Raw genomic sequence first — 60,948 nt, forward strand, 5'->3', positions numbered from 1 at the left:
ACTCATTTTGTTGTTGCCCAAAGGCTTTTTGATAACCTAGGGTTTAATAACCCTGATTATCGGTTTGAGCTGTAATTTCAAGGGAAAGTTCTGAACCCTTTGAATTATTAAACCAACTCAACAATTGATCAAATCTGAAATCAGGCTGGCGTTAGAAGCAAGACCTAATTTAGTTTCAGTCAAGTAAGCTTCAGTAGGAAGTGGTGAAAGAGGTGATATTCTAGGGTTCAAGTCGCCTTTCACCAGCGATTCATACTCACAAGAATGAAGACTGCCAAAAAATAATATCTAACTGTCAAATCAGTGTATTGTTGGAATGGAGGACCTAATGCCAGAGAGAGTATACAGGAAGCAAGGGGACCAGAGAAATAAAATAACAGAGAATAACTGTAGGTAAAGTAGAGGGAAGAAGAAGAGAATCAGAGGATGGAAATAAGGGGAAGATCTAACCTGTTCTCAGATTGGGCAGCAATACAATACAAGGATACCTGCAACTCATCTTCTCCAATCGATTTGGGGAAGATGAGTTGCAAATTTTTTTTTTTTTCTCTTGCAAGGACATTTAGAAGAAGGAATAAAGAGGTTTATCGGCATTTTAATCATTAGATTTATTAAAACTAACGTCATAGTAAAATTTCAAGGGTGCATCCTTACAGATGGGCACTTTGAGGGAGGCATTTGGAAAAACCCTAATTGTTAACATAATCGGTACCATATAATGCATAGGTTTCCACCTGGTTATCTTACTTTCATCTCGCTTCTCTTTCCAAACTCGCCCCTCTTGGATTAGACTATAACCCTATTTAGCTTTCTACCTCTGGTTCTCGGCCTAGTTACAAAAAATTATTCTACTTTCAAGAAGCGTGGACACATCATCCTGCTGTCCTTTCTTTTTGCTCATCTTCCTAAAATTCCTTTCCTCAGGATTCTATTGTCTGTAAACTTTCCTCCCGTTCCAACTCTTTAAAATCCTGGAACAAGAATGTTTTTGGTCATGTTAATAACCTGAAGAACCAACTCTTCTCCAATTTTCTCCATTGTTCAGATGGTTCTATGCCTGATCATGAACTTCTCCAGTCAATCAACAAGAAAGTTTGTTGGATCTTTGATGCTGAGGAAGCCTTTTGGCTTCAAGAGTCTCGGCATCTTTACATCAGGAATGGGGATCGAAATATCAAATTTTACCACTCTATTGTTAAAACTAACCTGAGAAGGAGGAAAATTAATTTCATTTGGGATGAGGAAGGACATAAGGTTGAAGATCCCAAAGCAATTGCCCATATTTTTGCCCCATACCTCAAGGATCTTTTTACAACCTCTAAACCATTGGATGCCAACTTTGTTGAGTGCCTATTTTCAGCTATCCTCTCTCAAGAGGAGACATCCTCCCTTTGTTCTCCCCCAACTTTGGATGAAATTCATAAGGTCGTCTTCTCCTTTGGTTCTCTGAAGGCTCCTAGGATTGATGGCTTCCAAGCTAGCTTTTTTCAGAAATTCTAGAATCTGGTCCATCCAGACCTTATGAACTTAGCTTTGAATTTCTTTAATGATGGTTTTATCCCTTGTGGGCTTAACCATACCCTTTTATGTCTTATTCCTAAGTCTAATAATACCTCTAAAGTTGAGAATTTTAGACCTAGGGGTACCCTTCAGTCTGATAATAAGTCTTTGCAACGTCAAGTATAAAATTTTATCCAAATTAATTGCTATCAGACTTAGGGGTACCTTTCAGTCTTTTATTTCTCCTTTTCAAGCTGCTTTTATTCCTGGAAGGCAGATCACTGATAATATTATTATTGTCCAGGAAATATTTCACTTTTTGAAGCATACTAGAGGAAAAGTGGGTTATGTTGCTATAAAAATTGACATGTCAAAAGCGTATGATAGGATTGAATGAGATTTAACTATTTCAATTTTTTAATTTCTGGGGTTTGGGGAAAAATGGGCCCACTAATTTATTCTTTGATTTCCTCTACCTCCTTTTCTATTAAATTGGATGGTAGCCCTTTTGATTTCTTCCAGGCCTTTAGGGGAATACGGCAAGGGTGCCCTCTTAGCCCTTATCTTTTTATTGTGGCCATGGAAGTGTTGTCCAAACTCTTTTCGGCTTATCGTGATCTGAATTTGTTTCAGGAGGTGAAAATCTCCAAGTCGGCCCCGGAGATCTCTCACCTGCTTTTTGCTGACAATATTTTCATATTTTGTCGTGCTAACCAAGAAGATTTGGTAACGATTAAAGCAATTTTGGATCTATTCTGATCTTTTCGGGCAGGAGATTAATCTCTCCAAAAGTGGTATTCATTTCAGTAGAAATGTCCCAGCTTCAGATAAACGATTCGTCAGCTCTATGATTGGTATTAAGGAAATGTCAAAGGACTCAATCTACCTAGGTACTAATCTCTTTCACTGCAGGTCTAAAGTTAGGGAGTTGGATGGGGTGGTTTCTAGAATGCAAAGGAAGTTATCCTCATGGAAGACCAATTTCTTATCTTATGCTAGACGTAGTGTTCTTATTAAATCTGTCTGGGCATCTACTCCGGCATACTTAATGAATTGTTTTCTTTTCCCTCTTAAAGTTTGCCGAAATATTGATTTCATTTGCCTTAATTTCTGGTTGGGTAATGTTGGGGAGAGCTAGAGAAAAACTTCTCTCATCTCTTGGGACAGAATGTGTACTCCCAAGTCTCAAGGGGGTCTGGGTTTTCGGAAAGCCGAACAACATAACAAGGCCTTACTGTTGAAGTTAGGATGGAGATTGCTCACTGAACCTTCCACCTTATGGGTTCGTGTATTGAAAGTCATGTATTTACCAAAGCTACCTTTTTTTACCCCAACACTCGTGCTAGAAAAGGTTCTTAGACATGGAATAGTATATCTCATATTATTCCTCAATTGGAAAAGCTTGTGATCAAATGGATTGGCAAAAACCACCTTTTTTTGGTATGATAATTGGGTTCCCTCCATCTCAGGTAATCTCTCTCACTTAGCTGTCCACCCTCTCACTCTTGCTGACTGGGTGAGACCAGTAGATAGTCTTAAGGAGGGCCCAGGAAGGAATGTGGCATCCATCAATAATTGTGTACCTTTACACATCTCTTGCATCCAATCCTTGACATTTTCAAATTCGGATGACAGGTGGTGGTGTATTAAAGCCAAGAATGGCATCCTCACCACTAAATTAGCTACCAGTGAATTTATCTCTTTTTCTGATAATAATTCTAACTTTTTTATCATCTCTTGGTGGAAATTCTTTTGGAAACTTAAGATTCATCTAAAATTTAAGATTTTCTTTTAACGTTTGCTAAATGCAAGAATCCCTATCAAGGCTTCTCTATTGAAATGGCTCCAAATTGACTCTTCCTGTGCTCTATGTGGAACTGGTGTTGAATCTTCCTGGAACCTTTTCTTATCTTGTGATTGGGTTAAACATATCTGGGCGACAGGACCCCTAGGGCTAAGACCTGATTCCTTGGATTTTGAATGTTTAAAACATTTCTGTCTATCCTTTTATTTTAAGTTAAAAGTCTATCAAACAAGATGTTTTATGGTTTTTTAGCATTTTTATTATAACTTGTTATTACATTTGGGCAGTAAGGAATAGAGTTGTTATAGGCTCAGAGAAGCCTGATCCAAAGTGGATTATGGACCAAATCCAGAAATGGTTGATAGATTTGAAATATCCCCCCCCCCCTCCATTTCGTCCCATGATGTAATACATTGCAGTACGGAGGTTTCTTTTACTCCATCTTCTTTTATCTTACCTTTTTTCAATTTCCCTGTTTTAATCTGTGCATAGTACATATACCTGGACTAAGGGTGGCAGGGTGGTCCTATATCTTTTTGATAGCTGGCAAGTTTACGTTTTTTGCTGCAGGATACATTCGTCCTACTGACTCGCTGGAACCAGACCTTTTTGGAATTCACCAAGGCCTTGACCATGCTGCCAGTATAGGATTGAAGATTAAAGAAGTGTGGAGTTCAAACAAACTGATCACTGATGTTCTTCCATCTCCAACCAAAATCCCTTGGCCCTGGCATCTTATAAAGGATCTAGTTTATATTTCTGATATATCACAAGATATACATTTCCACACTCAAGGAGATACTTCATGTTTGGCTATAGCTATGAATTTGGCTATGTTTGCCCAGGCTATGAACACTGTATATTTCTCTAATGTTTAATATTATATTTTCTATTTTCCCATAAAAAAAATCTCCTAACCTATCTAATTTTATCAAATTACATTGCACAGTTAATAAACTTGTATTCATCAGTCACAATGCATGGCAAAACTCATTACTCATGGCAGTTTTGTCTGCTCCTGCTTGTTGCCATAAACAAATAAGGATCAAGTTCTCCTTCGCCCCTCCCTCCTTCTCGTCACCAATGGTGATGTGATGCTATGATCGGGCTCTGGGTTATCATTAACTCGTAACACTATTGTTTAAGGTATGGAATACCCTTCTCCAGTCCAATCATAGGGACAGATGGGAGTGGATGAAGAGATTCTCTCTTCACCATGGGTGGAGAGAAACTGGGTCCTAAACAAAATTGTCTCTAAGCTGACGCAGGCTTTGGATCTTCTGGAGGAATGCAAGGCCACCATGTTGTTACCGAGACCTCATCTTCAGGATAAATGCCCTTGGCATACAACTGATCCCTGTTGTGCACCACATCTTCCTCTTTCAATCCTGCTCTCTTGAAGAGCCTTCTCCTTCACCTGCTGCAAAACCTACAAGTTGAAAATTACAATTTCAACAAGGAATTTCATTTGAGAAAAAAGCTAACCAACCATTCCCAAGAAGGGGGATAGACTCCTAATGCCAGAGGCAAACCAAACAAGTAAAATATGTGAAAGTCATTGCCACTCCTTCCTAAGCTCGACACAGCCCACAAAGAATCAGCTGACTGAGGCTTCCACTGGAATCCGAAATTCGAGGAGATAAATTAGCTTTAGGGATCATATAGGGTAGACCTACATCGACTGGTCAACCTACTCTGGCACCAGGCAGTTTGACTATTGAATCATACTCGTATACATTCATCCTAAGGTAATTGCTTTGTGAGACTTTTTTTTGGTTCTATTTTTCTAATGCATTTCTATTCTATACCCAAGGATTTGTTAATTTGTTAACAGTTTGAAATTTAAAATTTATCTAGAGCCATGGCAACTTGTCCATGATTCACTCAAGATTAATTCTAAACAACAGAGAACAACATTATACCTTAGAACAGATTCTAGACCACAACAATCCTTGAACGCCTAAAATCTTCTTCACTTCTCTCTCCTCTTCAACAAGAGATTGAATGGGTGATGGTTGTTTTTGCTTCTTCTACCAAAGCAAATTAAGTAACTGCAAAGGCTGATCAAATTAGAATTTGGTGGTTCCTTAATAACACAAACACACCCACAGGTGGGGAACCTGGAATATACAAAGTGGTAAGAATGATACCTTCAGCAAACCCAAAGAACTGTTAAATGAAAGTTATGGATTCCTTGAGAGCTCTGTTCAATCTATCCACAACATGCAAGTCATCAGACATTTTGGCCTCAGAGTCACTACATAACTTGTTGATGCATTTTGTGTAGCAGGAATGACCCACGCTAATTAGGCATTTGTGCTGTACCATCTGTTAGATTCCCTTTTCGAAAGCCAGTTCACAGTTGTGCAAAGCCTAGTATCATTAAAATACCTTAGTTCGGACAATTGTTCACAAGAATGGATTTAGGGCATGTTATTGTATAACACTGAATGATACCCAAAAGAAAAAAATGCATAATAATGTGCAGTGGATCCAAATAATGAGTTCATAGAGCAAAAATCCCCATGCATCTTTGCATGTGGAGTGGAATGACAGTTGAGTCCTCTAGCAAAGAGATACCACATAAAAGATTAACTGGCAGCCCGAAAGCACTTCAATAAGTTCTCTTTTTCAAAATGAGATTAATCAGTTGGCAGTAATGGTAATTGTTCTCTTCCCAATCCCCCCCTTCTTCAGATAGGTAACCAAATTTTTATTGAGGAAGAAAGAAAAGAACTACAAGGCCAGAATACAACACCAACACGACCAGCCCCATAGGGCAGGGAACTCTCAAAGGGAACTGCATAGAGTAATTCTTTAAGAGTCAAAATTATGAGGGTACATGAGTACATCTAAGAGCTATTCACAACATTTGGGGAGTAGTAGAGAGCTATTCACAACATTTGGGGAGTAGTAGAGACAACAGGTAGGCATCACTCCCACTGGTAGGTGCATTGGTGATCCTGATTCTCAGGAGAAGGGGATGTTTTGGAGGCCTGATTTCAGCTTGAGTGTATTTTCTAACTCAGCCAGATGTAAGATGGTAACAGGTATTTAAGTGGGTTATTTCAAGGTCATAATGATATCCTCAATTTGTCATTTGTGGGAGGACTGAATTACTGAGGTCCCAATCAGGAGGCTACATTCATATGGTCTTAACTTTCAAGATAAACCCTTAATAAGTGAACTATACCTACTGTTGGCAGATAGAGCTCAATTCAAGTCTCTCTGTCTGGATGCTTACCCATGTAAATTTCAGATCATATCAACTTCCTACTTTCTTTTGAGGTACATCCCCTGCCCACAACTCTTTTAATTTGAAAACATGTGACTCCTCATTCCAGGTTCATGTGAGCTCATCGAGGTAAGAGAGGTCTTTTAACTTTGAACATAGTGTACCAACAACTTTAACAAGCTGAAAATATCAATTTCAAAGAATCGAATAAACAGGAATTGGGTAGGTTTAATATCATAGAAGCCGTAACTTCCCTAGATAATTTAGAGATGGGGCTCAAAGGAAGAGAGTCTCTTCATGGAAGAGCGGAATTTGCATTAGGCTAACCTAAATATAATGATTCCATAAGAAACAAAATACTCAGTTTTGCTTGCTGCAAGTAGACTAATAACTTGTCAAAAGCATCCAACAAGGAGAGAGAGAGAGAGAGAGAGAGAGAGAGAGAGAGAGAGGAGAAAATAATATGCGATTCTTTATCCATCACATTGCGGATATCAGACGGAAAGTCGGTTCTTATCTAGATAGCAATTAGGTGAACATACCATGGAGAATAAGGAGAAACTGCAAACTATATAGAGGTGTTGTATTCAAAGCCTTTACCTCAGAGACAAAAACTTGATGGCCTTATCCTTCCAATAAAAAGGATAACTGGATGGAAATACCATTTAACAAGGATGTGAAAGAGAAATATAGAAGGCTGGTGCGGGGTGTGAACTGGATGGCCCTACCTTGAATGGACCAATCATCCACGGATGTAACTTAGTATTGGTTCAGGGTGTGAACTCAACATAACCGCAATTTCTAGAGCAACTCGGACCATCGCCATATCGCCTAGTTTGAACTCAACATAACTACAATTTCGATTAGTGGCTGCCTTATATGCATCATTGTTGATTGTAATGTGTCAATGGACATCGGTGCGTACCTCAGTGATGTGAACCCATCTGCCTCAACGCTCAGCTCACTCCAACATGAGAAGGTAGTGGTACCAAGTCAATAGGCCTCTGAGGCTAAAGTCCAAGACTATCTCTAGGGAGTACGACCCGTGCGGTTGACAGAACTATCATAAGAAAATTCAGCAATGTAAAATATCGATGGCCAATTCTTCTCATAGTCTCATACAAGACAATGTAAGAGTTTGCCAAGGCTGAGATTCACAACTTTCATCCATCCATCCATCCATCCGTCTGTGGGTGAAAAGTTGTAGGAAATGTTTGCTTTGTAATTTGTTCTCATCCTAAAGTCTTCCAAAGTAATTCATGAATTTTACGTCATAATTAGATACTATCGAGTCCGACAGTCCATATGGTTGCACCTCTTTAAAGAATATAGCGACAATGTAGTTTGCATCAAAGGTTTTCTGACAAGGTATAAAACATGCCTCCTTTGAAAATCTGTCTACCACCACAAATGTATAGTTGTGCCTCTCTCGAGTAAGAGGTAAGCCAAAAGCATGAAGTCTATGGTAATGTGCAGCCATGGTGCATGAGGTACAGGCAACGGGGAGTATATACTTATGTTTTGCTTCGCTCCTTTTGCAAATTGGCACGTACAACACCATTGTATCATGAGTTGAACATCCTTTTGAAGACATGGCCAATAGTATAGATCAGCCAGCCACCTGTGATAAAGTTATATCCTTTCCAAATTGTCTTCCAACTCCTCCTCCATGTAGCTTCCAAATAAAATGTTGCATTAAAGATGTGTTGGTGATGCATAAACAAGTTCCTAAAAAGAGGAAACCATCATGTAAAGAACACTATGCATCGATACCTCACTTGCTGTAAAATCGAATAAATATTAGAAAAATCAATATCGGAAAGGTACTCATCTAATATGATCAAGGCTCGTGCTTTGGATTGAGAAGGTATTCAAGGTGATCCATACATACGGGAGATATTTCTTTCTTGAGAGAAACTTTCACGCAAATCATTCCAGACATCCTTAAGTATGAATTATCACATTGGATACAATAGCAGGTTCAAGACTGTTCCATAACCATATCTTGATAATAGAATTCTCACAAATCCACTCATCACAGGCTGTGACTGTGGAAGGGTCCTTAGGATCAACAATAGGCCGGAGGATCATCTGTAATGTATTGCAGTTTTTCCCTTGGGTTATTTTTGAAACTCCGGAGAGTTTAATAGTAGCAATCTGAGCTTGGACATTGGTCGTTGGTGGTTTAGATCAGCCATAAGGAGGATTGATCAATCAAAGTAGTTGCAGCAGTAATATATCAATTGGCTCTTGGATAGAATAAGATTAGGGTTTGAAAACAACTCAAAATCAGTAGTAGCAATATTTGGGTACAAGAACCCAAATCTCAACAAGTATCAATTTTAGGGTTTACCAACCGCAAAAGTCAGCAAAATAGGTAGCCGAGTGCTGTTCTGTAAGAGAGGAAAAGATCCCAAAAGCTCTCACCAGGATATTGGATCGATTGGAGAAATAATACCCTAACTAGGGTCCTGTAGAAATAATAATAGAAATGCCTTGTACCACCTAAGTAGATAAGATCTCCAGTCTTCAATAATGATACACTGACTGGATCAGAAATAAGGATATCAATAGTCATAAAGAAGAAATCGCAGCAATAGTCTTCAAGAAGAAACCGCAACTTTGAATTGATGATCTCGAATAAGGATATCTTGTGCTTTAGGTAACTAGTAGAACCCTAGTTTTCAATTTAAAACTTCATCTAGGGTTAAATTTGTAAAAAACTTCAAACCAGAATCGCAGAGTAACAACCAATTAATGGCTGTGCTCTGATACCATGTAACTGAATACAAAAATAGAAAACCAGAACCAAGAGTAAGAAGAAGAAGAGGAAGAAGAGGAAGAAGAGAAGAGAGCTGTCAAGAATGTTCTAACTAACAGCCTCTCCTCACTGCCTTTATTTATATATACATCAGATTACAAAAGAGGATTTCTAATCATATTAGGATCCATGCTATAAAACTCAGTTACAATAGGAGAATGAAAATAGAAACTAGACTAAACCTAATTATAAACCAACAATATAATAGTCATATAGGGAGGAATCTCGATTAGAATAATGGAATATTCTAATCAAGATTCTTCTCAAGCCCAATATGCTCGATATACTTCAACAAGAGGATATTCTAAGTGTTCTATTCCGTCTCTCTCTCATTTGCTCGCTCTCTCTCTCTCTGCTTTGTCTCTTGATTTACTGTTTTGATCTACCCAAAAAAAAAAAAGATTTACTATTTTGAGAGATTTTTGAGTTTCTTTCCTCTTATTGATTGAGCACAATCCAAGGATGTCCCAACATAGCTCCATAAGTGATTGCAACAACTACTGGAAGGCCTAAGGAACTGTTTCATCTTGGGGGTCGATTCACAACCCATATTGCACCATATGAGGTAACTATGATCTTAAGGAGAATGGCTGGTGGCACGACTCAGACCCACTAAGTGTTTGTGATTTTCGCTCGTGTATAATCTCTCATATAATACATGGTTGCTTTGTTTCAAATGCTAAGCCGCTGAGATAAGTTATATACTCTCAATTTATGTGGTATTATTTTCAACTAGGTCTGTAAACGGATCGGATTCAGCTCGGATAGTGCTATATCCGCATCCGCATCCGATTAGCTATCGGACGGATTCGGATAGTGCTAAAAGGATACGGACACGGATACGGATCGAATATTTTATCCGTTTACATGTAAATATAGTTTTTTGGATAGCTATAGCCTATCCGTATCCGCATCCGTTTAGCTTTCGGACGGATTCGGATAGTGCTAAACGGATACGGACACGAATACGGAAATGAATTTCGGCTATTTATTTACACCCCTATTTTCAACACACCCTAAACAACTACATACCCACTGGGCATCGAGCAAACAAATTCTGTAAATGAGATTACGTCCAAAAATCTTTTTAAGTTCTGGATTATGTTCAATAAAGTGGGAACTTGTTAAATTAAGTACCTATAAGCTCTTCAAAATTCAATCATTTCTTCTTCTATTCTAAGGCTTGCCTCCACAAGCAAACAGAAACATACCAAATCAATTTACCGAGGAAAGTTCAAGGGACGAAGAATAGAAGAGGGATTATAAAGAGAGAGAGTTCACCTGTAGAGGACATAGAAGGCGACATAAACCAGAGCGTGGCCTATGTGACTGTAATCATAGGCGGTGATACCACAGACGTACATGCCCACCTTACCGGGCTCTTTGGGCTTGAAGATTTCCTTCTGTTTAGTCATGGTGTAGCAAAGCTTCCACAGCACACAAGCGGGAGTTCCAGAGTTAAGCTTGAGATTCTCTGAACACCCAAATCCTAAACTTGGAAAAATTATCGCTTTTATTATAGGGGAAAAGACAACTTGCTTGCAGTTACCCGTTGGAGAAGACGTTTCCATCCTCCAATCTCTCCATGGGTTTAGATTTTGAAGACTGGAGAGAGGGAATGATTTGACTGCCGCCCCTCCCCATGAACGAATTCGTTTTGCAATGCCTCTTGAACTCTGATTCTCCACATGAAGATGAACATCGAATACAGAGAAGGTTCCGTCATAGAAAATCGTCAATGGAGCATTTTCTGGAGGAATTTGCAGAAGAATGCCAGAGACAAAGGTAGTAAAATCCCTACATAAATAAGAACAGAGCTACGGATGGAAATGTCAATAGATATTGCCAGAAAAGCTTACAAATGTAGAAGATTTATAGACGATGGAGGAATGATTCTTTGATGTCCTATTAATAAAATTAAAGCTCCCGTTTTCTGATAATGAAAACTGTGAACTTCCCACACTTATCCAGCGCAATTGCTACTGACCCAGAAGACCTTTGACACAACCAAAAGGGAATATTAAACAAAACAGAAGACCATCTCCACAGTCTCAGAAAAAAAATTCCTGTGGATAAATGATGAAACCAAAAAAAAACACACATTGTTCAAAACGAATAATCCATCTTTGAATCAACGAGTCCAAATGTAAAAAGAAATTCTTCAATTGCAACCCCTTTCCAACATTTCATTGTATTGAAGAACCGACTCCTGACTCTGCATTCTCATCTCTTCATAGAACCTCTGAATGAACAGCTCTGCCTTCTGATCAACAGAGTCATCTTCTTCATCTGAATCCAATGGCTCAGGCAACTCTTTTGCAGTACCATCAGCAATGACAGGTGGAGATTCTAATGCAAAATCTTTTTGTCCATTTTCTTCATATTCTCCGTCGACCCGCAAACCACCAGAACAACTGCAGAGGAAGAACAATGAATGGATATCTCGGCCACGGGTTCTCTTCTTGTATGGCTTTCTGTAATAATGGATCAAAGGAGTGTTTGAAGGAGAAAACTGGTACTCTTCAATGAAGGCGTAGCTATAGTACTTGAGAAGCTTTAGCTTCTTGAACTTCCTGGTTTTCTTTAGGAAAATGAGCTTTCGGCAGACGGGTTTACCCATTTTCGCCATAAACATGGGGATATTTAAGAGATTCAAAGCTCTTACGAAGATGGGCGCTCTTTGCTTGGGCATTTTTTATGGTCTCCTCTTTTCACTTGCAGAAAGGTTTTTTTTTTGGGGGGGTGGGGGGGAGAAGAGGGGAAAGGAGGCTAAGGCTTCTTGGGTGATGCAATGCGAAGAGACTCTTTTCTTGCAAGAGTTTTTATGGAGGAGAAAAGTGTTTCAAAGTGGTTTGGAGATGTGATTGCTGGTGGGGAGCTGTAAAAGGGAAGAAAGGTCGGTGTTGCTTTGGACTTATTTTGAATTTTTAATGGATTGTGAGCAGGTAGCCGTTGAACTGCACCTCTTAATTTTTTTGGAGCCAAAATTTCAAATCCAAGGGCTAATGGCTACTTCTATTCCTTTGGCAGACCAAATCTGAGGTCTATTACCGGTTCCCTGCTCGCCAGGAACAGTTGTCTGGTTCCTCTCGTAGGGGTTGAAAATGACGACCTAACCCCTGCCCGAACACACTGTCTGAGGGAGGGTTAAGTCGTCATTTCCGCCTCCCTATGAGAGAACTGGACAACTGTACCGGACAGGATACAATCCCAGTATTTTGTTCCTTCATCGCTTTGTGCTGTATGAATAATAATAAGTTTCTAACTCTGTACTAAATCAGAATCCATCGAATCAAAACTGACAGTTTAAAGTTGAATCGAACCGGATTGGTTTGGTTGTGGTTTTGAAGTTTTCTAATCAGTTCCAATTTAATTTTAATTAAAAAATCATTGGTTGTAAATCAATTAAAATGTTAATCCGATTATAAATTACTATAACAAAGGACGCACCCAGTGCACAAGGCTCCTGCCATTGCAGGGTTTGAGAAGAATCATAATGTACGCAACATAGACGATTAAATATATTGTACTATTTCTTATTAGAAAAAACTTAAGAACCGATGCTCTTGCAATGCCAAAATCTCCATATTCTTCAGCTCTGAGATTGGGGAGGGGAGTGGGCGAGTCATGAAGTTGTTATGCAACTCCAATGGAAGGAGGCTGTAAAGGAAAAACCGATTAAGCCAAATCGATTACTAATCAATCTTGATTTGGAAAATTGAAACTGATTAATAATAATTGATTCCCTGAAATATAGTATGATCGTAGCCACCCAAATTCCCACAACCATGTTGTAAGCTTGAATCAAATGAGACCCATTCCGTGTGGTTTAAGAGTCCCCACGCTCCCACTTTAAAGGGAATGTTCATTATTTGTGGGGCTTATGGTCGTTGGATCTAGACATACTGTACCAGAATTTAACCAGGTTTTCAAATAAATTTGAAATCCACGTCCAGTTTCCTATCCCCTTTTCCTATCCCCTGAGATTATGAGGGTCTATTTACCCCCAAAACCACAAAAAAAAAGATTATGAGGGTCTCTTTACCCCCCAAAAAAAAGAAAAAAATATGAAGCTCTCTACTTTGCCCCCACGGAAATAAGAGGCATTTTCTTGTTGGTCTGCCGGAAAATCAGGTCATTAATTTTTTGTACAGCGGTGTTGTGGTGTAGTGAAAGTAGAATTTTTATGTGCTGCTGTAACTGGAGCGCTGCTGTATGCATTGTGCGGCGCAGCAACGGTCATGTGTGCACACATGACTGCTGCTGTACGGTACGATGCATACAGCAACGCTCTAGTTATAACAGCGGATAAAGGTCCGTGAAAGTATGGCTTATGCCCAATCAATTTGGCTCTCCTCCAACCGTGGCGGGAGGGGCTCATCCCCCTGACATGCTCATATGTTTGGGCGTAGAAGCCATGCAATCAAGTAGTTTTCTTTTGGCATGGTCATGTCATATCCTTTCATGGCATGCTCATATGTCTGGGTGGCTTTCTTTTTTTATTTTTTTTTTAATTTTTTAAATGCAGTATTTTAGTTCTATTCAAACCTAGGCATTTACCATCCCAATAGGTGTGGAAGAGAAGGTTGGCTTCATGGCTTGGGGCTCAAGGCCTCTTCCATGGCATGCTCGTACGTCTGGGCATAGGAGCTACGTATTCAGGCAGCTTTCTTTTTTTGGTTTTTTTAATGCAATATTGTAGTTCTACTCAAACCTAGGCATTTACCATCCCAGCCGGGCCCTTTTATCATTTTTCCAAGCAATAGCCCCTCACTTTGCTCAATTTCAAGAATATTGGAGGATCACAGATTGTTTTTTTTTTAATAGAAAAAAGGCTATACATTATATTGGAATGAAACATGTACTGGATCAGCTCTTGGCCTGATCAGCCCATCCCCAAAATTAGCCTGAACAACCGGCTTGAAATAGACCCAAAAAATTCAATGCCAAGCCTGGCCCTAACTTATATTGGACTAGAGCCTGATAGGGCCGTGCCAAGCTCGAACTATATATCGAACCTAGCCATATATACATATAATAATTTGATTAATATTTCAAGCTTTCAAATTAGTTTGCATGATGAGTCAAACCTCGGCCTTTTCTCAATACCCAAACCCTTCAACTAGTTACACATGTTCTACACATAAATCATATATTTTAGATTAAACTACTTGCACCACCCCCCGAGATTTGTCTCGTTGACTTGTACATCTCCTACTTTTTAAAATCTTATTTTTAGACCGCCTAGGAAAAGGTTGGTAATAGTGTTTGGTTGTGGCCCGATAGACACCCGATCAATACTGTTAACCAACCTTTTATAGCAAGATTATACCGCTTAAACCCATTTAGTCTGATTATAATCCAATTAGCGAATTAGGCTGGTTATAGTCTGATTACCATGAGCCTAATTATGGATCAATAATTGATTGACCAAATAAAAGCTTATCCATGCCCTACCCTAAGAGGCCTGATTACCTATATGGTCGACATTGGTATGTTGCCTTAAATTGGTGAGAACCAATTAGGCCTGATCGAAACCGATCAAGTCCAACTTGTTAGACACCCCTACCATTGGTGCCCCCCCCCACCCCCCCCAAAAAAAAAAAAAAAAAAAAATTGAAAATAAAGAACAACATTTTAATGAATTTTGTTGTTGTTGTAATTAACAAACAAATTCAGACCAAGTGTAGAAAATGGGAGAGGGTTTCCCACGTTACCAACATGGAAAGGAATTCACACACTTCCACCACTTATTGATTTGACAGGTATCAATCCATGCAGATCCCACACTTCTCCACATTTTATGAGAGAGCATGAAAAAGAATCCACACACGAACAATATGTAGATCTTTATTCTCTTAGCAAATAATTAAAACCAAGAAATTTATCAACTCGATGCAAATGTACAGGGAATTTTTTGGAACTTGACCATACTAAGTTGAACAGATGGCAGATTAAAGAAGTATGGAGAGCAAAGCAGGAACTGCAGTAATGTCTCCCTACCCCTGCTCCTCATGCATGGCCTTGGCAGTTGGCACAGTGTATATACCCCTCTCAACTTGAACTCTTTATTTGACAACATCTATAAAAGGATCTTGGTTTTTTTGCTGCTAATATTAGGCGCCTTGCTTTAAGGGCAATGATAAGACGTCTTAATCTTGTAATATCAGGGAACAATGTAGATCTTGAGGGGGGGAGGGGGGGGGGGGGAAATATAAGAACACCCCCTCAATTATGGCCTATTTTCATGTATACCCCCTCATCTTTAAAATCTTTCAAACACACCCCCTCATCGTGATACCGTTATCTAACTAACAGAAAAAGTAAAATTACTAAAATACCCTCTATATTTTAATAGATTAAAAATCAAAAAGACCAAATTACCCTAAATGCTCCCACCTTTCCAGTTACCCTATTTCCCAATCTCACGAAACCTCCTCACCGTTGCTCTCTCCTTGACCCCCACCTTCATCTTTGATCGCTAGGGTCCTTGTATCTCTCTCTCTCTCTCTCTCTCTCTCCTGAAATCACAATTGCAGGGTGGTCTTCACATCCATCATTTTTTTTTTTTTGAATTAAAGATAAATCAATTCAATGGTCAGATGAGCAACACTTATATTGGTTGTAGGTTCTTGCAGTGAACACTACAATGTTTGTAACTGAGTTAGTTTTGTATTGAGATAAGCAGCATTTATCAAGGTATTCTTTGTCTACTCATTTATTTCCTATTCCATCTGCTCTCTAAAATTTACGTACCTTTGAGTTACCATACTTGTAATGACAGTTGACAGTAGCCACAAAGCATGAAATTAGTACCATTGTTTTCTAATCAAAGGCTAAATACTCCCATAACAGAGAGTTGTGGAGAAAACACCATTGTTCCTTGTCCATTCTGTTCTTTGAATCAAGACAATCCTTGGGTTGTTTTTGTTTTAATTTTTCCTCCATCTATCTATATAGGGTTCCTTAATATTGAATGAGGGAACTAGTAACGATTGTGTAACATTACTGTGGTAAGAGTTTAAAGTAGGTTACACAATCATAATTTCCAAAATTTTCCTTTTCCTTTTTAAAAACAAATCCACTTCCCTTCCCTTCCTTTTACTTGCGATCAGATGGAATTTAAACGTAAGATGTGTCTTCTACCTTATCACTCTTCCCATATTATTGATTGCTTTAATCTCTTTAATTTTCACCCTTCTCTTTTGTATTACAGTGTGGGGTTAGATCTTTTCAGGGGAACCATATGTGACACTTTGAAGCTGGGGTTATTGAACCTGCAATGAGCAAAGTGAAGATATTACATATTGTTAGAAAAACACTAATATCAAAGGAAAAGGACAAAGAGATATATAGCCTGAGTTGAACAAGACTACTATGTCCTTAAGACAGTATTTGCACTCTATTACTGCACTGGGTTGCAGTAAATCTGCCTCCCAAGATAAAACAGACTGGACCGATTACTGATTTGCAGAGACAGTAATCACTTGAAACTATCAAAGAATTTAGAATTTGTTAATGCCTGACTAACTGAAATCGTACCACAAAAATTGAATAATTTGGGCTGTCCATTTCACCTCTATTTATAGTGGTGGATGTATCCCTTCAAGACACCTCATGGAATGGGTGTGTCCATTGACATGAGTGGATAGGATTAAAAGATTCTAATCCAAGCACTTATATGTAAGTGTCTCTTGGAGATACGCCATAGTGTAGGTGTGTCTCTTGGTTTAATGGATTAGATTAGAACATTTCAATCCAAGTGCCATGAATGCACCTATACAAATGGATATGTTTCTTTGAAGATACATGTTCCTTAGCCAAAAAATCAAGCCAACATTGAACCAAAGAATGACTCAAAACCGTCCATACAATTATTGAAAAATTCCAACACATGTAGAAACAAAAGGGACTGAAGATTGAGATCTTGTGATATGTGGATAGGGTAATGGTCACCTCTGAAGGACCATTAAAAGTCCGTAGGACTTAGTATTGCGCCCCATTGTCTTTGACTTTGTTTACATGGAGTAATTTCAGAAATTGTACCTTATTATTTTATAAAATTTGTATCAATTTTTGGGAGGGAGGTCATTAGGGTTCGAGGTGTAAACAGAGAGACTAGAGGAAGAGAGCTTGTAATCCTATTCTCCATTGCTAGTAAAGTCACTCTTATCTCACCATGGATGTGGGCACCTTGTCGAACCACGTATATATTTGCGTTGTGGTTGCTTGATTGTTCTTTATTACGTTGTGATTTCAGCATCTTGTATAAGTTGTTACACTTCGTAGGATGTTAATTGGGGTGAAATTATAACTGGTTCTCTTAAGAATGTATTCATTTTGTGAGTTTTAGATTCCAATTAATTTGCAACCGAATCCACTATTACAATTTTGCATATAGACAACATGATCAAGGTTGTCAAGGACGAAAGTGAAAATACAGAGGAGTAAGACTTCCAAACCTCATACCCCAAAGACATAACACAGTTACAATTTTGCTCAGTTTGTGCGTGCTTTGGTGTTGTGAAACGGACTGGTGTATTGTTATTACCGATCCCGCTTACTGTAACCTTGATCTGGTAAGTTTTCTACCAAACAAAAAAATAAAAAAAACCTTGATCTGGTAAGTACAAAAAACTCTTAATATTTTGGTTTCTTGATGAATGGAGGAGTTCAGGGGGCTTTGGGTGGTATAGGGTTTTGGAGCTCGCTTGCGGTATTCTAACTTATTAAACCCAGTTTTGAATCCCTTGCTCAACCTTAAGGGTTGTGGCCAAAGTTTATCCCATAAGCATGCATGGACATACATGAGAATATATGCCGATACACAAGATGGTATTTTACTTGATGAAAATATCAGATTTCATTCTCCTTTGTTAAGAGTAGGGATATAAATGGATATTTGTAAATCCGTATTCGATCCGCGTTCGTATCTGTTTAGGAGAATCCGAATCTGTCCGAAACTAATCGGATACGAATATGATAATCCCCCTATCCGATCGATTATTATCCGATTCGTTTAGCAGTCCGACGGTAATAAAATATCTGAAATATAACTCTATGTTTGTCTATCCTTTTAAGTTATCTTATTGGATTTTGTTATCTTATTTTTATAAATTCATAAGTTAAGATAATGTGATTCTTTTTCTAGATTTGATATTGGTTTATATATTGTTTTATGCAATGTGATACATGGAATTACATATCTATTAAAAAAATCAAAAGTAAAAACGTAAGAGAATAAAAGACTAAGAAGAGTAAAAGAAAGGGTAGTTACTGAACTCTCATGTCTCAACCCTAACCCTCATCATAAAAACGGTAAATATGTTAACGGATAGTCGAAAAATCATATTCGATCCATATTCATATCCATTTAGGAGAACCTGTATTAAATAAAACCTCTATCCGAAAATTATCCAAATCCGTCCGAAAACCAATAGGATATTATCCGAATCCGTCCGAATATAATCGGATACGAATATGATAATGCCACTATCTGACCGAATTCGATCCATTTACATCCCTAGTTAAGAGGTGGGAGATGGGAGCGGTACAAGGGAGTGGGGGCGGTATAGGAGAGATGTGTCCAACCCTATGGCAGACTAGGGAAAAAAAAAAAAGGGTTAAATACTCGTACCCCCTAAAATGGACCCAATATTTCTCGTACCCCCCTAAGGTTCTGATAATTCATCGTACCACCCCTAAAAATTCCACTTACCACCCCTACTTTACGCCCCTTAAAACCATTTAAGTCCACACAAAGCATTAAATACTTGAAAATGACCAAATTACCCTTTTTTCTATCTTTTCTAAAATTTGAGAAGACCTAATTGCCCTAACCTATTTGCTAAAATTTGAAAAGACCAAAATACCCTCATCTTTCCCAAATCATCTATCTTCTTTTACAATGTAGGTATCCAATACAACCATCACCACCACCACTCTCCACCGCGCTTCTAGTCGCTACCACTTCTTTTGGTAGAATCGTCTTCAATTCCTCTTCGAAATCACTGATCTTCTCATTCTCGCTGTTGCTCAGTGCGTGCTCCACTAGTACCTATCTCAGCTTTTGCATTAAGGGGTAAGTGGCACTGCAAGGATCATCGATGTAAGCGAACACATATTCCCGATCTACCACCTTGAGTAGATCCTTCTCACAGAACCTTGAAGGGTGAAGGTCTCTGTTCACTCCCATGGTTAAAACCCTCTTCGCCACTTGACTCACCGTGTTCTTCACTGTATGCCTCAAGTTCTCCTCCAAGTGTCTCAGATCTATGGCTTGGCATAACGCAACCAAAAATGTGGAGGACATGAGCTTCACAGAACCTTTCTTTCTTCTTTTTTTCAATTTACCCTCTCCCATCTTACACACAGTCTCTCTCTCTCTCTCTCTCTCTCTGTGTGTGTCTCTGTCTCACCGTCTGGAGTGCTTCCCTCGCGATTGTGAGAGGAGGAGTTGGAGAAATGCATGGCTTGCTGCAATTGGTTAAGGGACTTGAGGAATCCCATGGCTTCTAATCGGCTCCGTGGAAGAGATAAGTGACTTTGGCGAAGGTGGAGGAGTTAGGATCCCACTTGGTGATGATGGATTTGGCCTGTTCCAGGCTCTCTTCCATCATGGATTCGGAGAAGGTGTGAAGGGGATTTGGAGTAGGATTCTTCGGCTAAAATTTCATGAGAATCAGGCTACAGGTACAGGAGAGAACTCATCTTTGTTGTGCTGCTCTGCGCTCTGGACATGGTTGGTTACTGGGTTGGACAGGAATTGAAGCTCTGAGCAGTAAGAAGTCATGGCGATCTCGGCACCCTTGAACCCGTAGTCCAAGCTAGGGTTCTGGCCACCGGAGAGATTGGAGGGAAGACCATTGTTGTAGAAATCGTTTACCAACTCGGAAGATGATGATTTGGGGAAGATGAGGGCATTTTGATCTTTTTAAAATTTAGCAAATAGGTCAGGGCAATTAGGTCTTTCCAAATTTAAGAAAAGATAAAAAAGGGTAGTTTGGTCATTTTGAGCATTTAATGCCTGGTGTGGACTTAAATGGCTTTAAGGGGGTAAAATAAAAATGGTGCGTGGAATTTTCAGGGGTGATACATGGAATTGTCAAAACTTTAGGGGGGTACGAGGAATATTGAGTGTATTTTAAAGGGGTTTGCGTATTTAACCCAAAAAAGAGAGGCATGATTTGTATTTAGTATTTACCCCTAAAGGGTATTTTCGTCTTGAAATTTTTAATTTGGGCAATTTGGTCCAAAAAAATGGTTGGGTGAGTATTAACGTTTAAAACTAAACGACAGTTAGTTTGATGGACTGATACATCATAAAACCGGCACCCAATAGAGGGAAGACACGTGTGTCCTTTCGGGGGAGAGGACGGAGAGAATGAGGTATGGGCACTCGACTAGGTCGTTCCATGAAGGACGAGGTGGGGAAAAGACCGATCTAGTATAAATGGCGACTTGATCCTAGCAGAGGCCCGACCATGCCATGATAATAAATCCGAATAAAAGTGGTGAAATCATATTCCGAAAACGAAGCAGGATGGCCCTAACAGCCCTAAATTAATACGCCAATCCAGCCTGGTGAGGCGTGACAGAGTGGGGACTCATCCCTAAAACTTAAAGGATTTCTAGTCTCCTAAACTCATGCCAAGGGAACTCCTTTTCTTATTAAGTCACGTCACCGTCTGCAGGACTCTCCCAATCGCTTATAAATAACTGGGTAACCTCCTTCCATGATCATCTGGATTCAATCACAATTATTTGTTGCTAGAGAGTTCTGACTTAGGCATATCGACTCAGTCCGATCTTCTATTACTATTTTTTTCTTTGCAGGAACGACACGCTCCACCCTAATTCTTGATGCAACATAGACTAATTGAATGACTTTCAATAGATGAGGGGGTGTGTTTGAAAGGTTTTAAAGATGATGGAGTGTATATGAAAACAGGCGAGGGGGTGTCCCTATATTTCCCCTTTTTTGTCATAGTTTCAAATTCAATTATTTATCGTCCTATCTGCTTCAATTGAAACTTTGACATGTGAGCAAACCACTTTAGGTCTAACTATCGATAAAATTTGAATCTCTCTAATTGCCATGTGGTAGGTCTACACATCCACCCATCAATTTTGCCCGTTGATGGTTGTCCACCAAAACTACTCCCGATAAATTTTCTTACCAAAAAAAAGTTTTCTTTCCATCAGAATTCAAAACCTATGAGAATTTTTTTTGAACGGTATCTGAAGAGTCCTGACGATCTAATGGTCGTTACCAATCCTGGATGTGGGCCTGTGGGGTCTGGTGGGAAAAAAGATCATCTCAATCCGGGCAGCATGCAGCAGTGTGCAGCGTCTGGGATTGATTTGGCACTTTGACCATCTTACCTCCTGCCCAACGCCTTGCCCGAGCAGGGGTAAGGCAGTCAAAGCGCCCTGTCAATCCTAGGCATTGCACAAGTGCTGCACGCTGCCCGGATTGACAGGATCCAAGTCCGGTCTCTTCCACAGGAACGGATGTGTAATGTGTTAAAAAACATTTTACACGTGTTCCATTATGAGCATCAGATTCCCTTCTACTTAATGCCTATCGGTCCAACTGATGGACACTTTCGGGAACTGGTGGGCCTCCAAACCCATATGACCATATGCAACTCTTGTAGGACCCACCTTAAGACGTTCCCGCCATTTTTTTTCTGTTTCTAAAAGACTTGCAAGTCTCATCTCCTCTGTATAGTTCGCATCGAAGGGTTCATCTTTCATCTGTAGAGTCATCTCCAGCCGTTCAATGACAAATATCATCAGTAGTGTTATAGGTTAAGCCGGTGTCCAGGCCCAGGCCCAGGCCCAGGCCCAGATAAGTGAAAGAACTTCCGGGGTGCGCACGGTACACCGACGTGTAATGTAGGACTAAGCCTTGTGCGAGAGAGGCATATTAAACTCAAAACACTCCAAAACAAAATTTATTCCCGAACGTTAAAACCGCTTTCATCTTCTCTACTACCAATCTCATATGTTTATTTTCCCGGCGAAATATTCTTTGTCCCTCCCGAAGTCGAATTCTTCAAACCTTCCCTGATTGGATTTTCAGTTTTAGGATCTCCAAAATTGATTAGAAGGAGGGGAAAAGCTTCGATCTTAGTTCTTCCGCTCAAGCATCCACTCCTGATTAATGGTGTTTTCGGGAGTCTCTGAAAGAGAGAGACCACAGGATTTCATGGCGATGGCTCCTGAAAGATCGAGGCCTCTCCACAATTTCGACATGCCTTTCTTGAAATGGGGGAATCAAAGGCTTCTTCGATGTATGAAAGTGAATTCCAATGGAGAAATTCCCACCGTAGACCACAGATCATCGGCTTCCGAAGCCGACTCCGAAGGTTTCATTGGCCGGCGAAGAGAATTCGACTCTACCAAGCGGAGATCTTCTAACCCCTCCGAAGGTTTCAAGAAACTGCTTTTGCCGCGGATAGGAGCTCATGGTGAGAAATCCGAGTTTGAGGGGTATGTAGATGATGGGATTGCAGAGGTTAGGGCAAAACTCATGTCTGAACTCCGTTCGGCTGCTTATAAGATTAACGTTGCGATTCCGAAGGACAGCGAAGAAGATGAGTCGGTGGCGGCGGCTGCAAGGCCGTGGAATCTTAGAACGAGGAGAGCAGCTTGTACGGCTCCCAGTGAGGGCGGAAGAGGAGGTGCTGGATGTTCAAACTCAAAGAATGAAGACCGCCAGCCAAATTCTTCTCCTCCGCGGACCGACATTGCGACCATCAAATCGCTTCGGCTGAGAGGTTTGTCTCCTGCGCAAGGCAGCGTGGAGAAGAAGGAGAGTCCTAAGTTCTCGATCCCTCTTTGTCGGCAAGATATTGAGGACGATTTTCTGTCGATGACAGGGGCGAGGCCATCTAGGAGGCCAAAGAAGAGGGCTAGAATCGTACAGAAGCAACTGGATGTAAGGAAGTGTTCCAGTTTCTTTTTCATTAATACAAACAAGGAGTGAATTTCAAATCTTTATTTCTTTCAAAACATCCTAATTCTGGTTTGATTGATTTTGCAGACGATATTTCCTGGCTTATGGTTGTCAGAAATAACTCCCGATTCATACAAAGTACCTGATATTCCTGAACCTGGAAAGGTTGGTTGCTTGATTTTCTGTCCTGCTTTTCCCCTTTTTGTTTTTAGCTGGTTTCTTCGATTCTTTACTTCCCCTTTCCTTTTCTATAGTCTGAATAGATTCTCAAAATACTTGACCTGCTAAGCTAATACTTTTGATCATGGTTTTCTGCAGAGATAGGCATTTTATAACAACAGTTCCACTTGCTGACAATGGGTGCTTGTTACCTCAATTGTAATACACCATCCAGCTGTAAATTGGGGTTTCCCGTTAACCTGCTTTGCAAGGTTTGCTAATTCCTTCATTGGTTCATCCTCCTTTTATAATCAAGAACAGGTGGGTGTTGTTTTATGTTGGGTAAAAAGAAAAAGAAAGAGCAAAATGCTATTGAGCTTATGTGCAGAATTCACTTGCTTACATATTTTTGTGGTATTGAATGGAATTATCAATTTCATAATTGTGAAATTAGTTGTTGGTTTCGGTTATCAGTTTCATTCTTTTTATTCAAAAATGGAGAGTAAATATAATTGTGGGTGTAGATCCAAGACTTGAGTAGGTGCAATGAGGGAATATATGTTTCCCTTTATATTAATAATTTATGAACAATGACTGTTTAGATTTGCAGAGTTGGAAATACAGATTATAGAATATAGATTGGGACTTCGCTAAAAAAAAAAGGAGAATTTCGTTGTAAACAACTTTACAATGTCAGTTCCTTTTAAGCTGTTAACTCATTTAGTATCAACATTGGTTCATTCCTTCCTGATTGTGATATTATTAGTGTAGCCAAGAATAGGTAGCTGTTGTCTGATGGAAGGGTGGGTGGGGAGGGGAAATATGAAACTTGATGTGCTGAGTTCTTTTGCTTACATATATTGAACATGATATCTGTTTCATGATCATGAGATTAGTTGTTTGCACTTAGGGCAAGGGATAATAAAAGGGTAAATTACACCTGGGTACCTCTTTTTTCATAAATGTTATGTTTGGAATACCTCCTTTTTTCATATTTCTAATTTTGCCCATAAATGTTATATTTGGAGACACTCTGTTTTTCTCTCCATCCTCTATATCTCTTCTCTGGTCGATTTATCAATGGTCCCACCCACAGCGGGGGAGAGGTGTAGAGAGCGAGCAGGGTAGGTAGAGATACAGAGCGGGAGGAGAGATGCAAAGAGTTGAACCAGGGGAGAGAGAGACATTGGGGGAAACAGAGCAGGGGAGATAGAAAGAAACAGAGCGGGGGAGATAGAAAGAAACAGAGTGGGGGAGGGATGCAGAGATAGTGGGCGAAGAGAGAGAGAGAGAGAATGGGGGGCTTGTAGGGTAGGCAATTATCGAGGGCGCTGTAGGTGGTGCATCACAGCAAGGGGGAGAGAGAAAGAGGGGGAGGCTGCGTGAGTTTGCGGTAGTATTTGATAATCATGATCATACATGTATGGAAAAGTTGGAAATATGAATAAGGATATCCCAAACATAAATATTTCAAACGTGAGGTACCTAGGCGTAGTTTCTCTAAATGTTAGGTATTTCAGGTGTCCTTAAAAATAAAATCAAGGAAGTCATATTAGAGGCTTACAATTAGCGGATGGTAGTCCCTCAGGGAGCAAATGTTATTTTGGATTTAGCTCTTGGGCTTGAGTATGCTCTGGGGTACTCATTTTCCCCACTATAGATTGGAGAAACAGGGGATTTCAAATCTGCAGATTTGGGATTCTTTGACTATGTAGTCTCTGTTTGCAATATTGGCATTTGGATGTATGTATAGAATCTGCAGTCTTGGAGTTCCCCTGTTTTGGTTCTATAGTTTCGATTGTTTGAAATTCCTGATAATTTGACTGAGGATCTGATGACCTTTTTTCGCTTCATGGTTATTCTTCATCAACACCAGCACTTGTTCTTTGGATTAGGAAGACATTTAAACTTCATTTATGAACTTTAGACGCCCGCTACGAAAGTGCAGCTCCTGCATCCTCTGCCACATGGCATGCCAACTAGACAAATCTGAATCATTGAAAGGAAGAGGATATCATGTATTGATGAGGTATCAAATTTAAGGATCTAGTTCAATCTAATGGCCCACCTTGCGTTGCTTATATTTTCTTTGTATTTTCAATGGTCTAGAATTGTCCAGCGATTTGTGTATTTTCACTATTTTTCTTTGCTTTATTTTGACACTCCTGGAGAGTCATATTGGGTTTGAAATTGGGACTTAAGTAGGAAAGAGTGGGACATACGTCTAACCATAATTTGGGCCCCACCTGATATGCCATATGGCAGATATGGGTTGGTGGAGCTGCACTTGCAGCTGCTCATCTCCCCTCCCCACTCCCCCAACCCCCTTTTTTGTTTTGAAAAACAAATTAAAGAGCTGAAACAGATCTACAGTCAAAAGCTGGAGACTCTCACAAGGGCTTTGGAGGAGACTCTTGCCAAACAAAAGAGGTTACATTTAAACCAAAATGAGCCAAAGAATGCGCAGCAAAATTACAATTCCTTGGATACAGAAAGCCGCCTGAATGTGTTTTCAGAAGAAGGAATAAAGCATGATTTTGCAGTCTCCTATATCCGCTCAGACACACCGTGGAGGATCAAGAGAACCATCTAATAGAAGCTTGAAAATAGAAAAGCAGTCGCCTTCAAATCAAAAGCATTTCTAAGAGCTGTCATCTCAGCCATTTCAGGAGATACTCGACTCAGACATTGAAACTCACCATGTAGAAATGAGTGATCCTCTTCATAATCGCAAACAATGAAGCTAGTGATAGAGTAATTTTTTGAATTTGCTCTATCAATATTCTTAACACCATCAGCAGGTGAAGAGTACCAAACGACAACATATAATCTTGAGCTTAAGAATCTTCTAAAAGCCATGACAAGCACTTGCCACTAAACTGAGCTTTGGCTGCATCCAGAACAAAGAAGGTTTTTGGTGAAATGCTTTCAAAGACCAGTTTATTTCAACTATAGTAAGTAACAGTAGCTGCAAAACAGAAGATTGAGTCATCCATCATCACCTTCTAATTTTGCAACAGGCCGTCTCCACGGATATTTGATTCTGATGAGAAGAAAAAAAAAACAAAAAAAAAAGATATTATCAAATCAACAACCTCAATATCAAAAGCAAACTTGGATTCAAACCACACCAATTGGGCAAAATGACGTTTAGAAAATAGATAGCAGGTTTTCAAGAATCGGGATTGGATCGGTCGCGAGTGATCCTGATTTAGGACGATCTAGATCTTGATTCCTTGTTTCTGAATCCTTGATAGATGATTATGAAAAAAAAAAATAAAAAATTCTTTGATAGATGGTCAATAGCTTCCATCCACGGCATTCAATCGAAACAGGCAAGTAATTATCTTCTATCCATTGCAGCCGCCTAACAAGAAAGGATCTTAAAGGAAAAGAATACTAAAACCCTTGGCGTATACCATTTTAACACCCCAAAGCTGGTTCCAGACATTTGATATGTTTTGGTACTATGACGAAATTTGATTAGAAAAGCATTGCCCAATGTATCTATTCAACATTTTGTACTGTAGAGACCTTCTTACCCGTGGAGCTTGGAACCCATATAAACTAATGGGTCCAATTTTTGTGTACGGTCGTCAAACAGTTCGTCCAATTAGGGGGTGGGTTTATGATATTTACGGAGGCTTTTGTCTACGTCCACGGGTTCAAGTACGGTTCGGTTTGGTTTAAACCATTTAGTGAACTGATCTTAATTTTGAGATCATAATCGAACCATTTATTAAACGGATTTCACGGTTTGGCATGGTTCAGTTTGGTTTCAATAAATGTTTCTATTTGCTTTTGGCTCATTTATGTATACTGAAGAATATTAAACGTTTATTCGGTTAAACGGTCTGGTTTGGTTTCAACCATTTAATTAAACTATTTCAATTTTGAAATCATAATCGAACCAATCATTAAACGGTTTCACGGTTTCGATTTTAAACGGTTCGATTCGATGTTGCTAAATAGTTTCAGTTTGCTTTTGACTGTACATGAAACTTTTGTCATAAACTAATGAGCAAATTACATGTATCATCCCTATAGTTCAAGTAACCTTTCATTGTTTGAACAATTACATGTACCTCCCCTGGATTATGGTGGGGTTTATAAATAAATCCCAGTTCGTTAAGTTTTGTTTTTTTTTTTGGGAAATTATCGGTGCCACCCCTTGACGTTTGCCTATATTTTAAGGCACACCCACTAACTACCATAATATCAACCATTACCCATTTTTGAATGGTGTTAACATATGAAAATTTTCTGACCTATTCCTAAACAAATTTCCGATTTTACCCTCCCATCTCATCCTCCATCTCCACCTCCACCTCCACCTCCACTTCTGCCCCCACTCATTTTCAGCCACTGTGGCCCTGCTACGCAACCTCCACTCCCACTCCCCAGTGCTCTCCCCCACCACCACCCGTCCCTACTACTCACTCCCATCCCTAACAGAACAATAGGAGCAAAAACTAACCCCCAACAACCGAAAGCAAAACCAGAAAACCACTTCCACAATTTTGGTTCTAGACCAGACAATTTTCTTAGAAGGTTTCTGCTTAGGTAGAGACGCATCCCTCATTGACAACGAGTATTACCTCTGCTGCTCGGTTCAAAAGGTTTAATTTAGAAACCTGAATTTGTTAGAGTTATTATCCAATGTCTTTACTCCCTGGGCTATAAAAAGCCAACATCTCAATTGGAATCTAAATCTCGAATTTCTTACAAATCATGGAATTCATGTTGCTGGAATCCCAAATTCTTAATGCGAATTGGAATGAATATGTATCACCACTCTTGTTGCACTTGAGGATTTGGTAGAAGAAATTCGGGCTTCAGCTTCTTAATCTTCAAGCAGTTTATCCTGGAGTGCTTGAACTGTGGAAGCAACGTGGGGCTGGGCTCAAAGGCGGGAACGATGAGAGGGAGCAGACCATTAACCAGCTGTTGACGAAGATGGACGGCTTCTCCGGCAATAGCGGCATAATCGTGCTTGCTACTACCGACAGGCCTGGTGTTCTTGATGTAACTTTGCTAAGCCCAACAGAGGTTGAGGAGGAGGTGGAAAGGATAAAATAGGGTATGATGAACATTTCAACCACTTAAAGCTCTTGATTCTCCCATCTAATCAGTATTGCAAAGATGTATCTCTCATCGATAACGAGTATTAAATGAATTAGAAACGAAGCTCAAGCGATAAATTACCGGGATCTGAACTGACAGAGGAGCAGAGCTAGGGCTTCAACAAAAACTCAAAAGTGAATTAGAAGAAGACAAAGCAACCAGGGAAGCTTCATTATTTCTCTCTCCATCTCACCACCTCTAATGACTTGTTTTAAGAAATATGGCTTGCTCTGTAAGGTTTGTTGACAGAGGAGTGAGAGAAGAGGAAGAGGGCTCAATCGGAATCAGACGAGAAGAAGAAGGGGGCTCGCCGCTGCAACTCGAGCTTGTGATCAATTGAGAGTGAGACTTGGAGAGAGAACTCGCCTCTGCAACTCGAGCTTGGTCGGAGAACTGAAGGATGCGCGATCTAGGGTGAGGAAGAAAAGGGTTCGTGGGTGTTTTAATTGAAATGGTAGATTAGGTACTTTGCCAACTAAGAAGGGCAGAATTGTCTTTTAAAAAATATTAAATATCTGACATCACCACTTAATAGCTTTTAACTAATCTGTGTGGAATTAGTTTGGTAAAACAGGGGGTGGTGCTAATATTATGGTAGTTAGTGGGTGCCTTAAAATATAAGCAAATGTTAGGGGGTGGAACTGATAATTTCCCTTTTTTTTTTGATGAAAGTGTAATCACAGAAACCACACACCAATCCCAAAAGGTTAACCGACTTTTGGGACTGTAGAATGGTGGATATACACAATACACACCACACTCACACACCCGATGTGGGACTAAACCCCAGTTCGTTAAGTTGAAATCGTTGGTTGAAGCAAAGAATTCATAAGTGGCCATATTACCCTTCATAAAATTACCCTTCATAAAATTGTAGTCTTACCCTTTTACCCTTACATTACATAACCAAACCCATCTCTTCAACCTTCCATCGTTCCAACCTCCTCTTCCTCCATCTCAATTCTTTCTTCTTCGGCGATCTGCGGGAGCTCCACTCTCCAATCTGGCGATAGCACTGTTTACCCACTGAAATGGATTCGATGATGGAGCGCATGGACGGGTTCTCTGTAGAAACAGTTATAGTTGCCGAAGGTCCGTTTCAATTCTATCTCTCTCTCCATCGTCAAACTCATTTCAACAACTTTTTCTCAATCCTTTGCCGTCTCGATATCTTATGTCTTGCCATTGCAACTGTACTATATTTTTTTATCTCTCTTCATTTAATTTATGAGATTTTCTTTCTCCAAAACAATGGGAGGAAATCTGCCGCATGGATTTAATGCCTGTACCAAGCAGTCCAGCACCCCTCCTCCCCCTTCCCTTTTATCTTTCCAGTTTAGCTATTATCGGTTGTTTTATCTCTGAGATTTGTTGGTTTTGAGCATTCTAATAGGTTCTCATCGTTAAATGTACCAATTACCCCTTTCCCTTGGCCCATGTGTTTTCATCAAATTAAATTTTTGTAGGGAAGAGGTTGCAGCCTAGCAAGAGGAGGAAGAAAAAGAAAAAAAGGGGTTGCAGTTGGAGTTTAATAATGGTGGAACCGGTAACATGGGGTGGGGGCAGGGATGGGAGGTGGGACTGGCAGTAGGGGTGGGGGCGGAGTTGCAAGAAAGGGGTTGCAGGAGGAAGAGGAAGAAGACGAAGAAAGAAGAAAGAAGAACGAAGGGGCAAAACTATCTTTTACATCTAACACCTCACTAACATCGTCAACCTTTATGGATATAGTTGTAATTATTCAAACAACGGGGGTTACTTGTAATTGAGCCAAACTACGCGGATAGTACATGTAATTTGCTCTTTACTAATATTGTAAAACGCATTGGAGGAATGAAATCTACATGCGCAGGTTTGCATTTGCTGCAACAGAATCAAAGGCAAGTCTAATTAAATCTTCATTCCAAAGTTCTAGCTTGGACATCAAACAAATCTGCTACCATTCTGCAACAATACATGGATTCCTGAAATTGGGTAAAGAAGGTACCCTTGATTCTCAATAAACATTAATATGTGGGGTAGGGGTGTCAAAAAAGCCCGGTTAGCTTGGGCCCGCCCTAACCTGCCTTGAGCCTGAACAGGACTGGGTTGAGCCTGGGTTTAACATAAGATTTTGTCGTGTCGAGGTTTGTAAGGCCCTGGCAGGACCGGGCTGGGCTTAGTTTTAGTTTAAAACCCCTAGGGTTAGGCTGGGGTTTAGGTCAAGCCCAGCCCAACCCGACCCATTGACACTCCAGTGTGGGGGTCACAGAATTATACCACTGTTAAGGAATGAGACAATGTAAAATATACGTGGGGAGAGTTTTCCATGCCAGCAGGGTGGGGGTAATCTCCTACATTACACCAATCACAACATTGGAAATGGTTTCATCTAGTAGGAACTCATATGGTCAGGGAGGAGAGATAGAATGTGTGTGTGTCAGTGTAGACCACATGGTCAAAATGTGAGAATGCATTAGGATTATTTTCCTATATAATTATTCAGCAAAAATTTTTTTTTTTTTTTTTTGATGAAAGTGTAATCACACAAACTACACACCAATCCCAAAAGGTTAACTTATTCAGCAAATTGTTAACTTGAAGTATTAGAATGGAAAGATTACAACTTCTCGATCACCAAATTGGAATTGGCCACCAAAATGTGTTGTTCCTCAAGTGCACCCATAGCACACACAATCCGATCAAGATAACAATAAAGAAAATCACATAGAGAACAAAAGGTATACGTAAGGGACCGTCTAAATGACTTCAAGTTAACTGTTTAATGAATATTTATATGGGATACAGAATCCTGTAAATGACACCTTTATAGGTATATTTAGACATTGACACATTTTTTTTAAGGGATTTTTCTTATTGACACCATCTATGTGTCAAATAATTTGCAACCTTACATTTGCTCTTTTAATATTATACATATTTTTTCTAATAATACTTGAAATATGTGTGACAATGATACATTTTAATAATGATATAAAGATATGTCACTTTCAAGTTTTTTTGGAAAACCCTTTTATGCCCCTAATTTAAATAATTATTAGGAATAAGAAAAGGGACAATTAGAAAAAGATGTCAAGTTCTATATACACCTTTATATACCCTTAATTTAAAGAACTTTTCAGAATAAGACAAAGTGCAATTAAAATGTGTCAAGTTCTAAATACACCCAGAGAGGTATCATTTAGACATTCCCTTCTTTTAATTGAAACTTTTTATTTTATTCCCAAAAGTTCTTTAAATTAGGGGTATAAAAGAATTTTCAAAAATAATTTGAAAGTTACTTATCATTATGTCATTATCAAAGACCGTCATTGTCTTGCATGTTTTTAGAATACACATGTGAAATAACAGTATTTATCTTCATTGGAGAAAAAAAAGTATATTGCGTTAAAGGGTAAAAAACAATGTGTTTTGTTGAGCACACCTTAAAAAATGTCAATAAAAAAAATCCTTATACGCAATTTGGCAAACTCGCCCGCATCCACGGGTGAAATATCTCCCAAATACTAGAAAACCCAAAGCGCATCTTCTTCCCCTTAGCCTCAATTGTAGGCTTGAAGAGATTTTTATAATCCATTCCTAGAACATTATAAGAAAACCCAATTCACTCATGGGCTAGCCCAAAAAAGCTGCCGGGACTAACAATACCCAACCTAGTCCAAGATGGGGATCTGGTTCTCCTCCAGCTGTGGTGGGAGCTGGAGGGTCCAGTCCAGCAAAACCGGGAGGGGGGGGGTTTGTTCATTTCACAAGGGGGCCCACTTGGGTCCCTGTGAAATGATCAAAACCCCCCTATTTTGCTGGGCTAGACCCTCCAGCTCCCGCCACGGCTGGAGGAGAGCCAAACTGCCAACATGGACCAACACAGTCAAAACCCAGTAACCTTTGGTCTATGGGACACCTAATGCCAACATAACTTCAACAAAATGAAATTTCCAATTAAGGAAAGAATTGCAATTCGCTGGAAGTACAACATTCTCCTTCTTTAATGTGGGGGTCACACAATTAAAATAGGGCTTTCAAGGAATGGGAGAATGTAAAATATAAGTAGGGACGATGCAGTGCGGAGTAGTGTGTGTGTGGGGGGGTTGTAATCTCCTACCTACACCAATAAAGGGGTGGGAAATAATTTCATCTTATAAGGATTCACATGGTCAAAGAGGAGAGAGAGAATGTGTGTGTCAGTGCAGAACCACATGGTCAAAATATGAGAATCTATTGAAATCTTTTTCCCATATAAATATTAATCAAATAGTTAACTTGAAGTATTAGATTAGAAATATTGCAACTTCTTGATCACCAAACTGCGAATGGCCACCAAATTGCATTGTGCCAGAAGTGCACCCATGACGCACACACAATCTCATCAAGATAACAATAAAGAAAATCACATAGAGAACAAAAGATATACGTAAGGGAATGTCTAACTGACTTCAAGTTAACTATTTATGAATATATATGGGTGACGGGAATCTCTAAATGACATCTTTATGTGTATATTTAGAACTTGATATATTCTTTTAATTGTCTTTTATCTTATTCCCAGAAGTTCTTTAAGTTAAGAGTACAAAAGAATTTTCAAAAATAATTTGAAAGCGACTTATCTTTGTGTCATTATCAAAAGCTATCATTGTTTTGCATATTTTAGAATACACATTTGAGATAATAGTATTTATCTTCATTGGAGAAAAAGGGTATTTAAAAGGGCAAAAAAAAAAAAATAAGATTTCAAATTATTTGACACCTTAAGGGTGTGTCAATAAGATAATCCCCATATATCTCTCAAGCACTAGAAAACCCAAAGCGCATCTGCTTGCCATGAGCTTCAATTGTAGGCTTAGAAGCTATTTATAGTCCATTCCTAGAACCTTATTAGAAAAACCAATTCACCCATGGGCCTAGCCCAATAAAACTTCTGGGCCTCACAAGACCCGATCTAGTCCAACATTGACCAACACAGTCAAAACCCAATCACCTTTGGTCTATGGGAGTATGGGACACTAATACCAACATCACTTGAACAAAATGGAATTTCAAATTAGGGTGGACATTTCCACCTTTCATGGGGGCGGGGTCGTCATTTTGCCTCCTCTAAGTGCAACCATTTGCCCTTTATTTCAAAATGGGAAAAGGCAGGGCACACTGCCAGAGTACCGTAAGCTAGCGCTCATTGTCTCTATCTCTCTTTTCCTCCCCTTTTGAAATGACCTCTGCCCCTCTTGTATGATACCCTATCCCATGCCTCCATTGGTGCCATCTGCTAGTTTATCGCATACGTCGTGTGCCTATCCCTCTCCCTTTCAAAATTTAGGTCCTGTGAACTATTATAGTTAAGCCAACCATGGCCCAAGAGCAAGAGTAAGTAAAGTTGAAGTTGGCAATGGAACCCATTTATCCGTCTTACCTGCCTTACCCTCCTGCCTGTAGATTGTAAGGGGTGGGGGTCCTTTACACTCTAACTTAAAGAGGGAGAATAAGGGTAAAAAAAAAATGCTTATTAGCCTTGTTAAGTAGGAAAGGTAAGATTAAGGGGTTCTTACCCTTGGCGTTTACTCTTTAGGTTTATAGGTTGAGGCAATTAGGAGATTTACGATCTCCATGTCCACTAGTGTGGAGAAGCTCTCCACATTAAATTTTCATAAAATTACTTATTGGAAAAACTGGCATTAGCCTTTATCAACCTTCTTTTGGTCACAAGATCATATTTCATTGCCATGAGGAATAATTCAGATAGGTGAAACCGTACAAGTGGATCCATATTATACAGGACACACCTATCTCAATTGGATCGGAGCTTTAAATAAGCATGGGAATGGTTTTTTTTTAAAAAAAGTGATTTTAAAATTTCATAAATCATAAAAATGATATGGGCAAGAGATCTCTGCTTGGTTGTGTAGTCCCTACACCAATGCGGAGGCCAATAAGAATGCATGCAAGAGCATCAATAAGGATGATTTTTTTTATTTTTTATTTTTTATTTTATTTCAGGAGGGGTTGAGTGGTAATTTTGCATGCTCATGTGTCTAAGCATAGACGACATGTGACTGAGTGATGTTCTTTTTCCCAAATGATATTTACTATAATGGAATCTAATGACATATATGCAATTTTTAATTTTGAACTCAATTTTAATGAACTTCCTCTACTTGTTTTGAGCTTAAATTCGACCAACAATAGGGGAGGGGTTGAGTGGTAATTTTGCATGCTCATGTGTCTAAGCATAGACGACAAGTGACTGAGTGATGTTCTTTTTCCAAAAGATATTTACTATAATGGAATCTAATGACATATATGCAATCTTTAATTTTGAACTCAATTTTAATGAACTTCCTCTACTTGTTTTGAGCTTAAATTCGACCAACAATAGGGGTATCAGGTCCTTTACCACGTGCCCCCACCTATGTTTGCCAAAGTTACAATTTTCGACATGAGGAAATGTCACAAAGATATGTAACATTAATATGGTCAATTACAAACTCACTGTAATGTAATCTAGTGGTGTTTCTTTCAGGGGTAAGAAATCGCAGTCTTGTCGTGTAGAATCTGCATCAGTGCAGGGCCAATGAGATTACAGAGGTTTATCTGTTTGAATGAGATTTTTTCTTTTACTGATGGCTGAATGGTAAATTCATGTGATCCTATGAGTGGGCACAAGAATCACATAACCAGTTAGCGTTCTTTTGCCCATCTCTTATTTTGTCATTTTGCATTCACTTTTAAAGCACTTTTGTTACTTGTTTTGGGCTGAATCATGTTGTTTATGTAAGAACCCATTTCTAAATTCTCGAAGAAAAAAAAAACTTTAATTTCCTACTTGGTCCATAAAAGAAGCTTTTCTTATCAGCCTTATTATCTGCCACATGTTAAATCAAGGGTAATTTACACATACCACCCCTGAGGTTTAACGAAAGAATGATTTTATCCTCCAATTTTGAAAAATTCAGTGTACCCCCCCTGAGATTTACAAATGTTAACAAATAAATCCATTCCGTCAGTTCATGACTAACAGTGTTAAAATCAAGGGGTAAAGTTACAAAAATACCCTTTCAAGAAGAAAAAAAAAAAAAAAAAAAAAAAAACCTGCAACTCATCTTCCCCAAATCGATTGGGAAAGATGAGTTGCAGGTTATTTCAAAAAATAGATCTCTCTTTACAAAAACTCTTGATAATTGTTTTGCTGGCAAAAAGGTGCATCGCAGAAATAATAAGAACCTGCAACAAAAAAATACAAATTTAGATCCCCACATGGAATACAAAGTTACAAACTCCCATTTTGATGCAGATTGGCTTGATTCTCCTTTCCCTGCCATTTTGCCTTCTCATAAATATGAGGCATAAATTTACAATGGAAAATATAGTCCACACTAGATGACTAGATGTCCTAATAATAACAGAAAATACTAACATGAAGGACGGCTGTGTAAAGTGTAAAGGTGCATCACAGAAATAATAAGAACCTGCAACAATCAAACCCAAATCTTATCAATTTTATGTTTTGGTAAATCAAAAATTGAATATTTAACTAATTTAGAAGCAGAATTTTTGTTGGGTGCGTTTTAATTCTTATATATAATCACAGTTGATCTAGTGATGGAGATGAGAGGCATATAATTTCTAACATGAGAAGAAAGTGTCTCAATTGAAAAAGGGATGACGTGGAGAAAATTGCAGAAGCGAGATGCGCATCGGTTATGACAAGGACGACAGGAGCAGAGAAGATGGTAAGAGAAATCAACATAGTTACCAAGACGAAGAGGGTATTCAACCCTCTCCAAAGCCTTCTCGATTTCTCATCTTTACTCGAACCCATGGTTGCTGTCAATCTACTTCCTTTCTCTCTCTCTTTATCATCCTTTAACTCAGAAATTGCGGAGTTGCTGGACGGATGGGAGTGATGGAGACACGGATGACACACGAAGCTGGCCGATCAAGATGGAGGCTTCGATTTACTCCCTTTTCAAATCAACGGTTATTACCACTCAAATGGAACTTCGATCAGAAAGGGCATGAAGGATTGAGGGGTTTTGGGGATTTAGGGTTCCAAACCAGAAACTTGAGACTGGGTGTGAAGCTGGGTTGATTCCACGGGAAGAATGAAATTGAGAAGAAGAGAAAGCATGAAGGATTTGGGGGGTTTTGGAGATTTAGGGTTTCAAACCAAAAAAATTTTCCGTATTTCTGTGTTTTGTCCAGTAGTCCTTGTTAATCAATACTTGTTTAATAAATTGTGGTCTTGTAGTTTAAATGTTTGGAAACCTCAATCGAGTTACTCATGGAATAGCCTGCAACTGGGAAGATGAGTTGCAGATTTTTTTTATTTTTATTTTTTTTGTTTTCCTTGCAAGGCCAATTATGTCAGTTCACTCTATATTTTTAACGTTATTAGTCATAAACTGACGGAATGGATTTATTTGTTAACATTTGTATACCTCAAGGGGGTACACAGATTTTTCCAAAACTGAGGGGTAAAATCATATTTTCGTCAAACCTCAGGGGTGGTATGTGTAAATTACCCTTAAATCAATTAGGGCTTAACTTTTGTGAGTTGGTATAGCCCAAGGTTGTTTGCTCACATGTCAAGTTTCATTCCACATAGAACTAACTATGTTGTAAAATAAAAGCTTAAAATTCACTAAAAAATAGTCTTTGTTAAAATATTGAAAACGATACACAACTAAAAAAAAATACAATATATGAGAAGGACATTTGATTGAATTTAACCAAGAAAATCAATAAATAGATAATCTAAACCATGTCTTATCTATCCAACAATTAGAGATGGCACATCACTCTTCAACGTAGCACAATAGGATAAACCAAATGGGAAAACATTCACATCTAGACTATGCAAAGAACTTTTACCACTACAAAAGCAAGTGCGGTCAATATTTCTGATAGCCAAAGGGTATTTGTAGAAGAAAAGGACACAAACTATACTTGAAGCCTTCATGAAGGGGGTAGGTACCCAAGTTCCCTACGGGACAGGTTCCTGCGTGTGAGCGTGCTTATGTGTGTGTGTGTGAGAGAGAGCGAGAGAGAGACACCTGGCCACGGGGGTTATTGGGGTTGGAGGTCCGCCCACTAAGAGAGGATTCGGCTCCTCTCCTGTACGTCAAGCACCCAAGGAGTGCCAAGTATCCAACGATGCTGGGCTGCTGGACACGTTGAGATGCACACTGGACCCATGCTGGCACACATGCCACCCAACAGCCCAGCCTCGATGGATGTGAGAGGAGGCCCATGGGCCACTGGGAGGAGTGGAGAATGTACTTATTGTCTCTAATGCATGTTCAGTGGTATATTCCACTGCATGTAAAGCTAGGGGTGTAAATGAATTGCCGAAATTCAAATCCGTTTCCGTATCTGTTTAGCACTATCCGAATCCGTCCAAAAGCTAAACGGATGCGGATATGGATAGGCTATAGCTATCCAAAAAACTATATTTACATGTAAATGGATAAAATATCCGATCCGTATTCGTGTCCGTATCCATTTAGTACTATTTAAATCCGTCCGATAGCTAATCAGATGCAGATGCAAATATATCACTATCCGAGCAGATCGAATCCGATCCGATTACAGCCTTATGTAAAGCTACCGACTCAACTCAGCCTTACCTATTTCGTTGGGATCATTAAAAAACCATTTTATCTTCCAGGAAACACAAAGGTATTGATTAGTGAACATTTTTATATTCCAGGAAACACAGAGGTATCGATTATTGAACCTTTTCTATTCCAGGAAACACAAAGGTATCCAAATCCAAAATGTACGAAACCTCTTAACTCCAGAGTGGAAAAAGAAAAAAAAGGCATTTGAAGCCACACAGAGGTCTCCAAATCCAAATGGACCAAACCTCCTCCAGCCTCCTCCAGCCTCCAGAGTGAAAAATCTCATTTGAAGTACTAAAACCTTCAAATCCACGGAGACTTTTGTAGTGGAAGTCACGTTACCTTGTCAAAACTTAAAACGTGCACTCAATTATTAAGGTCACCCGATTAGGAATTCAGGGTGATTTTAGTGACCAATTCCCATTACTTTTAGCCTATAAAGTGAAAAAAAAAAAACAAAAAAGAGAACTCAAATTCCAGCGGTTGAGTATCATATTTTGTAGCTTAGCTAACTTTTTTAAGGGGCAATTATGTCACTATCCGTACACAGCCTATCTTTATTAAAACTATCCTACTTTAAACTTTCTTTTATGAAACTACCTGCTTTTAAATTTTTACATCTTTTTTTACCCTCATACTTTTAAATACCCAAATCACCCTTCCTTTTTAACTAGTAATCTGCTAATCTATTTAACCTACCATTCTTCTTTTATTTTTTTTTTTACTATTTTTGTCATTAAAATAGTAAAAAATGAAAGCACTCACCCGCTTCTCTCTCCTATATTTTACTCCATTCTTTTATTTTTTTTGTTTTTTCTTCAATTTTTCTATTTAATTAATTTTTTATTCAACATTTCATCCTCATCGTTCTTCTTCAAACAGATCATGGTTCTAAGTATCGATATCGTATCGCCCATATCGGGAGATACATATTTGCTAGTCACCGATATCGATCCGTGCTGATACCATATCGGTAGCACAGTACTGACAAGGGGTAAAATGATAAAAACTTAATTTTTTAAGGAGATTCAAGGGTAATTTTGTCTGATCCAGGCCGATACCGTATCAGTATTGTATCGGTTTTGCAGGTTACCGATACCCGTTCCAATACCGTGCACTAAAACCATGGAAACAGATCGACTCTCTTCAAGGCACAAGACTTCTCTCTCTTCCTCTTTTTATTCAATTTACCTTTCCGTGTTTTTTATTTTTTATTAACCTATAGCGCAATTCTCGAGCCGTCACTCTTCTTCTCCCTCTTCATATTCGCAGAAGCATAAGACAACCCTCCCTTTCCATTGCAATTGATCTCTACACGACCATCTTTATCTCTCCTCAACCTCACAGCCATGGGATAGAACGACACATGATCAATCATCGGATTGTCTCTGTTTTCTTGGTGATTTCAGCTGAGAATCCATGAAAAATGGATCGGTTTCAAAGAAGGGAACGCACCTGTAACGGAGACGAAGGAGAAGAATTGGATCACTGTGAGGATCAGGTCGATCTGTTCGAAGAAGAACGATGAGGGTGAAATGTTGAATAAAAAATTAATTAAATAGAAGAATTGAAGAAAAAAAAAACCTAATGAAGTAAAAAACGAGAGAGACAAGAAACGGGTGGCTGCTTTCATTTTTTACTATTTTGATGACAAAAATAATAAAAAAAATAGAAGAAGAATGGTAGGTTAAATAGATTAACAGGTTACTAGGTGAAAAGGAAGGGCAATCGGGGTATTTGAAAACATGAGGGTAGAAGGAGATGTAAAAGTTTATAAGCAGGGTAGTTTTAGAAAAGAAGTTTAAGATAGGGTAGTTTTAGTAAATATAGGTTAAGTGTAGGGTAGCGATAGTAATTGCCCCTTTTTAAATTGTTTATCAAAAAAAAAACTTTTTTAATTGAAAAGATCATGGTAAGCCAAGGAGAGGTGAGACACCTAATCGAGATACCTTTATACTTCAAAAAAAATTGAAATATTATTGTCACATTGTTGTTACTTTCCCAAATTTCATGTACTCCTCATTCTACCACTTAAATAAAGAAGACATGCTCTAAATTAATCATATGTCAAATTTTAGAGTCATTCAATTGCATTCCCGTTGTATTTATCCAAGTCAAAAAAAAAAATTTCCTTCGAGTATGTCCATCTACTTGTACTCCAACCATTATTATGCATTCTACCAACTCTAATCAAACACTTTAGATAAGAAAAACCATGAAAATGGGCGGTTCAGATATGTCAAGTGAATTTTAGAAACATAATAAACAATTGTGACACAGATAGCTATCCAAAAAGGTGAGAAGATAAGTATTAATATTATGCAAAACTAAGGTCATGTTTGCAATGCATTTTAGGTCGATAATGCATTCCGAGATGATAATTTTCATTATTTTTGTCATCTCATAATGCATTATTGTAACGAGTTGCTCGTTACTAGTCGGCAGTGGATGCCAAATGAGGTTATAGATTCGTCACAGTCGGCTTGGTTGGAATTCATGAATGCTCCTCCCATTAAATGGCAAGTATTGGTGGGCACTCAAGCTCTACCAATCTTGACATGGGAATCTCCTTTTCAACCTTTTGTAAAGTTGAAAAGTGATGCTTCTTTTCTTGCAAAGGAGAATCGAGGGATGCTGAGTTTTTTAATTAGAGATTATTTGGGGAGATGTATCGTTGCCATTTCTGAACCTTGTTATTTTGAAAATGTTCTGGTGGGAGAGGCCATAGCAATTCGGCAAGGTCTTTTGGAGGCTATTTCGGAAGGCGTCGACAACTTGATTGTGGAGAGTGATAATCAATAGTTGATATCGTATCTCCGGTCTGAGTCTGTCAATTCTAGATTCATTCTCTGTTCTATTGTATATGACATTAGATACCTAGTTAGTTACTTTGAGTCCTGTATTTTTCACTTTATTCCAAGAGTTGCTAATGTTGTAGCAGATGCTCTTGCAAGGAAGGCTTCGTCTGTCGCTCGATGGACATCATGACCTATTTCTGATCCCTGTTTATCTGAACATTTCCAACCAGATCTCAAGAGTGTATCTCGTTTTCCTGAATACATTGGTTCTTTAAAAAAAAAAAAAAAAAAGGCATTATCGACCTAGAATGCATTCCAAGAAAGAATACCAAACACAACTTAAGTTAATTTTACCGAGTATAATATTGCAATATGGTTCACCAATTGGTTTGGCTCCATGCCCAGTTCGTAATGGGCCATTTGGTTTGCTTCATAATTTGCTTAGTACTTTACACGATCAGGGCACATGGTTGTCAATTTCTTGTCTCTCAATGATAGCTGAGAAGAATATTAGAGGAAATGGATGATTGAAATCAAAATTCTGCGATGGAGCTTTTTTTGATGAAATAAAATAAGATTATGGGGCCTTGATCATATGCAAACACTACCATTCTTTATATATATATATTCACACCTAAAGTCATATAAGCAAAGGTGAGAAGAATCCAGGGAATGCTAATTAATTTGATTAGTGGGGTACTAAGCTAATACAAACAACCAGGTTAATGCAGAAAATTAAGGAAAAAGAAAGGCCATCTGCCATTGCTTTCTTTCTTTCTAGAATCTAAAACCACTCCTTGGCTTCTTATTAGAAACAACTCCTTTGTCTTTAACCTCACAAGACAACAAAAAACAACCAAAATTAATTCTGGAACCAAATCAAATCAAGTATATATGTATAAACAAAGACTAAATGGAAGCCATTAAATAAACAAAAGATACCCAAATTTTTTATCATTGTAAAAAAATTCATCCAAAAGATTAACAATGAAAGAAGAATGGATACCTGCTATTCTGTCCCCTAAACCTTTGACATCTTCTTCTTCTTCTTCCCTGTTTAGTCTACTGCAAATGCTCACTATTCAAAACCCCATAATCAATTCTAATCATAATTTGAGTGTTAAACAGATAAAAAGACCAAAGCTAAGATATGATTTGTCAAACTCTGGAATCCTTCATTCTTCACATAATTGCATTCAATTTCACAACTTGATCACACAGTAATTCAAGAACAAATGTTGAGGGCGTATTAAACCCATGAAAATATGCAAATAGTAAACCAATTCATCACCTAGAAGAAAGAATGCAGATTATTTCTTCTTGTTCTTATCCTTTCCAGTGCTGAATAACGAACCCAAACCAAATAAATTTACAGTTCCTTTGGCAATATAGGGAGGTGGAACATTAAGAACAGGACTAATTCGAACCCCACTGCCGTAAGATCCACCGCCACAATTCTTTTTCAGTGGATGCTTCTGAGACGATGACGATGACGAAGATGAAGAAGAAGAAAATTTTGCTGGCATGGAAGGAGGTTTATGGGATTGATTTTGACTGTCCTTTAACAATGGTTGTCGTTTGGAATTTGATGTTGAACCTGTTGAATTGCTTCGGGATAAAAGCGGTATGGAGCAAATTTGACCATTCCAGCAATTGAAACTATTGCTTCGTCTGAACCGCCAGAAAGATTTCGAGGAGGCCTTTTCTTCCGATTCGGTAGTCATCGCCATGATTTTCTTCAAGCTTTCTTTCTTCGAATCATCACTCGTAGTATTAGTAAGATAAGGTTTAGGAGGAGGCGGAGGCGGAGGCAGAGGTGGCAGAGGACGGATAGGTTGATGGATTTGTTTCGAAAGAGAAGCATTCTCTGTTTTCTCCCTAATTTCACAAGGAAGCATTTTTCCATCGAAGAAGAGATCATCAGCCGAAAATGGTTCTTGTTCGAAGCTTCCGCTGACGCCGAAATCAAAATTGAAGCTTGAATCCAAGAGCGACGCATCTGATCGATGGCTGTATTCTTCGACAGGGACGACATCAGAGTGGCATAGATCATGAGAAAACGAAATTCTTGGACTTATTCCGATCCCAGAACTCTCCGAAGCCGAGCAGAGATCGATCGCCATCTCTAACTACTTCCTTTGATCTTCTTCCTTCGAAACCGAAAAAGAAAAAAAAAAAAAAAGAAAAAAGACAAGGAATGAGAAGCTGTCAAAACCTTTGAAGATCTGAGAGAGATTCAACATTCAGAGATTACAACTCTCTTTCTCTCTCTTCCTTGCGAATTGAAGTAGTTAGCCTTTTCCCTTTTTTTTTTTTCCCCTCCCCTTCAGATGTAAGCAATTATAGTTGAAGGAAAAGAGGGAAATCGGAGAAATGTAAACGAAACAAGCACTGAATCTCTTTTTTTATCTCCCAGATTTTTGGGAGAAACTTGTCTTCGTACTTGCAGAAGAGAATGAGAAACTAAAATAAGGAAATTGGCGGTGAAAAGAGAGAGAGAGAGAGAGAGAGAGAGAGAAAACGGTGCGTTAACGTGGAAACTTTACAGAAAAGGGTCTGTCACGGGAGAGGCGGGAGAAGAGAAAGATGGAGAAGAAAGAAAATAAAATAATAAAGTTGGGGACAGAACTAAACCCTCCATGGAAATTGGGTCCCACAGCTCATGGAAGGTTGTGATCTGTCCCCATTGCTCCCCCATATGGGTAGGTGATCTGAACTCTAGTATGACATACCCCACGCCCCAATTCTCTTAAAGTTTCTACCACTTAAGTCACGAACTGAAGGATACATCAGCCCAACCCCGTTGGATGTCTCATTGGACATTCCCTTGCATTGGGTCCCGAGCCCGACGGCATGGCTGTATCCATCCATGAAGATAGCGTTTGGTTGTCAATACAAAAATTAAAACATTTTCATGTTGGTTTTACCATCTTCGCATCCCCATTTTTGAGTGATTTTGCCTTTATACGATTCTTTATGTGATCCGATACCAGTATTTAAAACCAAGGTTAACCTATTTTTTTAGGATAAGACGATTTTGTTATTTTAACAAATGAATAGATGTATTAAATAAAACAAATGTCAAACTTAGTGGACCATCTCAATATACTCATCACAATGTTTAAGATTCTTTTTCAAAAATTCCTATTTTATAACAATTTTGCCTATTTTAATTACCAAAAAAAATCACTTATCCAAATTTTTTTTTGGTAAAGAGTTTTTTCAAATATAGCAGTTAGTGTTTCTGGTTTGGACATAACATCTATCACATGGTCACTTGGATGGGTCCGAGATTTGTTAGACAAGTAGAGTCAAAGGTCTCTTGCCTACAATTCAAGTCTTAGCCCAAGTGTACCAATCAACCAATAAACATAAAAGCAAAGCAAAACAAACCAAAGGGTTGAAATTTTGGAACTACTAAAAGGGTTTATGGATAAGTTTAAGTGTGATGTTTGAATTTGAGGTTGAAATTTGACATGTGAATAATCTAAATCATTCCACAGGTATCAACAATTAGAATTTTCACGTCTTTTCAAATGCTAAACTAAATGAGTAGTTGTAAACTATTAAAAAAAATGAGTAGTTTCAGCATGCGAAAACCATGAATTCTTTTGCTTTGAAATCCATTACCTCATTTATAACTTGATCAACTCATTTGTAACTACCTTTATAGACCAATTAGTTGGTTTAAAGGCCGATTAACTTGATCTCATTTATGGATCGGTAACAATCAACCGAATATGAACATGTCCATGTCTAACCTATGAGACCTGATTAGCTATCGATGTGGGGTTTTAAATTGATGGGACCAATAATTAGCGATCAATTTTTTATTTTTATTTTTGTGAAAATTGAAATCCCTATAAAAGAGGATGCAGGGATATACATGGGAGAATATATTATTATATTCGAGGCTGAAATTTTATACATGGCCAATCCATGCCATTTTTTAGAACCAAAATCGGTCTGAAATTAAATACATGGTTAGGGCAGGGTCTGTTGATATGGTGCTTACTTGCCTAACTGCAATCATTAGATGAAATCTGGCCACGAGTCATGAGTCATGGCTCAATAAGTCTAAAATTGGTCCATCTTAACGCATACCCTCATGCTTTTTTTTAGGGAGTCCGAATGGACACCAAAATTTATTTATTTTTTTGTTTGATGAAAGTGTAATCACACAAACCACACACCAATCCCATAAGGTTAACGGAGAGCAGACACCAAATTGATATAATCATCTTACCCTGGTTTGCAATAAATTTGCTTCTACCAAAAATAAAATTATCCTAATGAAAATAATTAAAGCAATTTTCTTAAGAGTGTCAATAAATTTGTAATTTTACTATTTTGCCCCTTGTTTTATTCTCAATGCAGTACTAAATATAAGGGTAAAAAAAGAATTTTCAAAAACTTGAAAGTCTTTTAATGCAACATTTAATGTAGTTCCTATGTGAAATGATAGATTTACTCTTATTGAAAAAATTACATTAAATATTTTTAGGAATAAGACAAGGGGCAATTAAGTGAAGGTGTTAAGTTTTAAACACATCTATAAATGTGTCATTTAGACGCTCTTTATGCATACTCCCATAATTAAATATTAGATTTTTTTTTTTTTTTTTTTTTGTAGAAATTAAAGATTAGAATTAAGAACAATAGAATGAGAGATGCTCAAGATCATAACGAAAAACGTTGCGACATATAATAAGCTATGTTTGGAAGCCAAGAAAAGAAAAGATTCAAAAAAAAATTGAATTTAAAGAGAAGGATATACACGAATCAATTGCTTTATCATCATGAATTTTGTTTTATTATGTTCTTTGTTTTCTTTTATTTTCTTATCTTAGCTTTCAAACAGAGAAACTTTAACAAATGATTCAGTTAAGTTAATGCCGAAACTAGTGAGAGTGGCTCCACATTGAGATCACCAAAAGATTAGATTGGAGTGGTGAACCCTCCAATAGACTTTCTGATCCGATGTGGAATGCCACCTTCTCATATGAGAGTCACTCCCATCAAGCATAGTGATAAGAGATGTCAAAGTATAGATTGTTGTATACGAATTAGAATAAAGGGCAAGTGTTTCTTGTGAGAGAGCACAAAAGAATCATGGGGGTGGCATTTCGCATGTCATGAGTTGTGGGGTGGTCATTTCACCTCCTTTAATTTTGGGCACAGTGCGCATGCTTCCTCCACAGAGTTCTTTTATCCTAAAATAAATTTAGATTAGTGCAATATATATGGTGAAAGTAACCCTTTGTCTTTCTTGAACTCATATATTTGTTATGTGGAAAAGGGTTCTCTATCCAAATGGCACAAGGGAGGAAATTAAACGATATTATACATAGGAGGGTGTCAAGGTTATGTCATGGAGGAAGAGGGAGATAATTTATTCAAAAAAAAAGGGAGGGAAGAGAGAGATAGACATATAAATGCTAGTGTATCTTGCCTCGGCAATTTAGAGAACCTTTTTACCTTCCTACCTATAGGGTAATGTAAAGTAACAAACAAAGACAGTGTGGATTTCCTATCCTATATTGAGGAAAGTCTTTCACACCCTTGCTTAGGAAAGCCTCCCTATACTGCTCACCATTTTTTGGACAGAATGATCTTGACCACACACATTGGTAGTCTATAAATTTAGTTGTCTCAATTTTTTATTTTTTTTTAAAATCTAGTTAGTTTTTTCTTGTGCATTATAAGAAGCCATATCAATGGGTGGCTAATGTGACAATTCTACCCATTAATTAGATAGAGAACAATTTGATTAGTCATTTATCAAGTTTCAAGGCTAGCTAAAATCATCTATATAGCGCACCATGTAGCGGGGTTTTTCCCTAACCACCCAAATTTTGTTGATTGTAGATCTATGTTGTAATATCTTTGGCAAAAAACTTACCAAATTTGGAATTCCACTTGACAGACTATGAAAAATGGGGAGGAAAATGCATTACCAAAAAAAAAAAATGGGGAAAAATATGTTTGAGCTACCAGCGTCTTTGAGGTGCTAAGCAGGGACTCAATCCCCTTTATTTATTTTTTTTTAATATTTTTTTAAAGAATGGGTAAAGAAAAAATTATGTGAAAAGCCTAGGTAACCCACCCACCAGCTCCGATAACCCTTGCCCAAGAAAATATATTCCCCTTGTTTTATCTGCATATGAACGGGAAAGGATAGTGTTAATTCTTCCATAGAGGGCTCGGGCATAGGAGGGAATGCAGTGTAACTTTTAGTAGAAACGAAGATACCCTTCCAGAGCCAAAGTGTAAAACTTTTTAGATTTAAATGAGATGACGATGACGATGACGATAAGCATAATGGTAGGGTCCATACAGGGCGATGGACCCCCACCATATGCTTTTCTACCCGGATAAGCCGTCGTGTGTCAATTGCCATGTGGATAGAGCAATCACTGACAACCCCCCCGCCCACCCTCTCCCTTCTGTCTCTCCCTACTATTGATCAAGCCTTGTGGTTTAAAGTCTCTCTCTTTTTGTTACCCAAAAAAAAAAAAAAACAGTCTCTCTTTTTAATTGCCATATAGAGAGAGCAATCACTGACCGACTCACTGTCTCCCTCCCTATTATTGATCAAGCGTTGTGATTTCAGTCTCTCTCCCGTAAATTGCCATGTGGAGAGAATAATCACTGGCCCCCTCCCTCTCCCTCTCAACTAATGATCAAGCCTTGTGATTTAAGCCTTTGCTGTGCTGCAGGATGTGCATCACACACCCAGCAGCACTGCAGAGGATTTTTATCCATCACTAGTAAGGAGAGACAAGGGAGGGGGGTTGGTCAATGATTGCTCTCTCTACGTGGCAATTGACACACAATGGCATATTTTTACCCAAAAAAAAAAAAAAAAAAAAAAAACACACGATGATTTATCGGGTAGAAAAGCATATGGTGGGAGTCCATTGCCCTATATGGACCTTACCATTATGCTGATGGATTTGACAATTTTGATCTAAATCAGATCAGAATCACTCAAATCGAATTGGAATTGAGCTGAATCAGTGCTCAAGAACCTTAGAATTGGTCTTCAGATACATTAACAAGAAAATTTTAAGATTTTTGATGAAAATGGGGATAAGTTTCGACCAATTCCAATTTGAAGTGGAAACCCAATTCCAAAAGGGGAAAACAGAAAAAAGAAAAAATGGACAGCCAAGGGACAGAGAAGGCATGAGCCTCTTAGACCTTTTCTCATCCGTGGGCCCCATTGGCGTGTAGGAGTAGGACCAACTGTAGACCTCGTGCAAACATCACCATTATGACATTCTGAGTGTACAAAGATGCTGCAACTTCTGAAGCCTGAAACTTTCAGATGGTCTGCTGATGGTTAAAATGCTCTATTGATTGATAGATTTGTCGCTGCAAAGGTGGGATTGTGCCTCCTCTCCAGCGCACCCTCGAGCTGGAGATCATTCTACGTGACAGCAACAAATATCAACACGAGATCTAGGTGCCATTCGGATGATACAGATTGAGCTGGAACGAGGATTTCAATCCTTTTCTCCATCGCATGTGCACCACGCCCAACTGTGGGGCACAAACAGCAATGTCAGTGTGTTGTTATATACCAATATACCATATGTCAGTCCTATGTCCTACATGAAAGAGGAATCCATCAGCTTGTAACACAGTGTGACCCATATAGTGTAACGTTATGGGCATTCTAAGGTAAACCCATGAATCTAAGATGCCTTTCTTGTGCACCTCATGAGACGATAAGAGAGGAGACACTAGAACCTCAAGTCTCAAGCACTGATTTAAATCACGGTATCAGATACTGTATCAGTCGCTTCCGGCATCCATAATATCGGCCACTTTCTTTGTTACATCTATATCATGTCGGGTTTACATATTGGCTGATGTGATACAAAGATTTAATTTCATCGTCTCAACTCTCAAGTCTCACTCAACCCAATGTCAGTCACAGACGCTTCTCCCTCCGTAGTCCATACTTCACATTAGGGTAGGGTGGACTGAAGTGATGGCCCAAAACGGCAAAACCCCAAACACATGGTCACATCACCGAATGGAGGAGGTGAAAAGATAAAACCTTTCGCCATTGAAACTAGTCTCAAGGCCAAGTTTTCAGGCTTCAGGCTGCTTCTTTAGAATCTGTCACTTTATCAAAAAAAAATTCTTTAGAATCTGTCTTGACAGTGATGTTGCCAAGTACGGGCAGGGAATCGGCCAATACTTTGCTTCTTCTGCAAGTGGAAAATAATCCTCTTCAAGTTCGGTTAAACGATTCTTTCGTCGATGAATGATTTTAGTCTTGGGCACGAGAGTATCTTTGATCTTACTTTTCCTCGCCACCTGCATTCCTTTATTTTGTGCTACCTGATTAAGTTGCTCCACCTTCTTCTACTTTCAAACGAGCGTCAAAGTTCATATTATTGTAGCTTTTACAACTCATCAACGAGTAAAGAAAAAGAAAACTGTAGGTGTGGTGCTGTTGAACAATAACCTATCAGTTGGAATCTAACCCACATCCCCATTCTGAATTGTTGATTAGAGAAGAACAGAAAAAAAAAAATTTCACCTATAACGTGCAATGAGGTTTTCACCCTTCACCTTTTTATGGCCATCTCCCAGCAGAACCAAAGCCTGAGATCAGGTCATCAAACTGCAAGCAGTTGTAACAGTATATATCCCCAATTTCTTCTTAACCTCCAGTAAATCATTTTTCTCCAAAAAAAAGAAAATAAAAAGGTGTTATAATAGTTGGTTTATGGGTCCCTAAAAAATAGTTTTTCAATAAGAACTTACCACTAATATATTTGAGATTGATGGAAAAACTAACTGATGCAGAATGGGAGCAGAAGTTTCTGAAAATCATCTTGCTTGTAATAGAATTCAGCAACATTTCACCCCTATACAGATGGGCAATGACAATGTTCAATATAACACGCATACTGTACAATGGACATCAACTCAGTGATCATAACAAAAGTAGTGTGGGAAAAAAAAGCGAAGTTAATAATTGACTTTTGACAATGCTTTCCAGAAGCAAACTCGATATTATGTAGTTCCAGTTATGGATAACCTCTGAAGCCTAGGACAAAAATCCATGACACCAACTGCCAAATTTCCATTTTTTTTTTTTTAAAAAAAAACAAATTTATTAACGCTTTTTGGATGAACCACTAATATAAGAAAGGGGCGCTGTTCTCTGTGCCGCAACACAGCCTGCGTCCAGGCACATGGGGATGGACGTAATAACCACCCTATTCCCTGCACAGGCTGCCCATGTGCCTGGGCGAAGACTGCGCTGCGACACAGAGAACATTCTCCCTACAAGATATTATGATAATGATTCACAAAGGGTTGATGAATAAAATAGGTGGTGGAGCTTTACCCACAATTTTCATTCACCATGTGACTATCTGAGTTCACCATACCAAATGGTCACAGGTTCGAGTCTGGAAATAGCCCCTTTGCGAAAGCAGGAGTAAGGCTGCATATATTATGACCCTCCCCAGACCCCACAGTGGCGGGAGTCTCGTGCACTGGGTATACCCTTTTTTCCTTTTTATTTTTTTTCTTTTATCATGTGACTAACTGAGATGATATCTGTACAGTGCTCATAAATGGGCATACAACTAGGGGTTGTTCATGTAGATGGAAGGCACTCTGCTGACATTGTCTATGACTGACATACAACCTAGTGATGGCAACCGGAAAAATACCATGTCTCCTGCACAAATGGGGACACTAGTAGTTAGGGAGAAAAAACTGAAACATGTACTGCAGATTCAGCATTCCTTTAACCAGATACCATGGTGCTTTCTCACCTTGAACTATCTATTGGAGCCATGACAATAGCAATCGCTTCTGGCAACATAATCTGGACGAAACCTTTTTAAGAGTGAGAAAGGTAAAAGGGAGGGGGAGGGGGAGCAACTAAAGAAGACGAGGCACACCTAGCAGGATCTGGCTCTCCTCCAGCCGTGGCGGTAGCTGGAGGATCCAGCCCAGCAAAAACATAGGGTGTTTTGGTCATTTCATAGGGGGGGGGCCTGTGAATGACCCAAACACCCCTTGTTTTGCTGGGCTGGATCCTCCAGCTCCCGCCACGGCTGGAGGAGAGCCGAATTGCACCTAGCAATAGGTGCCATGAAGATGAATAATTAGCAATTAGGGAGAGGGACACACTTGATATGACTAGTGAGTGAGAAGATCAATTGACGACATGAAACAAGACTGCGAAGGATGTGTCTGAACATTGCCCATAAAGATTATGGTGAATATTTAATACATAAAGGCTACAAATTAAAAGGAAAACCTGCTGACCAAACAGTACAAGCATGAAAAGGACTATAAACTGAAGTGGGCACAAAAGCAGAGTCAGAGAAGCCCCATGAATGAGAAGAGAGCAAGAGATTTGCAGGTTTGTCATAGCTCAAGATGAAAGGAAAAAAAAAAAAATAAAAGGAAATAGAAATGGCCATATTTCTCCAACCCAATTTTACACTAGGACTGATGACATGCAGTAAAGTAGATGCAGTGGACCCATACAAAAAGGTAAATGTTTTTTATTTGTATGAGTTACCCCATTAATAAGAATGTAATAAATATGGGAGAGGGTTCTCTGAGCCAATGGGAGAGCAGGACATGGTTCTTTACTAGGAGGGCGGAGAAGAGAAAGAGTGTCAGGAGGAGAGAGATAAAGATAGAGTTAGAGAGTGCTGGCATAGCCTAAGCCGCATGCTATGAGAGATTTTTAGAATAAATATTTACTACTAGCCCCTTCAACTGACCACCATTTCCAACGCAATCTACACAACATTATTGGAACTGACCTAATGGACTGAACGATGAATTTGGATTATAGAAAACTACAAGAAATAATACAAATATAACACTTGATGAAGTGTCTGAGAAAACTGGAAGGTGTGACAGAAACCAGCTTGACCTTGTACCGACAATCAAGGCAAACCAAGAGTTACTGATGCAATCCAGAGTTCGGAAACCCTGGTTCAGATCGCCCAAGGAAGGATTGTTTATGCCCCAAGTTTCAGACCAAACTAGTGAGGAATGCCAAGTCTACGAACTCTTCCGTGTGTTTCTGTTTTAATACTAGTAACAGGAAATTTATATAGTGCAAGATTAACAGCAGGGAAGGCTATAGAAAACCAGAATATTAATAAAGGATAAAAAACAAGAATAAGGGAGAAAGGAAGAATGTTGTACAGCGCGAGGAGAGTGGAGAGATGAAAGAGAAAAGGGATACAATCAACCAACGAGCCCATGTTGTAGCATGGCATGGTAGCTCTACGCAACTCAAACAGCTACATTCATTCCAAATCTGAATTGATGGGGATGGGGTAGGGTTACATATAAAGACTCTTCTAAAACTGAAATAGGAAAAATCTAATTAGGAAACTATTACACCAAATCCTCCTACGTATCTTCCCTAACAAAATATAATAAAATAAAATAAAGTGAAAATAACAAGATTAGCCTTCCCCCCCCCCCCCCAAAAAAAATAAAATAAATAAATAAATAAAAGGATAAAAATAAACTCCTACCAACCCTTATTAGACCAAAAGCATGATCTGGGCTGATCTCGACTCAACCTGGGTTTCCAGATCAGGTCATACCAGTTCAGCCATGATAGTGCTGCTGCATCAACTTTCCTCTCTGAAATAACTCAACTCCGGAGCTAACTCCATGGAGGAAAAATGATCTCACTACCTTCTTGAGCTTAATATTGACTCTTGAGGAGGTCCTTAATGGGAAGAAGCTTCATTTCTTTGCCATTGTGCTTGAAAGAGTAGGCATTCACACACCCAAAATGTTGCGCCTTCTTATTGAATAGCCATGGTCGCCCAAAAAGAATGTGACACACCTTCAGAGGTAGAACGTCACGTTGCACCGTAACCACAAACCCACTAATAAAATATGTAAGCAAACACCTATCAATAATTTTTAGATTGGTGTTGTTCACCCATGCAATCTTGTAGGGTTTGGAATGTGGCTCTGTCTTCAACCCAAGCTTATGAACGACATCGGTGCAATTGCCTCTGTCGATCACCATGCTATACAGTTGGTCGTTGCACTTCACTCGGGTCTAGAAAATACTATTGTGGTGTCAATCTTCTTCCTCAGAAACCTTGTGAGTAGCCAAAAGCGGACTAAGTGTAGAAATCACTTGTTCTCATTAATTAATAATGTTGACTTACAGAGATATAAGGCGATGATACCATGTAGAAATCACTTGTTCTCATTAATTAATAATGTTGACTTACAGAGATACATATACACATTGTAAGTACCGTGGTCCTCAGGACAAGGGTTCCTCAGCCTTATGGCGACAAGGATTGGCTTCGATGAATAACGGTGTATCGTTCCAATATATCATCATGGGGATTGGGATCATGCTTTATAAAGAAATGGAGTCGCCATCTAGGGTTAGGGCCTAGGACCCAATGGGTGTAGCCCCATCCGGGGTTAGCGGAAAAGGCTACGTGATTCCATATGGTCTGGTCAGAGATTCAGGGTAAGTAGTCAGGTCACGAGGGTGGGAAGGTGTTAGGCACCCACCTCACCCGGATAAACCGGTCTTTCTACTAGATGCTAGTTTTCGAATATTCTCCCTTAATAATATATCCTATACTAACATGTAAGGCTAAGTTATGATGCACTACTCATGACAAAGAAAGAAAAATCATTTACTATGTACACTAAAACGAGTTACTTTAATTGTCTACATTATGCCAAAAATAATAAGAAGGAAAGATACAGATACCTGTTAAGAAATACACAAAATAAACGAAAGCGCACCGAGTGCGAAATATGTGATGTCCCACAGCTCAGGTGGAGACGGACAATCGGCTTGTCTCTCTCTTGTCGGACAGAGTAAGGACTATATGAGATGGGTTTCGCCACTCAAACTTCGGGCAGAGTAACGACTATATAAGGGATTCTTGTTATCTTTATACAGACAGAATAACGACAATGAAGGGGGTTTTTCATTATCCGTACACTGACGGGATAACAGTACTCAAGAGCAGAATCACTCTATGATTGGATGGGTAACCGAAGGATCTACCCACGGTGAAGAACTCCACTCACTCACATACTCATGAGGGAAAGACGGAGGAAAAGAGGGTGAAAAGGGGGCAAAACAAGCCCTGGAGGATCTCCCTACCCGAGAAAAGCTTATTTTGGAGGGAGGGAGGGGGACCCTCCTATTTATAGGGGAGGAAAGACCCTCACCCCTGGCCAGATAAGTCCTCCACGGCGCCGTGGGGGACTTTTCCACGGCGCCGTGTGTGACGTCAGCAGGCTGATGTCACACCCCTTCATGGCGCCGTAGAAATCAAGTACACGTCCCTACGGTGCCGTGGGAAGGAGCCCACGACGCCGTGGGAGTGCAGTACCACTTTTTCCTGATTTTGGGCCATTCTGGGCCCATGGGCTTGGTCTTTTCGGGTTTTCCCCTCCTTTTTGACGCTTTAGAAAATTTTCTGTCGGGGGGCTCCGCCCCTTTACACCCCCCGCAAGGGGGCTGCTTGCCCCCCAAGGCCCGCTAACCGGCTAGCGGGACCACCATGGTGGGGGAGGGTGAGCAGTACCTCCTTCAGTGTTCAGTAAAGGGTCTTATGAGTCATTTTATGGATGTTAGGGTGATTTGGTTCAGATGTAGGGACAAGAGTCCTTCTTGAGAGAGATACCGATGTCTGTCCGTGTCCTGTTGTCATCATCGCCGAAGGTGGTGACAAAAATTGGTGTCTACACACATCAAGATGGAATCTTAACCACCAGATGGCACATGTGGTCGGTTACACTTCAGTTACAAGGGAGGCGATATTGTGTGTGGCAGTGTACAGACACTATGGTGATAACACTAAGAACATAACAAGGTTGTTGGTCTCCATCATTGTTATCACTGGTACCCTTCACCAGGCTCACGCTCTGCCTCCAAATAAACTGTCTCGGGATTCCATTGTTCTTCTGAAGCAATAGGTGTGAAAGAATCCTTATCAATATAGGCTACCAAACGATTGGGGCACTGAGAAGAGACATGCATGTACCTTTTGCACGTGAAGCATTGAATCATAGCTTTGGCATCACAGAAGGTCTATTATAACCATGACCTTGACGTGGAAAGTAATGGTGTTTTGGCCGTAATGATGCCACAATGGTATTGCCAACCTGTAGTTTGCTAAAGGACATCTTTGATGGAGGAGGTTACTTGTTTGTATTTCACCCTTTAGAGAAGGTATCTGGGAAGCTCCTCCAATTGTAAGGCCTCTTTGGACTGCCCTTTTCCATCTAACATGCTACTTGTATGGCGTCTTTCATCGTAAGCAATCGAATAGAAGCCAATGCAGCTCTAATCTGTGGGTGTAACCCATTCCAAAACTATACCAGCAGACCTCTTCATCCCACTCAAAATCAAACCGAGTGGCTAAAATAATAAATTTTTTCCATGTAGTCCTCAATGGTCATGTTGTCCAGCCTCAGCTGCGCAAACTTGAGATACATGCGTTGCTTGTAGTCACTTGGTAGGCAAAAACCACTGGTTCATGGCTTCTCGCATTTCAGCCTAAGTGTTTACCAACCCAATGCCTCGAGTCCGATTCTATTGTTGATACTTGATCCACCAGACACGAGCTGTACCTTTCAGTTTGGCTTCAGTAAATAAAATCTTCCTAGTCTCAATCAACCCGTATCATCAAAAGAATATCTTCAAGCTGTGAATGCAGTCCAAGTAATGCTCATTATTGTCCACGTAGAAATCAATGACGACTAATTTGGTTCCGAGTGTACTTAGCCAACCAGTTCTTAAAGAACGAATGTCTGACACATGTGAGAAGGTTGTAGTGCGCACAAAATTTTGTCGCAATCAATGATGCCCCTTCATGCTTCTAACCACTCTTGACCCACTTTAATAATGCGCTTAAAATAATCAAACACTTCACAATAAGCACCATCACAATATAAGGAAATTGAGAATCAGACAACATCCTCAGACTCAATGATGATAATGTTGGTCTTTGATAACATCTCCACCACAGACCGCGAGACGAAATTTTCACGTCCCTATTCATCTATGAATAATATAGCAGTTTTCTGTTGGGAAAACGAACTTTGGTCTTGAAAATATGGATATCCATGGACAGGTTTAGCTCTGACATCAATTGATGCAATCTGGGGTTCGGAAACCCTGGTTCTGATCGCCCAAAGAAGGATGGTTATGTCCCAAGTTTCAAAGCAAACCAGCTATGCCAAGTCTATGAACTCTTCCGTGTGTTTCTGTTTTACCGCTAGTAGCAGGAAATTTATAAATTGCAGGATTAACAGCATGGAAGGAGATAGGAAACCGGAATATTAATAAAGGAAGAAAAAGAAGAATAAGGAAGAAAGGAAGAAGGTTATGCCTGCGGGAGAACTGAGGACAAAGGAGAGATGAAAGAGAAAAAAGGGATGCAATCAACCAACAAGCACACGTTGTAGCACGCCACGGTAACTAAACACAACTCAACAGCTATTCATTCATTCCAAATTTGAATCGATGGGGATGGGGTACGGTTACATATAAAGACTTCTAAAACTGAAATAAGACTCTACTCTAACTAGGAAACTATTAAGCTCCTACAGATCTATCCCAAACAAATGAAACATACAAGATTAACCCCAGAACAAACAATAAACCCCTACCAACCCTAATTAGACCAAAAGCAAGATCTGGGCTGGTCTTGACTCGGTCTGATTTTCAAGATCGGGTCATGACGGGCCAACCTTAATTTCTCTACTGCATCAATTTCCTCATGATATTTTGTGTTCAAATTGGATACAGACATACAAGTGGAGAATGTAGGAAGGGCAGTCTACTTGCAAGTTCTCAAGGAAATTTGCAGCCAAAAATTCAGTATCAAACACCGTACTTCACAGGTACGTCACTAGGTTGTAATTCAACTTGATGTCCAACAAATAACTAGTGGAGACCAACATCACAAACAAACAAAGGTTCTAAACCAGATAGAATGTTAAATCTTTGAACTTCTGTTTTATAACAAGATTCCCACTCCCCTCCTTATTGAGTGTACATTGTGAAAGTGAGCCCTTGTGAACATTGGTATAATTACCAAACTGCTACTAGATCTTGATTATTGAGATTTTCTCATTTGTGTAGGGCCCACAGTGGCCCAAGTCGGGTTTTTTGGAACCCCGGGTTGCACCAGAAAGAGGAAAGAAAATATGCAAATAGAATTATAGGATGTTGACACAGGAGTCACTTTCATTACTGGAATGCTTTCCTGTAGGCCCTTCATTGTACATAGATAATGCTTTTCCTGATTACTCTTTATTTTTCACTAAATTCTTTCATGTCTAGGTACACAAGTAAAAGCCACACTCAAGGCACCAAGCGCAAGGTGCAAGGCATGTGCTGATGCAAGTTCCAACAAAAGAGAGAAGAGTCTGTTGTTTAGGGTTTGGTTCAGTTTTCTGGGTCAACCTGAACCTACAGTTCAATATTAGTTCCAAGTTAGACTTAATTTTAAGTCCTTAATGGGTTATATGGGTCATGGGCTTAGTATTGGGGGGGGGGGGGGGGTTTCTATTGTAATGGGCAATTCTGTAAGCCCAAATATGAGGGATTTGGGTACTATGAGTAGGTGTTAGAAGAGTTTCTATTTTTGAGAAGATTTAGGTTGTTAGGGATTCCTCCTTCCACACATGGGTGTTTCCTATTTGCTTATTTCATTAAAACAAATAAATAAAGAGTAAGGGATCACACTACCCCCCCCCCCCCCGGCACCAATTTTAACAAGCTCATAGTTTTATGCTTGTAATTTTCTGTGAGATGCAGGGTGCTTTTGTTTGATGCAACAAGAGCCTTGGTGGCATGCCAAGATGGACTGGTGAGATGCTGGTCAAGTTCTAAGTGAGAGGCCTAGTTCATATCCTTCTTCCACTATCTTCTATTCTCTTCTTCTCCAAGTTTCTAGGTTAGATCTCCTATTATCTCTCCCTGTGCATGTAAGTTTTCAGTTCTGTTTTATCTTTAGAGTTTACTATTATTAGTTCTCTTCTCAGTTTCAGATCTGGTTTTACTGCTGATATGCCTTACAGTTCAATCCATCGGTTCCAAGTCATGTTGACAGTTTACTGCCTAGTTTGAATGTTGTTACAGCATTGCTTGCCTTCATACTTTCTATTTTCATGTTAGTTTCTATTTGCTGGCTTACTGCTAATTCTGTCCAGCCTAATTACTAATATATTCTGTGTTTCTATTTTGGTTCTCACTTGTTATTCCATGGTTTTAGCTGCAGTTTTTCTGTAACTGCTGAGTCCTTCAATTTCAGCTACCTGCTATTTTAGTAACTCTTAGATTTTTCCAGGTCTAACCGTTGGATTAGCTTCAAATTTCATTTTGAGTTATCCCTCACCATACTTGGACCAGATCTGACCCTTGTTAGATTGGTTACTAGTTCTCTCCAGTATTGACCCTAATTCCTTGACTGGTTCTAGATCCTCCCTTGATTTCTAATTCCTAACCATTAGGTGATTGGATATCCATAAGCAAGTGCATAATTATCAACATAAGACAAGTATTATAACATTCAGAGGTAATGTACATAAAATATAACTTGAAAATGATAAAATGATATAAAAAATAAAATATACTCCCTCCATTCTGCAAAGATAGTCCTTCCCCCTTTTAGCTATCCTAAATTGTTTGTCCATCATAGAAATTGAGTAATAGGTTCTTTGAAAATTTACTACATTAACCTTTGCATTTATTACCAGTTTGCATTTGATATCCAATTTGAAAAGCATATTGTCCCAAGTAAAGGAAAGGCAGTTCTGGAAAAGAGGTGGCGCTTTTATTGCTTCAAGTACTCTCTTCAAACAATAAAACTTTGAGTTTTTCAAAGGTCCATTGTGGGACAGAGAAAGTAACAATTAACACGTTATAAGAATAATATTTTAAAATCACAAACCTATTTAAAATAAGTAATCAACCACAAGTATGTAACTAATGTAGAAAATAACTAAGCCTAATCAATTTGCAAATTCAATAGTCTAGGCTTTATTTGCTCAACCAAAGCAAGCCTTCAATGCTGCAACACTGGTGCCTTCATTAAGTAGTGGTAGGTGCAAGGGATGTGCATCTTGTCTGAGGTGAACTCTATATGTTTTTATGTCCTTTATTACTCTTCTTATCTGTCTTACAAGAGAATATAACACCACAAGCAACATCTTTTAGAGCAAGGCTTGATTTTTGGAAAACTTTAGAACCTCATACTAAAATAGCGTTTGCCCAAAAAGAGAACTGCTAATTCAGGAAGCCTAATATGAAACGTATAGAGAGCTCAACAGGAGCAATCCAAGTATCCTAATCCAATAAGACATTGCAGTGGGCCACATAGACAGCAAAAATGATTATATCTAGGTGGTTATGGGATGGCTGTGTGAAGAAAAGTAATAAAGGACATAAAAATATATAGAAAATGAACCACGTAAAAAAATATCAGCAAGCATCAAGCTTCAGTAAATAAAAGATCCCCACCAAATCAGACTCCCTCTGAAACTGCAGAACTAGCTCAGATATTCAAAATTTTGGTTCTAAATCCATATAAATACATCCATAAGCAGCCGAAGCAAAATTCCTGTGGGGTTTCCAGTAATAAGCAAAGTCCTGGGAATGCCAAACATCACATTCAAACTACATAACCAGCTCTATGCATCCAAAATCGTCCAAAATTTAAAGAATTTTTAGGCATAACAGGAGACAAGGTGACAAGAGCTTATCACCTAAAGACACAATCCGCTCACACAATAACCAATCCAAATTCAGAATTGTCGCAAACTAAGAAACAAAAGACTTGGAAAGCAAAAAAAAGAATGAAATTCAGTCCGAATTCCAAAGTGAAACTGAAAAAGCTACATTGAGAAGCATCCTGAAATTGAAATGAAGGGGAAAAGAAGAAAACCTGTTTGAGGAGATTATCAGCAATCCGATAGTAATGACTTAGCGATATACGATTATCGACTTCTAGCTTCTGCGCGCTGGCAGTGATTCTGAAATCGCCGGATGAAGACCTCATCTCCCCGTATCGGAAAATGCCAATGAACCCAAGCCTAACCTCTAATGGGCGCCGAACTTTAGGGTACTTCTCGTTCATGGCGGATTGAGAGATTTTGAGCAAGAAGGTGAGAAAAGTCGTCAAAGTGGCAATTAGTTATTGTCGGTTCCAGCGTCCGAGCAATCGGAATCTGCACCAGAATCGTTTGCCGTGTTCCGATTTTCAATCCGAATCGGTATAAATCGAGTTAAATCGGTTAAAACAAGGAATCGGAGGGGATTCAATTACAGGAGACCCTTGGAATTGGCTGCAAAAGCTGAGAAAAATAAAGTTACAATTTTATGACTTGATTTGATATGATTTCTATTTCAGAAATTGTTTGGTTTTAATTTTTCAAACTTTTCCTGGTAAGATAGAAATCAAATAATAGAAACTTTGAAATAATTAAGGAGATTTTGAAATTGAAATTGATTTCACTCTTATTCTTTAATGAGCATTGAGCACATGGATTAATTTGATGGGCAAAGCAGTATTTTTTTGTTAAAATTAAAACACCACTCTTCTCCTTCTCTGGATGATTGTTACCACCACCACTGTCACCACCAGTATCGCCACCCCCTTCCTGTATCCACTCCTGCCCTACCCTTGCCACCACCATCCCTCCCCTCCCCTGCTACCACCACCCTCTCCCAAAAAATATAGAAAATTTTATTCCCATAAATTGAACTATCAATAAATAGTTGGAAAACCAGGTTTTGATTGGGGCGAGTCACTCGAGTTGAGTCAAAACTTTGGAAAATCTGGTCAAGAATCGTGTAGACTAGGTCAAGACAAAAAAAAATGAGACTGGGTCATAAATCGCCTGAGTCAAATAAGAC

At 39.1% G+C, this 60,948-nt stretch overlaps 3 protein-coding genes across 3 annotated transcripts; 1 reads left to right on the forward strand and 2 right to left on the reverse strand.

Annotated features, from left to right (window-relative positions):
- Positions 1-11,483: 11,483 nt before the first annotated feature.
- Positions 11,484-13,573, reverse strand: LOC122653269. Its single transcript, XM_043847242.1, has 2 exons — positions 13,562-13,573; positions 11,484-12,074 (listed from the first exon to the last, which is right to left on the reverse strand). Exon 2 carries the CDS (start codon positions 12,050-12,052, stop codon positions 11,522-11,524), a length of 531 nt encoding a protein of 176 aa, XP_043703177.1. The 5' UTR covers positions 12,053-12,074; positions 13,562-13,573; the 3' UTR covers positions 11,484-11,521.
- Positions 12,700-23,720, forward strand: LOC122653268. Its single transcript, XM_043847241.1, has 4 exons — positions 12,700-12,709; positions 22,476-23,305; positions 23,411-23,488; positions 23,642-23,720. Exons 2-4 carry the CDS (start codon positions 22,529-22,531, stop codon positions 23,645-23,647), a joined length of 861 nt encoding a protein of 286 aa, XP_043703176.1. The 5' UTR covers positions 12,700-12,709; positions 22,476-22,528; the 3' UTR covers positions 23,648-23,720.
- An 18,454-nt stretch (positions 23,721-42,174) lies between these two features.
- LOC122652329 lies at positions 42,175-43,164 on the reverse strand. The gene is given in 1 exon segment (XM_043846039.1): positions 42,175-43,164. A coding segment is annotated over 1 exon segment (921 nt). The 5' UTR covers positions 43,136-43,164; the 3' UTR covers positions 42,175-42,214.
- Between the last annotated feature and the right edge of the window lie 17,784 nt (positions 43,165-60,948).

This window comes from Telopea speciosissima, chromosome 2, assembly GCF_018873765.1.
Source record: "Telopea speciosissima isolate NSW1024214 ecotype Mountain lineage chromosome 2, Tspe_v1, whole genome shotgun sequence".
In the NCBI taxonomy this organism is placed as follows: domain Eukaryota; kingdom Viridiplantae; phylum Streptophyta; class Magnoliopsida; order Proteales; family Proteaceae; genus Telopea; species Telopea speciosissima.

Coding starts and splice junctions, on each gene's coding strand:
- LOC122653269 (XM_043847242.1), bottom strand. CDS start 12,052: ATGCCCAAGCAAAGAGCGCCCATCTTCGTAAGAGCTTTGAATCTCTTA.
- LOC122653268 (XM_043847241.1), top strand. CDS start 22,529: ATGGTGTTTTCGGGAGTCTCTGAAAGAGAGAGACCACAGGATTTCATG. Junction 23,306..23,410: donor TCGTACAGAAGCAACTGGAT/GTAAGGAAGTGT, acceptor TTGATTTTGCAG/ACGATATTTCCTGGCTTATG.